General features: G+C 51.2%; 1 protein-coding gene across 1 annotated transcript; it reads right to left on the bottom strand.

Moving 5' to 3' along the window:
• Positions 1–10632: 10632 nt before the first annotated feature.
• Positions 10633–52100, bottom strand: APCDD1L (APC down-regulated 1 like). Its single transcript, XM_081149065.1, has 4 exons — positions 51817–52100; positions 18504–18642; positions 15169–15721; positions 10633–11423 (listed from the first exon to the last, which is right to left on the bottom strand). The coding sequence occupies exons 1-4, from the start codon at positions 51863–51865 to the stop codon at positions 10668–10670; spliced, it is 1497 nt and encodes a 498-aa protein (XP_081005191.1). The 5' UTR covers positions 51866–52100; the 3' UTR covers positions 10633–10667.
• Between the last annotated feature and the right edge of the window lie 18463 nt (positions 52101–70563).

The raw sequence follows: 70563 nt of genomic DNA, 5'->3' as shown, positions 1-70563 counted from the left end.
GGGGATAATAGTTTTCTGCTGCTAGATAAATGCTAATGTTTATTTTTAAACCCGGAAACATTGATCCTGTGACAATGCCCCATTACAATTACTTTATTATCCCACAGGGTTGATGTATATTTAATCATTTGGCTAATGGATGTGGGTGCCGTCCTGAGGCTGGCTCACTGTCCTGTGCACCCGTTTGCATTCTGATGAGCGGTGGGAGCGCCCCGGGCCGCTGCAAGGCAGGGCCGCTGCAGGTGGGGCTGTGGCCCGGAGCTTGTTTCACCCGTACCCAAGGGTGGGTCTGGCTGAAACCAAACAGGTTGCCTTTTATTTGTTGTTTCACTTCAGTCAACACCAACCAGGAGAGACGAATCAGTTATCTTAACACAATTTCGTTAAGGCTTCTTGCTAAGGACGCATCCCTTTTTGCGATCGAAGCCGATGACAAATGAGCATTCATGCTTCTCACCTTGACTCGGTGGCTTTCCATGTAGCACCCAAAGCTCTGGTTCTGTTCATGAACCATTTGTCTGCATTCCCATCTTTCGTTTGGGTTTCAGAAGTAAGCTAAATTCAGCTGCTACTCCCTAGTCCAGCATTGAGTTAGAAATATATATTTTTCCTATTGACCCTTTTACTTGGAATCAAAGATTAGAATTTATTGTCTAATCCTGAGACCATGTGGACAAGAACTTCTTGCTTTTCCTCATTTACTTACTCAGCAAACATTTTTCAGTTCACCTTCTCTGTTAGTTACCATACGAGATTCTGGGTAGTCACTGGGAGTGATTGTTTTCATTCGTAAGGCAATTCAAGCTTTACACAGAGAGGAAAATGCATTTGGCTCTTATTTCTGTTGCTAGCGTTTCCTTTTTAAAGACAGTTTATAAACTGCCATTTGGAACTTTCTAGAAGAAACTCAGAATGATCTTTTTCAATGTTCCCTTCACCTCCTCCCTCTCTGAGTAATCCTGCTGTCCTGTTTTACATCTTTCTGTCTGTCTGGAACAAGGTCTCGCAGCATGTGTGCATTGTGGCTCCACTGTGCATTCACACTTTGGGAATTAAGTGTGTTAAGAGATGTCTTAGAATGCTTTCGTTTGCATAATTTTTCTTTGATGTATTTTAAGTTGTATTTCCTGTTTGGACATGGAATTCGTTTAAAAAGTCGGTGCAGGAAAGGACTCTTCACCATGCACATTCTGGTTATCTGATGTGTAATCAGTTCGAGGTTTTCTGGCTCACGTTGGCATTTGCCAGAGGGAAGGAGATGTCTTTCTCCGGTGTCCAGATCGGGAGAGACCCGCACAGCATGTTCTCACATGTTCCCTGGCAGCCCGAAGAAGCCGGCCCTGCCAAGGCATAAACTTTTGTACTAGCAGTGTCCATATTATGTTCAATAAACTCTGTGCTCTGAATGTATTTAAAGGATGCTTCAGTGTAAAATTATTTTGAATGGATGGCTTAAGAGCCTTAAGATGTGCTTTAGAGAACATTCTAGAGCCCATCACTACTCTTCCGCTGCTGCTTAGGAACAGAAAATTGGTTTAAATGAAAGATTATAGATACTTTACGCCAGAAAACAGACTTAAGGGACAGCTTAGGTCAACGTCCTCATTTTTCTGATGAGGAAACTTCTGCCCAGAGCTTCAACACGGCCAGGTCTGCGTCCCACGTTTTCCTGTAGGGGACCAGGTGTCATAAATTTTCCAAGGCTTCTGATTCTTCAAGGTGGGGTGGTCCCTGTCCCAAGCAACTGTTCACAGTTTCAATGTCACAACGTTATCTTGTTGACATATTAGTGAAAAAAATTTTAGCTTCTTTTGGCAAAGTACTATGTGCAAATGGTAAAACTTCATGCAAGACCAAGGGGTAGACAGTACAAAGTGAGACTTCTTCCAAACTCACACCCCTTCCCTTCTCTAGAAACTGCTGGTTTTCCTGTTTCTAAGGGACCCTCTGCACATGTGTGTCTGCGTGTGCACGGCCCATGCATTTTCTAACAAGCAGCAGCACCCACGACCTCCCCCTCCTCCCCCGTCTTTGCGTTGCGTCTTGACTTTGTGTGTTGGAGATCATTTCCTGTCCACGCATTTTCTTAACGGTGCTGCTGTTTTCCTGTGGGCGATGGGCCCGTAACTCACTGCGCCTGCCCTCCACTGAGGTGCGTTTACGGAGTTTCTGGCCTTGCTGCTTCCATAAGCACAGCTACAGCAAACGCCCCTGTAAATGAGGGAGGATCTTGGGAGAGTTCCTAGAAATGATTGAGTCCCAGGGGCCTGCTAGTGCAGCTTGTCTTCCAGGGAGGGTGCACCCACTCCTGGTCCCAGTCCCGCCCGCTCCCCCGGCCCTCCCCGCAGGCTGCATTGTCTGCCTCTCCTGGCTTTGCCCACCTGAAGGGGCACATGGTTGCTTAGCTTTAATTTGCATTCCTTTGCGTAAGGCTGAGATGCTTTTCATGTGACTAAAGGCCATCAGGGCACTCACAAAGATGCAGAGTGGTTTGGGGAGGGCAGTGAGCAGGCTCGACACACCCAGGCTGATGAGGGAGCGGCAGAAACTGTGACCCTCGGGCCACACACTTCTGATGGTGGACACGGGGATCTATATTACTGTACTAATACGAAATTGCAGTGAAGGGTATAGACACGGATTGGGCAGAGGGAACTAAGGGAGCCTCTGTGGCCACCTCTGGCTCTCCAGTCTCACCCTGTGCTAGAGAGCTCGCTATTGCACTGGTCCAAACGCCTGTGTCACACGCCCATGCCCAGGGGTCCTGGTGACTGTTGTCCACAGAGGGCACAAATGAGGCAAGATTTCGGCACCCCAGGCCATCAGAGCTTCTATAAGAGGGGCTGAAAATGGTGGTAATCTTTAAAGGGTTAAAATCAGAGCTGCCGCATGGAGGTGTTTTCTGGACAGTAGCAGGAGCTGTTCTGAGGAGGTAAGCGCCGTGTTGCTCGTCCATTCACAGGCAGACCTGCCCCTGGGAATTTGCCCAGGTCCTGTGAGGGGCGTGATGTGCCCCCTCGGAAACTGGGAATACCCTCAGAAATTGCCCCCGGAGTCTGGACTTCTTATTTTTGTTTCTGTTTTCTTAGCAATTTTTGACTACTCAAGTCACTTCAGAGAAGAGAAGGAATAGTAAAAATTTGGAGAAACACAAAATCGGTGTTTGGACTTTTGGAAAAATGTACCTTTCTGCTACTTCAAAGGTGTTAGGGAAGTGTGAAGGAAGGTGGGGCACGCCACAGTCAAGCCGAGACCCGCTGTCACGTTACATGCCCCCCCTTGGAATCGAGCTGCTTGTCCTGAATGCTCCTCCCAAATACAGACAGTATTTTCGGTTACTGATGACGAAGCCATCACAGAGTAGTCATCCAGTCCCTCTGTGAGGGGGGGCTGGCGGCCCACGGCCATGGCCCCACCATTGTCGCCCTCTGGGCCTTCCCTCCAGTGTTTCCCTCAGTCTCAGACATTGACCGTGAGCCCAATTTGCACAGACTCTCGAATGCTATCTTGTCCCCTTAGCTGGCACTGCCTGCTCTATGACACCCACTCCCTCCCTACCCTACCACCTCTGATCCCCAAAAGTGTTTGAAACCTCCTACCATGGTCAATCCATTGACTGGATTGAAAGCAATTTGAGGGGAAGTTCTTGGTTTGGTTGTTGTAGGATTTGGCTTTGTTGTAGGATTTTTAACTTAATTTACCAAAGCATTTCATATGCATAGTATAAAAGGCCAAACACAGGCCAGCCGGGCGTGGCTCAGCAGTTGAGCGTCGACCTAGGATCCAGGTGATCAGGGTTCGATTCCCCGTCAGGGCACATGCCCGGGTTGCGGGCTTGATCCCCAGTTGGGGACATGCAGGAGGCAGCCGATCAATGACTCATCATTGATGTTTCTATCTCTCTCCCCCTCTCCTTTCCTCTCTCTGAAATCAATAAAGATTTATTTAAAAAAAAAAAAAGCCAGTTGATTCTTGAACAACACAGATTAGGGGTAGTGACCCCCTCACAGTCAAAAACAAACCTACATATAACTTTTGACTCCCCCAACATTCAACTACTAATAGCCTACTGTTGACCCAAAGCCTTACTGATAATATAAACAGTTGATTAACACATATTTTATATGTTACATGTACAGCATTATAGATAATATATGTACAGCATTATAGACATATGTACAGTACTATAGACTTACTGTAGAGTATTGTAGACATGTACTGTATTCTTACAGTAAAGTAAGCTAGAGAAAAGAACATGCTATGAAGAAAGTCACAAGGAAGAGAAAATAATCTACAGTATTGAAAAAAATTCACGTAGAAGTGGACACATGCCTGTTAAGGGTCAACCATAGTTCTAACGGCTCTTGATGGAAACCAGCCTCTGGTCTTCACCTTGTGAGAGGTGGCCATTAGCACTCTTTCTTCTGGTATTAACCTCTATGTTTCTGAACAGTGTGGCTGTATTACTCTTTCTTGACTTTTTACTTCTGGATATTTATCTACCGAATTCCTTCTAAGGAAGACAAGGATTTAGCTCTAAGAACCTTTCTCTCCACCCTATCCGAGCACACTCTCCTTCCCTCTCCCTCCCGCAGTGGAATTTTAGGCTAAGTTATATCCTTTTGCATGATCAAGACTCCTTCAAGTACTGTTCACAGTTGTGTATGTCCTATGATACACTCCCCTTTTACACATAACCATTTCTCCCCCCGGGGTTGCTGAATCTCAGTGTTTTGTTTGCTTTGTTTCCTATGGATCTGTCATAAGTTCAGTCCCAGACCCTGACCGAGTGTAAATCTCTTGAGTACATTCACACATCAGCTAATCTGTAATTTTGATGTCTGTTTTCTTAGAAATGTCACTCCCAGAGCTCTGCATTCTCTTGTAGACCGATTTCTCTCTGGATCGTTCATCCACTGCCATCTTGGGAATGCCCTTTGACCTCTTCTGGGTTGGATCCCCTATTTTCTAGATCTTTGGCTTCTTCTTGTTTTACAACTTCATTCTGGTGGAGCACATCCTTTAGCAGATTTCTGAGAAAGGAGTACGTGGGTTTTTTTCTGAGAACTTGACATATCTGGCCCCCCTCTCAATGGATAATTGTACTGGGTATAAAAATCAAGGTTGGAAGTCATTCTGAGGATTTCAAAAATGTTGTTTACTGATCGCCAGCTTTCAGAATTGCCCTTAATAAATAGAGTGACATGTTAATTCCTGATCTCTCATTTTTTTAAATTTCTGGAGTAAATTCTGAACTTTAATTTTCAACTTTCTCTTGATTTTTCTTCTATTACATTTATAATTTTTAACGATTCTTTCCTTTCCAGTTCCTATTATTTGTTTAGAGCAACCTGTTCTTGGTAGATATATAACATTTCCTTTCTGCTGAGGAAATTGTAGTTCTTTTGTGGTTCTGTAAGTTCTTCTTTGTTGTTCTATAAGAGGGACTGACAAATGGTGGTGGTTTTTAGAAGGTTAACATTCTTTTCACCGAGGATAGTATTGTTGCTCTGTTGCCTGCATTATCTTCTACCTACTAGACACTTTGGACTATGTTGGTGTCTCTATCATTTTGGAGGCTTTCCTCCAATGCCTGGTGACCTTGAATGTCCTTATATATTTATGAGTGAAGCACTAACAAGCTGATGGGCAGCTGCACAGGTGTAGGTGGGATATGAATGGTAGGTTTCTATGAAAGCTCACTGAGTTGGGCCCTAACACACCTCCTAGAGACTTTTAGTATCTGTAGTTGGTTTACCTGGGGCTTATTTCTCTGCAGAGGAATCTTGGCTGCAATCTCTGAAGGAGGAGGACATGCACCTTCACTTTTATGGGCCAGGTTTTCTTTACCACCTCTATTTTCAGCTTGATTCCTTGCCCTAAAAGTCTCCAAGTCCAAAGATCCCCTGATTAAATTTCTGGTTTCTCACAGGGGTTAGAGGCAGGATTTGGGGGTAAAACTTCTGTTGTAGACTTTAAACTAGTCCTATTTTCAGACCCCTTGCTCTCCTGCCAGTCAGGGGCCTTGGGCGACCAATTCCTGAGCCTTTAGGGAATGAATGGACCTGCCTCGAACTCTGCCTCTCAACCAGCACTTCTGCTTTCTGTGATCTGCTGTCTATGATACGTTGCCTATCAGCTTTCCAAATTCTGGAATTTTGCTAACATCTCTTGTTGGCTGTGTTCTCTTCTCCTTTTGTGTTTATCCATGTGATGTGTGCCTTTTTAGTCTTTGCCCACACTTTATTGAGGCTTCAGAAGGAAGGAGAGGTCAAAATTTACATTCTATCAAACACTTTAGCTGGAAGTCTGGAAGCTTCCTCCCCGGGAACCCAGTTCAATACCTGGCATGTGTTGGTGTTCAGTAAATATATGTGGGCCTTGTTCAACCGATACAGTGTATTTTAACAGAAGTAATGACCACCCAAGTTTTTTTGTTCCTGAGGATTAAGGATTACCAAATGTGGGAATAAGAATAGTAGGATTCTTAATTACTCCCTGGGAAATAAGATCTCACTGGAAAAAGACCCACCCTCACTGAGGGTCTCTCTGTTTAAAGCCCTTCCTCTTAGAACACACCGTTGGTTCTTCTTGAACCTCTTGCCAGTGATGGGCCTTCCAGGTGCTGGCGCTGGATGGCTCCAGGAATCATCAGGTTTCAGCTCATTTTGCTGGTGAGGAAGCTGAAGCCAGGGGCTCCATAGGAAGGGTGAAAAGCCCTAGGTGTCTGCAGGAGGCCGAGTGTCTCCTACTCCCCACTTCATAGGCATGAGAAACCTAAGAGGGACCCTTGGGACCCCGCATCAGGCCCTGTGGACCTTTATTCTAAGACAGCCATTGTCCCAGGGCCCTTTCTAGAGAGCCTGGCTAGCAAAACACAGGTATCCTCAAGCTCACGATTCGGTTTCTGCTCTGCCCATCTTATTGAAAAAAAAAAAAAGCAACATCAAAACTCCAAGCCAGTATTTAGAGTATGTGGTTGTCATCTTGATGCCTGAGTTCCAGCCTCCAACCAGCACTCCGCATTTATTCATTCAGCCAGTGTTTATTGAGCTCCCACGATGTGCCTCCCACACACTGGGAGCGCAGTGGGGAACAAAACAGACATGGCCGCTGTCAGGGGACTCGTTCTAGAGGAGAGGGGCCAGTGAGGAGTAGGGAAGGGAACAAATAGGGACTTTCAGATACTGACAGGTGCTGTGGGGACACAAATAAAAAGGGGTGGGAAGAGGCTGAGTGGAGGTGGGGTGGCAGGGCCTTCCAGGCGGAGGGCACAGCCCATGCAAAGGCCCTGGGAGCGCTCAGGAGGTGATTTACAAAGAGCAGGGAGGCCCCCTAGCTGGGGTGGGGGTCAGAGGAGGGTCCATCTGGAAGCTGAGAAGGTTAGTCCTTGAATATGAAGGCAGGTAATTTGCTCCCATCCTCAGGTCCACTAAGGGGTTACATGTGTGAGAGGAAGCCGGCTCGCAGTCACTTAAGGTCATCGCCAGCAGATTGGAGGTGGCACCCCGCTGTCCAGGTTCAGCCCTGGTGGTGGGAACAGCCCCTGCCCCCTGGGCCGCACTAAATGGCCATGAGTGGCCCTAACTCGGCCCCTCACTGTGCTGTCCAGGAGATGCAGCCTCCACTCTGTCTGAGTCACTGGCCGCAGGAGACCAGGGCGCAAGGGGCAGAGCCCCTGTCACCATCACCGCCAGCCAGCTCCTGGGGCCAGCGGCACTGCTGGGAGATTAAACACATTCGCTTAGAAAAAGCCAAGAAATAACTTCTTTTGATAACCAGCATCTGGTAGTTAATGGGCCTCTGAGAGCTGTATACAATTTAAACTTTTTATTAAAAAGAAAAAAGCTCATTTACTCTCCTGGGAGCTTACGCTGTGAAATTATCAACTGCTCGGGTGTTTTTCCTTTTAAACGTGACTGAACATACAATGGAGAACATTAATTTTGTTTTGTTTTGTTCTGAACAAGAACTGTGGGTTTTACTTTCCTCTCTTTTGATTAAAGCCATCTTGGCTTGTATGTGGGGGAGCCAGGCTCACAGTGGGGAGCCAAGAAAGGCCACTAGGCCCCCAAACCCACCCTCCTTATTTCAGCCCCGAGTCTGGAGTGGGCCCACTGGCCTTTCTCCAGCCATGATATTTTCTATTGCCACCGACGGTTCCAGAACCAAGAAGCCCCAGGAGGGGAGGGGGGCCTCAGTGCAGGCAGCTGGGCCAGGAACCTTCTCTCTTTCTCAACACAGCCTCCTAATTAGAGGTGGCTCACGGCATGTCCCACAAAGCAGCCCTGAATCGCTTCCCCCAAATACAGTCAAGGAATCCCACCCCCGTTGGGGACCTGAGCCCCCAGCAGCCACCCAGAGAAGACTCAGCTCTCGGGCTCTGAGGCCCAGCTGCTGGTGACCTCAGTGAGCCTCTTCTCCCCTCTGAGCCTGACTAGGGTCCTTGTGGGCAAGAGGCAGTCACACCCCTTGCCCACACTGTTGGGCCACCTGCGAGGGATGCTGTACCTGACACGGCAGTGACCCTGTCCCAGGTTTTGGTGTGAGGATTAACCAGGATCACTTGCCATGTGAGCTGCAGTTCCACCGTGAGATTTCACTTCCGAACCTGCTGGAAACGGTTGCGGTGACTGACTCAGTTCTTCCCTTTTACGTTTTTGGCCAAGGAGGCAGAGTCTACGTGAGTAAATCGTTTCAGACAGTGATCAGTATGCATCACACAAAAGAAGACAAGGGAGGGAAGGAAGTGCTTTTGGGGGATGCTGGTGGTGGGTGTCACCCGAGGAGTGACATGTGGCCTGAGACATGAATGAAAAGAAAGAGCCAGGCTTCTAAGGGTCTGGGAGAAGAGGTTTTAGGCAGAGGTAGTGACATGTGCAAAGGCCCTGAGGCAGGAAACAGCTTACTGTGATCAAGAGAAGGACCGTGGGGCCAGCCTGGCGGGGAGGTGTGGGGGACCGTGGAGACAGTGGTGAGCACGAAGTTGGATTTATTTGGAGCACCCTGGAAGCGCTTTAAGCAGGGCCGGGCTGTAGTGCGGACTCAAGGTACGTAACAGATCAAACCAGCGATGACCTCCATTGGTTTTACTCTCTTTTTCTAGAAGACACTTCACTGCCTTTCCCTAGGATCATAATCCCCTTGGTTGACTTTAATAACTGGCAAGAACATTTTTCAGGCTGTTTAATTTTATTAAAAGATTCAAATTTGATGATAAATGATGGCATGGTTGCCTCAAGCCTCAGAAACAAGACTCACTGAGCCATGGACACATTATCGCCACCCACCCTCCTCCCCACCAGGGACCCCCTGCCCCCCCCCGATGCAGTCTTGAGACCACAAATAATTATTTCTTGTGCTTTGGTAAATATGCCAGGAACACATGTCGCTCTCTGAGACCCACAGACAACATTAACTTGTTTTTTTAAAAGAAGAATGGGTAGAGAAGTCAGAGCAATTTCAGCGGGCTGATCGAACCCCACACCACCGAGCGGAAGGACAAGGGCTTCCTCTGAAAGCGTCATTAGCCTCCCAGACAATTGTTGTTCGAGATCCGTGACAAGAGCCAGAGATAGGAATCGGGTGGAGGAAGGAGGGGCCCCGCATCTCCCCGAGTCCCGGAAACCCTTGAGCCCACCAGGATGCCAGCTAATTTCACAATGTGCAGACGCAGCCGGGGAACACAGGCAGGGCCGGCAGAGGCACAGCCTGTCCCCGCCTGGCGACGGCCCCTGGGCAGAGGACGTCAGCGCCTGGCATGGCGCTGTTCTGCTCCGGACGCCGCCCCCAGCCAGCGGCCCTGACCTCGCCCCGGAGGGGTCCCAAGGACACAGTTGGGGTGTTTCTCTCCCTCCCCGTCAGGCAGAGGGAATCTTGAAAACAGAGGACACCTGTGTGGGGCTCATGGCAACCACGCTGGCGCCGCCGCTATCCTTAGTATGAATCGCTTTCCCAGGGCTGTAAGCGCCGCCCTCCCGGACACCTGCCCCAGCCGCCAGCCCTGCGGGGGCCTCGGCGTCGGTGGAGCGACGGCAGCCGCACCCCCGGGCTCGGCTGGACCGGCTCACGCGCCAGCCGGGGGCCGGGTTTGTCCCCACGCCGCGTGGGCGCCTCGGGCCTGCCCGCAGGCCCAGGCGGGCGCCCGCAGATGCCCGCACCAGCGCTCGGGGGAGCTGGGTTCCCCCCAGAGACGAGCCCTCTGCCCGAGAGCCGACGCGAGAGCGAGGGGCACCTCTAATTCAGACCCCGCTTCTAGCGCGTTCCTAAATCAGAGTTAATGACCTTTAAGCGACCACGCGCGGGCAGACCAGTGCCAGCCGCACCCCCGCCGCACAGGACCCCCGGGGTGCAGGGAGGGGTGGGGGCTCTGTGGTCCTGTCCTCGAGGCCGGTCCTCGAACTGTCCGTGAAAACTGGGAGTGCGCGTTCAAAACTCAGAGCGCTGGGCATCGCCGCCGCGCCCAGGCACCTGGCCCCGGCGGGCACTGGCCGTGGTGTGGACTCTGCGGCTGCTGTGGAACTCGGGGCTGAGCCGCCGGGACACGGGCTGAGCCGGCAGGGGCAGGGCCACCACCGTCCTGCGACGGAGACGGGGACGGCGCTGGAACTCCTCACAGACGGCGGCGGGGTCGGGCCGGGCTGAGTCCCTGGCGGCGGCGACCCGCCTCATAGCCGCTGGAGGAAGGCCAGCCCGAGCGCCGGGAGCAGAGAGGGGAGAGGGGCGGCCCCGGGGCAGCGGCCCCCACTGGGCGAGGGCTTGTGCGGCGAGGGCCTGGCGGCGCCCTGGGCTGCCCCGTCACAGAGCACCAGGGGCGCCTGGTAAGACGTGGGGCGCTTCTCGGGGGCGTTTGGACTCGAGCCGTCGGTGGGCCTCTGGCCGATGAAGAGCAGGCTCTGCCCGAGGGGGTCTCGCTCCATCTTGAAAAGTTCGTACTCCACGTGGGGGAGCCTGATGCCCAGAGGCAGGCACCCGTTGGTGGGTGTGACGTCCCGCTCGGTTCCCAGTGACCAGGCCCCCGGGCCCCCGCAGCTGCTCGGCTCGGAGACGTTGAGCATGGCGGTGGTGACCTGGTCCATGGGGGTCACACGCGCCTCTGTGACCCGGAACACCAGCTCGGTGCCCCCGAGGACCTTGGCGGATGGCGTGCCCCCGGTGTAGCGGCCGGCTGCGTAGACGGTGAAGGTGGGCTGCAGGCAGGAGGGGTCCGAGAAGTGGCGGTAATACCCCTCCCAGGACCGGTTGTGCCCGTGGAAGGTGAAGAGGCGGGTGAGGAAGAGCACGGCGGGGCGCAGCTCGCACCTGGGGCTGACCCACTGGCCGCCCAGCTGCAGGGGCAGGGCCGCCGGGGCGGGCAGGACGGGCGGGCGGTGCTCGTCGGCGCGGGCGATGAGGCCGCAGGCCGGGCAGGGGCGGGCGTGGTGCTGAAAGGGACCGGCAGAGGTCAGTGGCTGTCCCGGGTGGAGGAGTGGGGGCGCCCTGGGGCGGGGCGCTGTGGGGCCGCGCAGTGGTCGCCCGCCACCCTCTTCGCTCCCTTTCTGCAGCCCCCTGGCTGCTTCTCTCCTCTTGGGCCTCAGTGAGCTTCTCCCTCCTCTGGGCTTCTCGCCTGCTGTCCCTTCTACCTGAAGCCCCAACCGCAGCCTGGCCGGCCATCTCATTGCCAGGACTCAGCTCAGAGGGCCTCAGGGAGACCTTTCCTGACCACGCCCTGCCTGGGCACCTCGGCCTTTCTGGTGCTCGGAGATGTGCCGTTCCCCATTTCCCCTCCTTTCCGCCCTCCCCCTCGTTAGCCCGTAAGCTCCAGGAAGCTGGGAGTGTCTCTCTGTGGCTACTCTGTCCCCAGGGCCTGGCACAGTGCCTGGCTCACAGCAGCAAGTTTGCTGAGCAGTGAAGGACTGGATGGACGGATGGGTGAATGAACGAGGGGTGGAAGGGAGGTGCCCCGTGTCCTGGGATTTCACAGAACTTGCCCCTTCCCACCCCCAGCCTGCTTGGTTCTGAAATTCGGCCGTTAAGATTTATTGTGGTTTCCTTGCCAGTGGAGACTCTCTCTACTCCCTCTTGCTTCCCGGTGCTTCCAAAGGGCCAGGAACTGTGCTAAGTGTGTCTCATGCAAGTGCTGCATGTTAGAGCAGCAGAAGCTGTAACCCAGTGGGCCAGGTGGCCAGCCAAGGCCGTGGCAGAGACGAGCTGAACCCCTGCTTGACAGACCCCATCCCCTTCCTGTGCCGAGAGCCTCACGCCCCTCACAGGAGTCTTTGTCTCCACTACCGGTGGAGAAGAGAGACTTTGTATCTCCAGAAATTTCACCTTGGGAGGTGAGCGTCCTTCCTCCCACGTCCTTGGAAAGTGACCGTGGCCCAGGGATGAAACTGCCGCCCACCCGCGGACCCCATCGCTCAGAGCCTGTGCTGAGGAGACAGCCGAAGCATTGCCAAGGCAGGGGACACAGAGACGTCCACTGCGGTGTCGTCTGCAGTAGGGCCAACCGGCCACCCCAACGTCTCGGGCAGCCACAGCCCTCCGTGGCCTGGGCTGTGACTTTGTCTCCTCTCTCTGGCCTTATTCAGTCGTCCCTGCCTTACAAAAAATCTCGTGGGGCGCTTCACAGTAAAACACATCAACGGGAACCAGATGCTACACCAAACTGCGTGGGGTTAGTCACCTGCATTTTGGAGGGAAAAAGCTCCACGGGGGCCAAAAAGAACCCTGATATAGACATCTTCTTGGTGGTCTTTTAAAAAGAGGCTGCTGCCCAAAGTTTAGTCCCGAGCGTCATTCTGAAAGGTGAATCTCCTTGGACCAGCCGCTTGTCGGAGCGAGGCTGGCGTGGGGCCTGGCAAACACCTGCGTGTGCGGGATGGGCAAGGGAAAGGGCTTCCTGGGGCCCAGCTAGGAAATCAGCTCCTGTTTTTTTCTCGAAAAAACAAAAGATTTCCACAGATCGCTCCTGGGTGGTTTCGTGCCAAATAAGTGGCGCCTGGGGTTCTAGTTTAGAAGGAGAAGACTGGATGGGGGAGAGCGTGTTTTACTTTCTCAGGCGCCACATTGGAAGCTTGTTATTTATTTCCATGGTGAACCTAAACTTGCCTTGATTTCCATAATGTAGAGAAGTAATTGGTTTTGATTTCGAGGTTTTGACCCAGAGTACTTGAAGGCGCTTTGAAATACTAGTAAATGGTGGCAGAAATGTTTGTCATGGGGAGAAGCCAGCAGACTGGGTAGTTAGCTGCGGGGAGGTCATGGTGCGATCCTGCTCTAACTTTGGCATTTTAACCCACATCCTGACTGTCGTCACACTGATGTGTGTTACCAGAATATAATGCATCACAGCAACGTGACCCCAGGGCTGCCCCCTTCCCCAGAACGGGGCTGTCTCCTGCAGACAGGACGTTGGGGATACTGGCTGCTAAATTTGGGGCAAACGTTTCTCTGCAGAGCAGAAACCAGTTGAGATCCGAGCAAGCTTGTGAGGTCAGAGAAGGGGGAGAAAAGGCACATCCTTCTCTGATGTGCTTGAAGGGGGTGGAGGAAGGGACCCGTTTCTCCCACATCTCCCAAGTGTCACTCTGCAGAGGTCCGGAGCTGGATGTGTTAACAAACAAGGCCTCCAGCCCGCAGGCGCAGCCAGACTTCCTGGTTAAGCCTGTTACATAAACGTATTTCTCAAACAGCACATACAGCTTCTAATTAACCCCCAGAGGTGACACGAGGCTTAGACGATTTGGGTTGAGTGCTGGCTGATTGATTAGGATTCTATATCCAGGCAATGAACTTGGGGATCAAATTGGTTTGAAATGAACTTCTAAAAATGTTCACGTTTACCATCTGCTTGGGCCGGGGGCAAGGCTTGGGCCCCAGAGAGCGGAAGGTCCTGGCTGACGTGTTACCTGGGGGCACAAGTGCAGCGTTTCCTTCTTCGAAATTATCTTTTTTGTTTTTCTTTCCCAGAGAGGGGACATTTAATTTAATGTCCATACATCTGGCACTACTCATCTCTGCAAACGTCCCTAGGTGTTCTGCTTCTCAATCACATTGCAGGTGGCACTGGCCACACTGGCTGGTCAGGCGGCAGAGGGACAGGAGTCCACAGTGCGCAGCCCGGCCTGGGAAGACACGAAAGTGCCATCGTCTGCACCAGGGGGCCCATTCTCTCTGCGTTCAGAGTTTTCCCCTCTAATGAGGTGATGGGCTCCGGTCACGACCCCCACCAGCACCTTCTCCTAAGTAGGAGTAACGTCAGACCAGTCTAGAACATTGGCTGCCAAAAAGAGAAGACTATGGGGTTACAAAAAGAGCTCACACTGATTTTCTGATTATGAGAATGTCCAGTGCTTTTTCTTTGCTCCCCAGATCCCGCCTTGGGAGGAGAGGGGTGGGCTTATCCCCAGCCCCCGCCTCGGGGTGCTTTGACAAGTCACTGCATCTGGTTTAGTTCTTTGAGTGTCTAGTACATGCTGAATGATATGACGACTGCTAAGGGCTCAAGGAGCATTTGGTAGGGACTCCTGACCTCATCCTTCCATCCATTCATTCTCACTTTCAAAGAATATGCCTTGGGTGCCAAGTGCAGACACTCTTAACTCGGAGCCCTAACCTTGACTTCCTTTTTACTAACCTCTAACTCAGTAATTTTCAACCAGTGTGCTGCAAGAATATTATTTTTTTAGAGAGAGTATCACAAGAATTTTTAAAACCTGCAATACCTGACTATTTAGTCAGGGGCACTGACCTCTTTTCCTTTAGACTGTCAAATAAAAAAATGACAACAGCCAACATAACAATAGCCATCCGGTGTGAATGAATCAAAATTATACCTTTTTTCCCCCTCAGATCAGCGAAAAATATATGTTTTGTTGTGCCACAGAAGTCCGGTAATTAGTTTGTGTGCCACGAGATGAAAAGGTTGAAAATCGCTGCTCTAATGTTTCTTCTCACTGCGAACACAAACCCCTGGAGCCTCCAGAACCTCTGACTTTGTTGCTTACCTCATTTAACAGTGGTTCAGATACTGGAAACTGTTTCCACCCATCACTACTTTGAAATTAAGGGATAGTAAAGAATTCACAAGGCTGCCCAGGGTGGGGAAGCATGAAGCCCCGGGCAGGGAGCAGGTCCTACAGGGCCTGCTGGGCCGGGCTCAGAGCTTCCCCCCAGGGCCCCACTCACCAGGGCGCTCTGCAGCGGGCACTGGTAGCCGGTGGGCCGGTAGTGCCACCTCTCTGCCCGGTCAGTGTGGATGTCCCCCAGGTACAGCTCCTCCACCAGCAGGGGCCCGGCCCGGGGCTGCGGCTGCAGGTGGCGCTGCACGCGGATCAGGCTGAGCTCGTGCATGGTGAAGCCCAGGGCTGCCATGCAGTCCCGCTCCACCCGGGCACTCAGCAGCTCATACAGCGCCCCAGGCACCCAGGCCCGGGCAGGGGGCAGCTGCCCAGCGCAGTCGCGGCCGGCCTGGGTCTGGTTGAGGCGCCTGGCGATGTCGAGCAGGGTGTGGCGACTGTGGAAGACGATGCCCACCTTGTGCAGGTGGTAATCGGCTTCGGTGGCGCCCCGGGTGACCCAGGAAGCCCGGCGTAGACGGACCTTGCCCTTGATGACCAGGGAGTGGGCAGGCTCCCGGCAGAGGGGGTCCCTGTAGTAGAACTGGTGGGCTCGAAAGAGGCGGCTGGGGAAGAAGGTGTAGGAGCGGGTGAGGAACTCGGGCCCTGGGCGCACCTCGCAGCTGTCGGGGGAGAGACGGGGTGGGCAGAGCAGTGAGAACCTGCACATGAGCCCCTCTCCCTCTGGGTGGGCTCCCTCCCCCTACAGCCCCCATCGCAGACCTCAGCTCAAGGCTGGACCCCTTTGGCCTCAGTTTCCCTGAGTGATCTTAGTGAGGCCCACTCTGAGGGCTTGGGGGCCTTCCACTCAATGCCTGTGACCTCAACAAAAGTCCTCTTGTCCCCCTTCCACTCAGCCCTAGTTGTGCTCTTCCAGTGACAGCTCCCTCATGGCCCTCGTGGGTCCCTGGGTCCCATGGATGTGCACAGACTTTGCAGCTGGAAGACCTGAGTCACACCCACTTCTGTCCCTCCCGGGAATGCGAGCCAGGACCATGGCCCAGCCCCTGCCTTTGTGCTGGGAGGTATCAGACCCTCAGCACGGCCTCTGGGATGAGTCCAGCACAGGGACAGCACCTGGGAGGCACTCAGAGGGGTCCTTGCACCATTAGGGGACCCCTGTGCCAAGAGCTCTGGAGGCAGAGTCCTGTCCATTCTCTCTGTGTTGGATCCCTGGCACCTGGCCAAGAGCCCAGGACCCAGCACCCGCCCTGGGTCCTGGCTGCTGGACCGTGGGTGACAGGTGCTCAGATCCCGTCTCCCCTTTTCGAGGCTTACCTCCCGACCAAGTTTCACCCACATCTGTGACAGGCTTGTGGGTCTAAACCAGAGGTCCACGGACTTGAAAGGCTCAGATCATACATATTGTTGCTTTTGTGGGCCAGATGGTCTCCGTGGAACTACTCAAGGTTGTGGTCGCAGAGGGAAAGCGGCCAGAGGCCTCTGCAAGTGTGGGCATGGCTGTGTGCCAATAAAACTTTATTTATGAAAACAGGCATGAGCTGGACCCAGCCCCCAGGCCCTATTCTGATGGTGACAATGAGCACAGGGTGGGCTTGGGCACTAAGAAACTACAAGACTCTGGGACCCACGTCACAGCTGGGCCGGGACTCTCCCACCAAGGGCTCAGGTGGGGTGGATGGCGGATGAGTTCCAGGGAAAAGAGCAGGCAGGACCCCGTTTGCAGTGTTCCTCTGAGCAGGTGCAACCTGTTCTGGTATTTTCTCCAAACTTTTCATAACCGGGCTGCTAGAGCAGAGGACACCCGCCCTCGCCCACGGCAACAGCTCCGTGGTCTTTGCTTTTGGTCCTTCCGATTGTGTTGAGGAGGAAGCTGCTGTTGGAGCTAGTGTGTCTTTAACGCCAGCTCCCTTTCCTCCCAGAGAGAGCACACTCGGAGCCTTGGGCAGGCAACGGATCTAGTGAGAATTTAATTATGTTGTTTTGTTTTCATTGACTTTCTCTTTACAGTTCCCTCCCATTTATGGCGAGTGGCTCTGCTCTCCATATCCAGGGAGATATTACGCTTCCTTTAAAAATAATTACAGTACACTGTAAATGTGCTGTTTACTGTACACCAGTTATACCTCAATAAAGCTGTAAGAATAAATGAATATATTTAAGTGAACAAAAGCAAGTTGGTGTAAAGAAAAACCATAAGGAAATGCCAGTAGAGGCGGTAGTTAAAAGTGAAGGGGGATGGCTCCCATGCCGAGGGGGGGCCTCAGCCCTCTCCTCCTCTGTCTCAGACAAGGCCGGGGAGGGGACAGTCTGCCTAAGGGGTCACAGCAGGTCGCACTGGACATCTCAGAGGCTCCCAGGCTCTGCACTGCTCCAGGAAGCAGCAAAGCCTATCTGGAAAGCATCAAGGGGAACTTTCTAGGAAGAAGGTTCTAGAAGTTTCTGGAAGCACTGTTCCAGAACGCTGTTGTCCCGAAGCAGGAGCAGCCTGCAAGCGGTCCCCACCCTTCCCGGCCAGTGGTGCCAGGGTCCCACCTGGGCTGTGGAGCTGGGCGAGAGCCTGGGATTGCACCCAGAGGCTTTGCAGAGCTCAAGCCCCTCCCTCCGCCCCGAGCGAGAGCAGATGTTTGGCACCTCGCTTCTCCCTGACCTCAGAGAGTGCGGCGGACACGGAGTCCGCCCAGTCCCTGCTCCCACTGTGGGCCGACTAGAAGGGGCTGGTGGGGAGGAAGAGAACTGCTAGGTGTGGAGGAGCCACTGCCTCCCTTCTCCTCCCTTCTCCCCATCCTCGCCCCAAGAGGGAGCACCCCACAAATGAGGGCAGAGCACAAAGCCCATTGCCCCAGAGCAACAACAGTGCCTGAACCGGCAGGCAAGCCTGTGAGCTTAGAAAGAGAATTAGACAGGCAAGCGGGACACCTGAGCCCTCCCTAGCGCCACCGCTTCAGGACCTTTGCACCAGCTGTTCCCTCTGCCTGACTCCTCTGGCTCTCTGGGTGACTGACTCCTCTTCTTTCAGCTTCAATGGAATGCCACCACCTCCGAGAAGCCTTCCCTGACCACCCTCACAAAAACTCTCCCAGGTCACTCACTGTCATATCCTCGGCTTTATTTCCTTGCAGAGCTTAGCACCACCTCAAGTTCGTGTTACTTATTTCTGTGTTCACCTGTTTAGAGTTCTTCTTCCACTGTACTAGGTTATACGAGGCACTCAATAAGTATCTGTACGGTAGGTGTGTGATATGTTGAGCAAGTGGATTTTATGCAGTTGCTGCTTGTGGCTGGGTCAGGATCACTCTGTGGTGGGGGGTGGCGAGCAAAGCCTTGTGCAGCTGGCCTCTTGGACAACTGGATGCACTGTGCCTATTTTATAGACATGGACACTGAAACGCAGAGCAGCCTCCCAGCCCAGGGGCCTGACGTCAAGGTGACCTAGGGTCTCACCCAGTGGAGATCCAGGGTCCCTCGAGGCGTGGGGGCAGCAGCGCCGTGACGGGAGCTCTGTTGGTCAGGGGCTGTTGGCAACGAGGTTCCCAGCGCAGGTGGCCACCCCCTGCTGTTCCAGCCGCCTCTGCAGTGCCGGCTGCAAAGCAGACAGACCCCAGGTTAGCGATCCCAGCATTCCCCAGGTGCTCCACCTGCCCTGGCTGTCCTCCCACCCCAACCTCCATCTCTGCCCCGCTCAGGCCGCCCCAGGCCCCCAAGACAATGATGGGGTGCCTAGAATCAGCCTCCGAACTCATCTCCTGGATTCCCAGATGTGACCACCATGGAATCCAAGCCTCCCAGCTTCCCAAAGTTACTGTGCGGAGCCAGGCTCCCTGCCCAGACCCTGCTCAGACTTGCCGGCTCTGGTCAAGCTCTGCCAGTGGGAGCTGAGGGGCCCTGCAGTCTGGACAAGAGTGCCTCTTGTCCCAGGGCAGCGGGATTGCCACCCCTTCCACCAAGGAGCCCAGGTTCCCCTTCACCTCTGCCACGTGGAGCAGATCTGCGCCTGCCCCCCGAGGCCCCTCACTCCATGGCGCTTCCTCAGAGCCAGGCCTGTGTGCTGTTCGTCTCCACCTCTGTGGGACCCAGGCAGTGCCCAGCACATAGTGAGTGCTCAGCAAGTGTGTGGTGGGCGCTGGGGCTGATGCACGAGGCCCACAGTGGGGCTGGGGAGGAACCGAGGCCTCCAGGAGGATGGGTGTGGACAGCAGGGCCGGGGCCCCGGGCCCTCCTGAGTGAGCCCCAGATGTGCGCATCGTGTGGAGACCAGCCAGGCCCTTCTAGGAGCTGCTCGGAGGCAAGAGCTCCAGGGCTTTCAGCTGCTGAAGAGCCGCGATCCCGTCAGACACTGACATCTCCGTTCCCAGGCCTGGCCTTGACACAGCCCAGATGGCGGGATGTTGTGGGAAGCCTGGCAGCGAGCAGTGTCCAAATATTACAGCAACGCGCTGCGCTCAGGGGCCACTAGCCTCAACCGCTGGCCCAGCTCCTACGAAGGGCTGTCCAAGGCCCTCTTCCCACAGGGCCTGCGCCTGAAGTGGGTCAGGGGCCCCGGAGCCTTGCAGAGATGTCTGCCAGCCGGGGTCGCGGGCCGTGGCGGAGGCTGGGGGCTGAGTGGAGGAGAGATGAAGGATGTATCCTGTTTCTTCCCCCATCGCACGCTCCAGCTTCCCGTCCAATTCAGGAAAGGCAGCAGGGCCAGGGGGCCCGTGGGGACCACACCGCCCCTTCACAGGGCACGTGGTCCTGATGGCTTCTCAGGAAATCGAGGCAGAGTGGATTCCTCACTTCCCTGGAGGTCAGGGGTCTCATCCGGAGACTCAGGGTCCCCAGTGGCCATCTGAGAAAGGCAGAGCAGCGTGGACGGTGGTGACGATGAAGACAGCTGTGGGTCCTGTTAACCGAGCGTCGACTCCATGCGCTTTTTATATGTTATCTGACCTTGGCAACAACCTAGGACATGGGGGTCAGTGTTAGCTGCCTCCTCGGAGACAGGGGCTTAGGTTGCACCGGGGCACAGGCTGCCCAGATGTGACAAAGCCAGGGCTCGAGCCCAGGTTGTCAGATTCTGGCTTCATGTATTAACCATTTTCGTCTTGCATGGTGGGCAAGGGAAGGGGCTGTTTTCAAGACTTGATGGGATGCAGGGCGCTTCACAGGCAGTTGCTGAATGAATGAATGAATGAATGAATGAGTGAATGAATGAATGAATGAGAATGCTGATGCAGACTGGGTCCCTGCTACATTCCTGGTTTATCTGACAACTGATTTATTGGTTTTAGTCAGCCAAGAGGCAGAAATGAAAACCAACAGCTAGCAGCCAGGGCTGTGGTGTCCCCACATGGACATGTGGGCATGGGGCTCCCCAAGAGCTCTAGGCCCCTGTGAGTGACCACACACCAAGGGGAGTCTTGAGTGAGAGGAGCCCGTGGTGGTTCCGTATTAACTTGGGCACGTTGAACTTTGCGGGGAGGGAGCCGGGACACTGTGGTGCGTGGGCATCAAAGATGCGCCAGACTCCCCGCGTGGCCGTGTCGGGGTCCTGAGCGAGGTGCACGGGTTCTGCGCCAATGGCTCACACCTTCCCATCTGGAGACCTGGGTCCGGGCGTCCAGCCCTGCAGGTCGCTGTGAGCACCACCCACGTCACTGGAGCATGTCCCCAGTGTTCACTTGGGGAACCATTCGAGCAGAGGGCAGCGAAGGCCCGAGGGGCGGTCAGCGTGGGGGCGGCTGGGGAACTGGCGCTCGGGCCTCGCAGCCGAATCAGGCGTGGGCTGGAGCCGGCGCCGCGTCCCCGCGCTCGGCGTCCTTCTCGAGGAAAGTGTTCTGTCCGGAGAGGCCCCGTGTGGCCGGGCCCTCTGGGGGCGCTGGCTGGCTCCTCGGGGCGGCTGCTGCAGTCAGTGCCTTGTTTGTCTTGTTTCTCTGTGAGAAATTAGGGTCCAATTAAGTCTGGAGACGACGTGATACGGTGAAGTCTCGCTGGGCTCGGAACACGCGCGCGGAACGGAAAACACAGAGGGCAGGGCAGGGAGAGGGGAACCGGCGACGGGAGGGGCGTGGGGCGCGAGCACACCTGACCCTGTGCAGTGTCACTGACCAGTGTCACCCCGTACACTCGGTCAGTCACACAGCCCGAGCTCCGTGGGAGCCCCTGAGCGAACATGCCAGCGCCCCCAGCGGGAACCGGCCGCGTCAGGGCGGCCAAAATCCCCCGGCTCCCAATGAATACATGCAATTTCCTCAGCTGCAGCTTTTGAGGGAGTCTTTTGATTTTCTTGTCTTCTCTCTCCTTTTTTTTAACCCCCTAGAAAAGTACTAACTGAAGAAACAGCGGCTGCGAGCAGATGGTGCTGGGGCCGGGCTGTGCAACTTTTCGCAGGGACCTGATAGACTGAGTTAAGCGTGTGGGCCAAATTGATTTTTATCAACCATGGATTTTTAATTAACAGTGGTGTCCACTTACCGCCATTCATTATTTACTGTTTACCCACTAATTAAAAATTACGCTGCTTTTGCGCTCATAAGAGCAGGGACATTTGAAATTAGATAGCATCGTTCAAATTACCTGCAGAATTAAACGCGCAGCGTCCAATTGCTCAGGCCAGGCTGCTGGGGTTTGAAGTACGACCCGCTCCAGCCTGGTGTGTTGCTGTGTCAGGATGGGAGGGACAGGCTTCCTCGTGGACCTGCCTGGGCCTTGAGGGGACAGATTGCTAACCGGCTGCTGAGTGCAGGCACTTGGCCGAGATGGCCTCAGATCGGCTGCCCCGTCCACATTGTGGTGGGGGTCTCCCGGCCACCCAGGGGAGGCGGCCTGTCAGCGCGGGGATGGCGCGTCGCCACAAGCCTGCCTTTCCTAGGGACCAACAGCTGTGATGTGCACAGCCACCCATGATGGAGATTTTGCAGATGAGGAAACTGAGGCTCAGCGGGGTGGAGGGCCTCAGCGGGTGTCCCTCTATCCCAACTGAAAAATAAATCTTGATAAAATATGCCTAACATGAAATTCCCCCTTTTAACCATGTTAAAGTATACAAGGAAAACTCGGGGGCATTTAGGACGTTCACCAGGCTGGGCAACCATCACTCCCCAAAGAACCCAAACTCATTGGGAGGCAATTTCCAGTCCTCTCTCCTCTCAAACCCTGGCAGCCACGGATCCGCTTTCTGTCTGTGGATTCGCCTGTCCTGGATTTGCCATAGAGATGGGGTAAAAAATGTGCCCTTTTCTTATCTGGTCTTCACCACACTCCTATCAGGTGGGGTGTGGTTGCTCTCATTTCACAGAGAAAAGTAGAGGCTTAGGGAGGTTTCACACCCAGGCCCACAATCCATGCTTTCCTCCAAGATCCCGAAGAGTGGGTCTGACTCCAGGTGGAGGGAGTGGAGAGGAGGGGGGAGGGGGGGAGGGGAGAGGAGGGGAGGAGGGGGAAAGGAGGGAGAGGAGGGAGAGGGGGGAGAGGGGGGAGAGGGGGGAGAGGGGGGAGAGGAGGGAGAGGTGGGGAAGAGGGGGAGAGGAGGGGGGGGAGAGGCGGTGTGGTGCGCGGAGCCAGAGGAGATAGAGAAATAGCAGGTTTCGTACCCCTTTTTCTGGGGGCGGAAAGCAAGAGCAGAGGTCCTTTTTGTCCCCTGACTGTGCACGCCCCAGTCTCTGGGAGGGGTGCAGGTGATTTCGGTGCAGCCACAAGCGTATTCAGAGGGTGTGAGAAAGCAGCCCGCAGAGGACGGGACTGGGCTTTGATCGACGTTGGTCTGAACTTGATTGTGAAATGTTAAGTCACACTTAAGTGGATCGTATTTGGTAAGTAAATGCGTGAGTGACTGGTGGGAATGGTAAACAGCCTGAGGGGGGCGCTGGAAGGCAGCCGAGCAGGCAGGGTGGACGATGACCGTGTTACTGCCCCTCAAGGCTGCCTGTCCTAGGGTCACGGTGACAAAGCACCCAGACCGGATGACTTAAAACAGCAGAGCCTCATTCTCTCATCCTCTGGAGCCCAGCCGTCTGAAATCCAGGTATGGCCCGGCCGTGCTCCCTCCCGAGGCCGAGGCTGACTGGGAGAATCCTTCCTGCCTCTGGTGGCTTCTGGTCGCCCCGGCTGCTGGGGATCCTGAGCTTTGGGTGGCCCTGGGCTAAACTGTGTCCCCCAAAAGATATGTTCAAATCTTAACACGTGGTACCTATGAATGTGATCTTATTTATAAATAAGGTCCCATCGTCCCAGCCTCTGCCTCTGTCATCGCATGGCTGTCTTTCCTCTCTGTGTGTCCACATCTCTGTCTCCACATTGCCTTCTCTTTTCTCTTATGGGGACACCAGTCACCCAAACCCAACATGACCTCATCTTAATTTGATGACATCTGCAAAGACCTTATTTCCAAATAAGGTCACATTCATAGGTACCACGTGTTAGGATTTGAACATATCTTTTGGGGGACACAGTTTAGCCCAGGGCCACCCAAAGCTCAGGATCCCCAGCAGCCTTTGTCGTTCATGCCTCTCTGTCTCTCTGCCTCTCTGCCTCTCTGCCTCTCTGTCTCTCTGTCTCTCTCTGTCTCTCTCTCTCTGTCTCTGTCTCTGTCTCTCTCTCTCACACACACACAGGCACGGGGTGGCTGCTGTAGGCCTTACAAGGCGCTGTCTCCGGAGGCACACGATGGCGCTTTGTCCCGATGCTGGGGTGTTAACTTTGATCACTGAATAAGGAGCTATCTGCTAGTTCTCTGCACTGTAAATTCCCACTTTCCTCTTTATAAGTAATAATTATCTCACGATCTTATGGGGATATACTTGGGGGTCATGTAGGATTCTTGTTTTTCAACCCCAATTTTAGCATCTACCGATGACCACTGGCGAGTCTTCCCTACAAAAATTATGACCGTGGTGTTTTCCAAATAGCCGTTCTCTAGTCTCAGGCTTCATTACGTGGAATGAATTGTGCCACAAGGAAGGGCTGTCCCATGTTCCCATTCAGCTCTTTAGTCAACTGTTGTTTGTACTCGTACAAACTCACAGATGCTGATTTTACTTTATAGGTTACAATGTGTTGCCATCGTTATTATTTCGTGGCTCAAATTGTCCCCAATTTGGACATTGGGGGCTCCTTCAACTTAGCTCCTGTGTCCTTTGCACACACTCCTGCCCCATTTTTTTTTTTTTTTTTTTATAGCACTTCCTCATTTTCTGGTGCCCGACAACCTTCCAGGCTCATTCTGTTCTTTCCCTGCCCAGCCCTGAAATTGGCCGTATCTCTAAGGATTCCTGGTTCCTTTTATTGGAGGATAGTTTCTAGAAACCAAGACCTGGGTGCTAGGTGTGCTCACTGCTACTGAGGCATCACTCTAGACTCTTCAACCTCCCCCCTCCCCCCTCCCCCCTCCCCTTCCCTCCTCCCTCCCTCCGTCCCTCCCTCCCTTCTTTCCTTCCTTTCTCTCACTGCCCCCCCACTAGCTCACCAGCTCCTGTCTCCTTGCTCACTGCTGATCCCCCAGCCCCTATCGCGTGCTGGATGGATGCTCAGTAAGTATTTGCTGTGTTAAGACGTGGTTGGCACTTAGACAGTACCTTCGCATAGTGTGACATGCTAGTTATAATTCTAGTTATAATCCTACTTTTAGTTGAGCGAGTGAATGAATGGCTCGTGCTTCCCAAGACCAACGCACGTGAACCCCTGTGGACGCTCCTCCGCCCTCCGAGAGCCCCCACCCAGAGTGGGCTGGTGATGCCCGCGGTGAGTGTGGCTCCAAGCGGAAGAAGAGAGCGAGAAGGCTGCTGCGATCGCGGCGAGCCCGCGGGCGAGGGGTGGTCCGCGAGGGGGTCCCCGGGGCCCAGGCTGGTCCAGGCGGGGGAAGGAAGGAGGAGCTGGCGGAGGCAGATGGCAGCGGGAGCGGCACCTCCTGCGAGAGCCTGGAGCGCAGCTAGATGCTGGGCTTCGCCTTAAGGCCTCCGTGACCCTGGGGACCTGCTCCAGCCAGACCAGGACCCGGTGCGGTTTTATCCCGCAGGGAAGGCTCCACCTACGTCCGCAGCACAGCGAGCCACAAATGTAAGCCCCCTGCATGATTTACATGTCCTAGTGGCCACATTTTAAACAAAGCTAAAAAGTGACGGGTGAAATTAATTTTAACGATATTTTATCCAGCCCCAAATATTACAGTTCAACATGCATTAAATATGAAAACTATTAATGAAATACTTTGGTTTTTTCATACGTCTTCGAAATTGGGGGTGTATTTACACCCACAGCCCAACTCCATGTGGACCGGCGGCCTCTCCAGGGCTCGGGGACCACTCGTGGCCGCCGGCGCGAGTGCCACATGGCGCTGGCCCAGGTGTCCCCGCTGCCTCTGAGGACCGCGGCAGTGTTTCCGGGAGAGAGGGTGCGACACAGTGAGTGGGCTCTGGGCTCTCACCCCGAGCTTTAGCCCAAGCAGCCCCCACCTTCTGCTCTGGTTTATATACGGGGGCCTTAATTAAGATCTACTTGGGGGGAAGAAGTGTTCTCTTGCTTAAAAAAAAAGTCTGAAACCCTCTGGTTTATTTCAAAATCCTCAGCTTGAGGTAACTCACCTAGAATGTTTGGATTTGGAACCTTGCATACATTTTAAATAAAAATCCGCATCCAAAAGTAATTGCTGGTGGTTAAAAGTGGCCACGGCTTCCATGCTGCGAAGTGGGCATGCGGTGGTCCACTCGGGACCCCCGGACCAGACCGGTGGCCTCAGAATCCAGCCATGGAAGTGGCAGCTGTCACCACACTGCTCCGGCGAGGGGTGGGCTTCCCAGCGAGGTCCTACAGACTCCCCATCCCAGCTCCCCCGAAGGCCGCAGACAGGCTCGCAGGCACCGCACCGGCAAGTCGCAGGGACGCGGAGACAGGGTTGGATTCTGAGGGGCCTGAGCCCCCTCCGTGTGGTGGCCGCTCCTCCCACGCCCCACGTAGCCCTCTGGCTGCAGCTGCCTCGCCTCGTCCTTGTTGTCCTTGTCGTCGGAGAGTCTTTGTGTTCAAGGCCCAGGGTGGGGAAGGGCCTTGCGTGCCTGGGAAACTTGGTCACCGTGCTCTAGAGAGAGCACGTTCCGCACCCCAGCCCCGCGCCCCAGGATTTTGACATGAGCCCTCCTTTGCTTGTGGCCTCAGAGTTGAAAGCCGCCCTGAGGAATCCTGGGGGCCTGATGAGCTGGGGAGAAGCGGGGGGCACCGGATACCCGTGCGGGCATGTTGCGAGGCGAGCGGAGGGCCCTGGTTTGCTTTGTCGCTGCTCCTCCCTTGCTCCATGCCCTGTCCCAGGCTGGGCTGGACCACGGGGTGGGTGGCAAAGGTGGGCCCTGCTTGGTGCCACCTGGAGAAGGCGATTCTTTTATGTCTGTGTTTCCCAAAATGAAAACCTTTTTTTTTTTCCAAGGAGAGCAGCTGGCCATGCAGACACCTCCCCAGGGCCCATGCGGAGCATTTCCTGTCGAGGGACTAGGAAGCATTTAGCTCACAGAGTGGGAAAGGAATGGGGGGAACGGGGAGTCTCTGGCCCACCAGGCCTGGCTCCTCAGCCAGGTTTTCTTGTTGTTTGTTTAAGAATGTTCCAGTGCAAATCTGTTCACTCAAAACTCTCCCTGGGCCCTGTGATAATGCTAATTACGCCTCACTCTGGCTGGGGCTTCCACCCAGATGAAAACTGGAAAATTCCAGCCAAAGACCAGCTGTTTTCCAACAGCCGAGGCATCGGGGTGATTGATGGGAGAGTTTCCCTTTCCACCCAGATGTTCTGGTGTCTTGAGACAAGGCCTTGTTAGCTCAGCTTTAGAGTCTGTGTTCCCAGATCTGCACATTGGCCCTTAGATTTTCATAAATGTTTTACCAAATTTGGTCAACGGTCTCCACTGATACCAATGTTCTGTCCTGTGCTCTGAGGAGTGGGGCGAGGGGCCGTCGGCCTCGACGGATGGAGCGTGTGCTCTCCAGTGATTTTGAACGTGCCTGGGTCTCCCTAGGGGAGCAGTTACAAGTCAGTATTTGCTAAACACAACATGTGTCTACAATTCTCTCATTGGATTGAATCCTATCCACTCTCTTGGCAGAAGACCGGAGCTCTCATTGTTCTCTAGGACAGGAATTTGGCAAGAGAATGACAAGGTTTTGACACTTTCAGTAAGAAAGAAGATGCTTGTGGGACTGTGGTGATGGCCCCAGAAGAGGGGTCTTTGGGAGCACGTCGAGGAGCTTAACTCTTCATGGAGCTTCAGGAGCTGGTTCTCCACCAGGTCTTCCTTGGAAGGTCCAAGCACCTTCTTGTCACAAAGAGGTATTTAGATTTTGAGAAGAGAGGGATGGAGGCTGGTGGTCATCGTTGAGTGCCTTTTGGTCTGAGAAGTGCGGGGAGACGCTGGGGCTCCCCGGGAACAGCGTTGGGGAAGGGCACCACTTATGGGGCTGTTCTTGGGAGTCTCCACAAGGGGGACCTCTTGAGCTTTGGTTGGGGTGGTTGGGCACTGGGGCGAAACCCAACACCACCTCGGCTCCAGCCTCAGCCTGCAGCCCTGGGCCACCAGGCTCCCTCTCCCTCCGTGCCCCCGAAATTTGGCAGAGAGGGAGCCCACTGAAGGCGGGCCCTGGGGCCCATGCTCTCTTCCACGTGGGACAGCTCCGTTTCCACTTGCACAGAGAATGTCTTTGGAGACTCAAGGGTGAGGACAATGGGGTTGCCTAGACTTCCCTCCTTTCAAAGAAGTTTGCAACACAGAACAAATACTCCAATTGGAGCCACAAGAAAGGGCATCTGGGAGGCTTCATAAACAATGAAACAAAACATCTTGGCTCCTTGGGCCTTTCCCCAAAGACGTATAGAGGGGGCCTTTGGGTCAGCCACTACAGGAAACATGGAGATTTTAAATGCAAGAAAATTATTGTAATTTAACAAATCAATTTTTCCTACACTGTGTTGAGATTAAGTTTGTGGTCTCTCTCATACATTCAAAATAAGGAATTTCCCTAGAGTGCAATTTTGTGGGAAAACCGACATCATGTTTCGAAAAAAACCATTTTGTTAGGAGTCACCAGATTTTATTTTAAGAGAAATGGTAATATTTAATTACGGCATTATTTTACCGTCTAGAAAATTAATGTGCTTTCAGAGTTTCCGGAGAAAGGCTGGCCCTGAGTCCGGAACCCTATTTTTAAATTACCATACAAATGGAATCCCAAAGACGCAAATATTGGCTTAAGTGTTGCAGACAAGGTACAGGAAAATGCGCTCGCTCCTAAATGTTAAATAAACAGGCTTGTAATTCTTGCCATCTCTGGTGACCCTCGACCCCGTGCTCTTATCCGGGGACAGTAAGCACAGCTCCGGGGCAGCGCAGGGCAGGCTGGTGACGATTAGTCATCGGTTTCCTTGTCACCGCCCCAGTAACAGGCCACGATTTCTGTGAGGCTCTAGGGTGGGCAGAGCCCACGTAGACTCACCGCCAGGTCCACGCTATAGGCACCTGGGGCGGGTGCTGCGATGGGCCCAGTCTTTCAGGTGAGGACACGGGCTGGGAGAAGCGCAGCCTGAGCGTCGGGCTCCAGTTCCGCGAGTGGGCGGGCGGAGAGCCCCCACTCCAAAGTGGGTCTGTGACCTGGCAACTCCAGGCTCCTGCACACACAGCCCCCAGCCTTTGCTCGACCTGTACCGAGCACCTACTGTGCGCCTGCCCGTGGGGTGGCGAAGACGCTTCCACGAGGGCTCGGGGCCTGACTCCGAGCCAGCACAGTAGAGCCCAGAGATGTGCTGGTGCATTTGCTGGAGGGACAGGCGCAGGGGGCCTCGCTGCCTGTGGCCGCTGAGTCGCCCGGGCCACGAGCTTGCTTGACAGGCGGAGGAGAGCCTGAGGGCCCTCGAGGAGCCGAGGCTGCAGTGCTGGCGCGCGGGTGGTCACGGGGAGAGATGGAGAGGCAGGGGCTGCGGGCGGCTGTGCGCCGCCTCGGGGGTCTGGGGTGTTCTTCACAAGGGAGCCTTGTGGGGTGGGGTGGAGGCGACAGCCAGGTGGCACCCTGAAAGGCAGTGCCTTCCAAAGGGCCCTCACCTACCTGGTGGCTCCGCCACGGCCCCAGGGGCACCGGCTGGCAGTGCGCGTTGGGTTGGGCGCACGTCTGTTCTCACTCAGGTCGCTAATGGACGCACCAGACCTGGGCCTTGTTAGCACGAGGCTGATGCACATGGGGACAGGTTATTTTTAAAATAAGTGAACAGGAGTTCATTGGTTTGGAGAGAAATGGGGACCCAAGGCCAGTGGTAATCAGATGTGACAGGTGGTAGGAGACCAAGGCTTGAAGACCCTGCTGGCTCGTGTTCAGAATGGCCCAGTGGGGGGAGGTGGCCACTCAAGGCCGCCTGTGGGAGACGCCCTCAAACCTCCGCCCACAGGTGAGGCTGGGGCAGGAGCTGCGGAGAGCGGGCAGGGAGGAGGGGTGTGGGTGGGCTCCCCTGGGTGGGCTCGGGGGGCATGGAGCTGACAGGACATCCAGGAGGAGCCATCCATGAGACTGGCCTGGGGCCACACATCTGTCCACAGGCGCACAGGAGGCGAGGACAGAGGATGGAAGTCAGCCGGAGGCAGAACCCCAAGGAAAACAGGCTCCAGGGAAAGGCCAGGCTGAGGCTGGGGAGGGAGCCTCGGAGGGGAGCAGAGTGCTGGGAACTGGTTGTTTATGGGTGGGGTTGCAGATAAAATACAGGTCGCCCACTTGAAGCTGATTTCCAGATACACAACAAAATTTTTTTAGTATCAATGTGTCCAAATATTGTGTGGATAAGTGTAAGGTTTTGGAGAAGGGAGACAAAACCAGAGGGATAGAGAGGTTGTGTTTTATGGCTTAATTATTATTTTTATGTAAGTTCTTTCATGCCGTGCACAGGGCAGGAAAAAAAAATGAATCAGAAAATACAGAAAAGCATGAAGGTGACATAAAAGCTCTCTCACAGTTGCCTCCCGAGTGAATTGCTATTAACCTGCTGGCACACGTGACCCTTTAGATTCTGGAGCCTGGGATGCCGAGAGGGACTGAGCACAGGGACTCTGGTCCCCTTTGAGCATCCACGGCAACACTGGCGGACCACGCAGACACACGTCACATTTTTGTTGAATGAATGAATAAACCGTCTGGACTTTTTTCTTTTTGCACACACTAACATGAATTTATCCAGGTATTTTTTACACATATGGGATCATCCTATGCATATTATTTGAAATATGTGTTTTAAACTTAATCAGAGGTTTTGGAAATCTTTGGGGAAGGTTGGCTTTTGGGGACCGAGGGATTAAGGCATATTCACAGCCGTTGAGGGAGGGAACAGAGGATACAAGGAACTGGCTCAAGCAAGAGACAGAACAGCCAGGAGGGCAGATGCCCTCTCGAGAGGCCAATAAAAACAGGCTGAGCCCTTCGAACAAAAGCAATCCGTGGCTTGCAGCGGAATCCTTGAAATGTATTAAAAAGGTGTAAAATGAAAAGTGAAAGTAGCTTTCTACCCCGGAGCCCTGGCTGCTCCCTCGAAAGTGAATTATTTTAACAGTTTCTTGTGCATCCTCCCAGAAAATAGTTTCGTGCCAATCTCTGCATATAAATGTATATGTTTTTTATTTGGCTATTAAAAATTTTTATGAACGCAATCTTTCTACACACAGCGTTCTGCATTTTGCTTTTTACACTTAAATTATCGGAGCTATCTCTCCATCCTAGACTTATCTCTTTGTGGAAAAGACAAAATAGTGTTCCAGGATCCGGGCAAATCCCGATTAGTCAGCCAGTCCTCTGTAGAGGCTCCTTCAGATCGTGGGCACGTTTTTTTTGTTATCTTTTTTGTGGTTTGTTGTGGGGGTTTTTTCCTGTTGTTACATGAAACAATATGTTGGGCATCCTTTAAATATATGTTGGTGTAAATTTGTGTGTGTCTTTTGGAGATATTTGTAAGAAAGAAATTGTGTTTGCATTTAATGTGTTGGTAGACTTGACCCAACACGAGAGTGTCAGTGTCTTTACACCTTTGGCCACACCGGCTATTATCAAACCTTTCACTTTTTGCCAATCTGACATGAACAGTGGAAGAGAAATGACAAACTAATGAAAGTTTGTGGCTATTCACACATTTTTGTGCCTATCAATAACCAAGTTAATCTGATTCTCTACTAACTTGCATTCATACTCTTCTGTGTATTGTCACTGCCACCACTCTGGGTGAAGTCACCATCATTTCTCACCTGAAAGACGGACAGTGGCCCCTCACTGTTTCCCCAGCATCCACTCTGCCCCTGTAATCCATGGTCCACAGAGCAGCTACTATGATCTTTGAAAAATGTAAGTCAGCATCCTGTTTCTGCAAAGTGGTTCTCTGAATATTTTGAGGGATACCCTCACTGTGCACAAATAGATTTGATGTAAAGTGCGATTTTTCAGGAAGTAGGGAAGCCTCTGAGTTCCTGGCCCCAAAGTGAGCTGAAATGGTTACCTGTGGAGACCCTCCTGAGGACAAATACCCATGTCAGCATTGCCTGTGGTAGGAGGCTGGCGGGGAATCAGGGGTCAAGGTGGTCCCAGGTTGCTGGTGCCCCTGGACTCCTGGGAGAATCAGATATGAATACTCTCTTGGGGAAAGCACGATCATTTTAGGCTCCAAGATTTTCCATGGATCCAAGACCAATCAACATGAGTTCTCAATTAAAGATCACCAAATACACAAGTAAACGATGCACTACAGAATAAGAGTTAGTAGAAAGGAAAAACTTATATTCCAAGAGCATCAGATATTGGAATTAAAGAAAAGTATGTATAAATGTTTAATGAATAAAATATGGAATTAAAAAATGAGCAACAAGCATAAGCCTATAAAAATGACCAAATAGATCTGAAAAAGAATAAAATAGAACTTTAAGAAATAAAAATATAATTGTTGATTTAAAAACTTAGTGGTTGGGTCATGAGGCATATTAGATACAGTTGAAAAGGGAGTTAGTGAACTGGAAAAATAGATGTAAAGAAATCACCCAGAAATCAGGAAAGAGGGGGCTGAAAACTAAGAAAAAGGGGTTAAGAGACATAGGAACTATAATGGGAAAGTCTAACTAATGTCTCTTAGAAGTTGAGAAAAGAAAGGGTAAAGGATATGCAATAGGTGAAGAAAGAAGGTCTGATAATTTTCCAGAATCAATAAAAGATACCAATCCACTGGTAACAGAACAGGCAGGGAGTACCAAGCAGGATTAATAAAAATAAATCAACACTTGACCCTGAAGAACACTGAAGATAAAAAGAAGAGAAAAGAGCCATTAACCCAGATTTGTGTACCCAGTCAAATAACCTTTCAAGAACAAGGGTGAAACAAAGACAGTTCCAGATAAACAATGCTGAGAGTGTTTAGCACAACATTAAATGACTTTCTACACACAGGCCTTCATGAAGAAGGAAGGTCTGATTTAAAGCAGCTATAATGAGCAAAGAATTTGAAATGTTATAAATCTGAAAAAATAGAATAAACCGATAATCTAATTTTGTGGGGGTCCAAAAAAAGGCATAACTAAAATACTAGAAACACTAGCATGTAATTTGGGAAAGGAATGATTAGCTGAGTGTTCTAAATTCCTTGCATCATCAGGAAAAGGGTTAAGATATTAAGATGTTATTATTTCAGAGGTAGCCACTAAAATAATAGAAGTATTGTATAATTTCTAAACTGGAAGGAAAAAAGTAATAGGAATAAACACAACCCAACTAATCCCTTAAATATTTAAAAAAAAAAAAAAAGCAAGAAAGAAGGAAAAGGTATTAACAGCACAATTTTTAAAATCTGGTTTACGAGGTATTAATGAGCATTATCAAACTGGATTTTTTAAACTCCTGCTCTATGTTATTTACATACGTAAAGCATAAGGACACAAAAAGGTTGAGAGTAAAGGGACTGAAAAACTTGTACTTGCCAAAAATGACATAAAAGGAAACCCATATCAGATAAAATAGGACATGCTATTGAAACCATTGGTAGGATAGAGGTCACTTCATAAAGGTCCAATCTGCCAGGAAGATGTGATCATAAAATAGCATCAAAATATGCAAAATAAAAATTGCTATAGATACAGGGAGGTCTTGACAAATCCATCATCATAAAGAGAGATTTTAGCACAGCTCTTTCAATTAGTTATAGGTCAAGCAGACAAAATGTCAGTAATATGCAGAAGACGGAAACACAAAGAACAAGTTGAATTCACTTCACATATGTGCGTACACTTACACATGTGCACATGTACATATGTGTGCTGTATGAATATATCTACACCGATACATATAAAACACTGTACCTGACAATTAGAGATTGCAACATTTACAAAAACTGACCCCACACTAGTCCATAGAATAAATCTCAACAAATGCAGGCCTTGGCCAGGGAGCTCAGCTGGTGAGCATGTCGTCCTGACACCCCAATGTTGCGGGTTTGATCCCCAGTCAGGGAACATACAAGAATCAACCAATGATGCAGGAATAAGTGGAACAACAAATTGATGTTTTTCTCTGTCTCTTTCTCCCCCCTTCCTCTCTCTCTAAAAATCAATCAATAAAACGAATTCAAATAATTGGTATCACACAGGCCATATTTCTGCCCACAAGGCAACTAAATTAAAAGTCAGAAATAAAAACATTAAAAAAATTCTATGTGTTTGGAAATTTTAAAATATTCTAAAACACTCCGGCATCAATGAAGAAATCAAAATAAAAGTTGAAAATATATAGAACTTAGAGCTAAGCAAAAAGTAAGAACAGTACCTATCAAACCCCGTGGGTGTGGAGAAAACAAGACTTTGAGGGAGGTTTACAGGTTTATAAGCTTATATTTAAAAGAAGAAAGTCTGAAAATTAAGGGTACTTATTCAACTTGAAAAGTTAAAACAAGGAAAATAGAGTAAGTCCAAACAAAGCAGCAGGAAGAGGTAATGCGGGAGGGAGGCAGACATTAATAAAATGGAAAACAAAGCTCTGAAAGAATCAACCAGGCCCAGGCTGGTTCTCTGAAATCCGTAACAAAGCCAATAAACCTCTGGTAAGACTGGTCAACGAGAGAGGGAGAGAGAGAGAGAGAGAGAGAAAAGGACAGTGGATAGAAAGGAAGAGAGAAAATAACGTTGGGAATGAAAAGGGGACATAACTACAGATCCAGCGGATAGATTTTTAAAAAGAAGATTATGATCCAGTATGTGTGTGTGTGTGTGTGTGTGTGTGTGTGTGTGTGTGTGTGTGTAAATTTAAAATCTTACTCTCTCAATAAGCAAAAAACAAAACAAACAAACAAAAATCCTGGGCCAAGAAACTTTACAGGTGAGTTCTACTAAATTCTAAAGAAACAGGTCATTCCAATCTTATACAAACTCTTCTAAGGAACAGAAAGGAGAGAGCACCTCCCCACTCCTCTGAGTCTTTTTACTGAGGCCAGATCCAGGTTTTGTGGAGCCTGAAGTTATTCAATTAGGGACACCCTCGTAAGAAAGAGTGAAGATCCATACAAAAGTTCAAAATCAGCATAAAATTAAATAGTGACTTAGAATGAGAAAAAAATTCACGAGAAATGACAAATCCTATAAAGCTGACAAAGACTGCAAACAGCCCAGCCCAGAAAAGCAGCATCCTGTTTCATCCGTCAGCTGCTCGGACCTTATGATGGTCGCCTCCCGCACGCGCCCCCGGGGATCGAGCCTGCAACCCAGGTACGTGCCCTTGGCCGGAATCAAACCAGGGACCCTTCAGGCCATGGCCGACACTCTAACCACTGAGCCGGGCTGGCCAGGCCTTGCTTTTTGTTTTTTTAGGATCTTACAAGATGATTATAAAATTATACAAAAGTGCAAAAGTGTCAGAAATTAAAGAAAAATAAGATATGGGGGCGTGCTGTATCAGAGATCAAGATACACTGAGAACGAGAGGAATTGTAACAGTGTATGCTCCTTGAGGAGATTAGTAAATTCACCAACAGAATAGGAGAGGAGCTGATGCTGCCTCGTGAAATTTATAAGCTTGGTGTATGTTTGGGCTGCTGGTCAGTGGGGAAGAGAGAACTGTTCAATCAACAGGGCCATACGGCTGGTGCTCCACACAGAGAATTAAAAGAAAGTGGACCCCCTCCTCACACTGTACCCCCAAATCAATTTCCAGTCAAAAAGAGACTTCAACATAAATGGCAAAATGTTAAAGCTTTTAGAAGAAAATGAAGAAGAATATCTTTATGATCTCAAGACAGAAAAAAAAAAAAGCAAAATGCAAAGAGTGTTAACATTACGTTAAAATTAGGAACTTCTGTTACTCAAAAGATACCCTAAAGAAAATGAAAGGGAGGCGATGAACCAGGAGACGTCCACAGCCCATGTGACAGCAAGGGGTTAATGCCCAGGGTGGGTAAGGCGCCCTACACACCTTACGGAAAAGACCAGCGATACACTCGCCACTTCAGCAAAAATTATTAGTTCCAAACATGCGGGTGTCGGGAAGGTTCATGGGAACCCTGTCCGTGGGAGTGGGAGCCGGGATAACTGCCCTGGAAAACGAGCCTCGTCAAGTAACTGTCTCAGAGCTCACATGAGACGGGGGGTTGCAGCCGTTTTCTGTGACTCACAGTTAGAAACACATTTTGACATCATAACCTGATGTGAACCCTGCACGTGAGTGCACGGCGCACACGCACCTACAGGCCACGCGTGCGGGGCTGCAGGAAGCGGTGCAGGCCTCCCTGTGAGACGCCCCCGGCAGCATCCCTAATTCATTCAACAAAACACACTGGCTGAGCCTCGCTGATGTGCTTTCTGGATCCATGAACAGATCCAACTCAGATTTTATAACTCTTGCCCACGTGTTCCTGGCGACAATCACTAGAATGTTGGTAACAGCCTTGCTTGTAATGGCCTCGAACTGGAAATGGAATGTCCGGGGAGCAAACGGAATATTCACAGACCGAAGAGCAGAAGAGTAACTGCAGCTTCTTCGCACACTGGAATATTATACAGCAGTGAAAACGGGCGAGCCGCAGCCACACGCCGCAGCAGGCGCACATCTTGGAGGCATCAGATGGAGTGACCAAAGTCAGGGCCGGGGAACAGACAGTATACAATCGATTTTCCGTCGCTCAGGGGCACGCACAGGTGAAAAACACGCTCCGGGCACAGACTCTGCAGCAGAGCGGGGGAGGGATGGGCACAGGCTCAAGGAGGGGGTGTAGGTGCCGTGGATAAAGACCGGGCAGTGCGGGCTTGCGGTGAGAGACGGTTCACGGCTGCCCAGCTTATGTTCTATTTCAGAGTATACATATTTTTGTAGTCATCCAATATGATGTAATAAGAATGGACATTTGATCAGCCGTCCTGTTCAAGCCCCTTCCCATTTCGAAATCCACACAACCCGGTCCTAGCCCGTGATTCCTCTCATCACTTTCTCCAGCACTCTGCCCACCTCCCGGACCTACCGCCAATTTCTTTTTATCACGCCCACTATTAAGGACTGAATGTGCCCCCCAAATCCATATGCTGAAGCCCGGTTGGATGAGGTCATGAAGGTGGAGCCCCCAGGATGGGATTAGTGCCCTCAGTTTTTTCAGGGAGCCAGAGGCTTGCTGTGGGGAAAGAGGTCACAGGCAAAGGGCTTCTTTGCGTGGAGCCGACGCGTAGGAAAAGATCCTCCCTGCGTCACTGCTGTCCCAACACGAGCAAGAGTGGGACCCTGGCTAACCTCCCGATGAGCTCCAACACCCGCTAACAGGGCCGTGGGCGGAGCAGCAGGGCCACCTCCCTGCATTGGCCCGGGACCCCCGCCCAGGTCACTGCTGCTGTGGCCTGGCCGCTGGCCCCTGGCCCCTCCTCGCCGCCGCTTCCCCCGGTCAGCCTGGCCTGGCGCAGCCGCGTCCCCCGGCTCCGGGGCACCGGCCCGGCCCGGCTCCAGGACCATCTTTGGGGGCGGGGAGGCAGGGGCCTTTCCATTCAGTCCCGCGCCCCCCAAGGTTAATGAGTTCAGGCTGGTTTCTGGGTCCCGAAGAGAACTTGTGGTGTGTGCAGTTCCTGCCTTTATTTAGCAATAACCGCGCCCGGCCGGGGCGGGTGTGGGAGAGACACGCAGAGGCACAGACTGCTCTGCGGCTCCGGGGGTCCGGCCTGCGTGGGGCGCCCTGGCCCACGGTCACCGCGTGCTGTGGAGCGGTGGGCTCCCGGCGGCTGGGGCAGCATTGCAGCCAGGCCCGCCGATGGCAGGGTCAGGGTCAGGGTCAGGGTCAGGGTCAGGGTCAGGGACAGGTCAGGGTCAGGGTCAGGGTCAGGGTCAGGGACAGGTCAGGGTCAGGGTCAGGGTCAGGGACAGGTCAGGGTCAGGGTCAGGGACAGGGACAGGTCAGGGTCAGGGTCAGGGACAGGTCAGGGACAGGGTCAGGGTCAGGGACAGGTCAGGGTCAGGGTAAGGGTCAGGGACAGGTCAGGGTCAGGGTCAGGGTCAGGGACAGGTCAGGGTCAGGGTCAGGGACAGGTCAGGGTCAGGGTAAGGGTCAGGGACAGGTCAGGGTCAGGGTCAGGGTCAGGGTCAGGGTCAGGGACAGGTCAGGGTCAGGGTCAGGTCAGGGTCAGGGTCAGGGTCAGGGACAGGTCAGGGTCAGGGTCAGGGTCAGGGTCAGGGTCAGGGACAGGTCAGGGTCAGGGTCAGGGTCAGGGACAGGTCAGGGTCAGGGTAAGGGTCAGGGACAGGTCAGGGTCAGGGTCAGGGACAGGTCAGGGACAGGGTCAGGGTCAGGGACAGGGTCAGGGACAGGGTCAGGGTCAGGGACAGGGACAGGGACAGGGACAGGGTCAGGGACAGGGACAGGGACAGGGATAGGGTCTGGGTCAGGGTCAGGGTCTGGGTCAGGGTCAGGGACAGGGACAGGGTCAGGGACAGGGATAGGGTCTGGGTCAGGGTCAGGGTCTGGGTCAGGGTCAGGGACAGGGACAGGGACAGGGACAGGGTCAGGGACAGGGTCAGGGTCAGGGACAGGTCTGGGTCAGGGTCAGGGTCAGGGTCAGGGTCAGGGTCAGGGACAGGGACAGGGACAGGGTCAGGGACAGGGACAGGGACAGGGACAGGGACAAGGTCAGGGACAGGTCAGGGTCAGGGTCAGGGACAGGGTCAGGGACAGGGTCAGGGTCAGGGTCAGGGACAGGTCAGGGACAGGGTCAGGGTCAGGGACAGGTCAGGGTCAGGGTCAGGGTCAGGGACAGGTCAGGGTCAGGGTCAGGGTCAGGGACAGGCTGCTGTCGGGCAGCCTGTCCTGGGCGCGCCTGAGGCCGAGCAGGGACGTGCCTGTGAGGTGGCCGTGAGGTGGTCTGCGGGCTGCCCAGCTGCGCACTGCGGAACGGCCCGCCCTTTGCAGGGGCTGTCGGCTCTTGGGGGCGGGGGCGAGGCAGGAGGCCTGCCCAGCGGTGCCAGGGCCTCCGGGTGGAGGGAGGAAGGCGGGAGAGTGCCAGGCCTCCGGGAGGGGCCAGCGGCGGCGAGGCGGCAGCATGACAACCCTCCCAAAGCCGCTCTGCGCCCCGCGCGGCCGCCGGGCTGCTCCAGGCCGGGTGGGGCGGGAGGGCCCGAGGGGCTGCAGGTGCCTGGCTCTGCCCGCGGCGCAGCCCCCCGTGCCCTCCACAGAGCAGGACACCGGCCCTGGGGGCTTGCTGTCAGCTTCCCGAGCAGAGCCCCCAGCCCCGCAGCCCCGCAGAGCCTGAGTCTCGTTTGGAGGCGGAAGCCCCAGGCGGGGGCGTGGGCAGGGCTGCTCCTCCTGAGCCCGTCCCGTGGCTGGGACACGCCGCTCCTCCCCGGGCTGCACACGGCCTTCCTCTGCGAGAGGCTGCGTCCACGTTCCCCCTTTAATGAGGACACTGGTTCTCACTGGCGGGGACCCACCTAGTGACCTCCTTTTAACTCAGTCACCTCAGTAAGGACCCTACCTGCAAAGGAGGTCCCGTTCCAAGGTGCTGGGCATTAGGACTTCAACCTCTGAATTTGGGGAGGCGCAGTTCAACCCCTAACACCTACCCAAGCTCACATTGCGGGTGGGAGGCAGGGCCCCCTCCAGCCTCGCTAATATATTCCCATTATCATAAAAGAACGCAACGCAGGCGAGCGGAGCTCCCTTCAGCGCCCTCCCCGCGCCCCCCTTCCCAGCAGCAACTCTTATTATTAGTGAGCGTATCTTTCCAGACGTTTATTTCTACGAAGGAATATACATAAATATGTGTTGTGGCAGAGGGGAGGCTGTTTTTAAAATAAAATTTAAATCCCTGTTACGGTGAAAAACCTGCCTAATGAAAATTATGTTTCAAAATAGACTGAGGCGTTCTTTGTGCTAAATATGGTGTTCTTTGTCTCATTTGCAATGGAAAAGTCCCTTGTTTCAAAAAAAATACATTATTAAGAGGCCTTACAATACAAACCACATTTTCCAATTCAATAGCGTCCAAGGTCAGCCAAGCAAAGACAATGTAAACTCGCTTCAGAAGTGTCTTGCTCAATAATGAAATTTGTTCAGAGGGGCAGCATTATAATCAGAGCCTGGTACAAGCTAGTCGCTGAGCTGCTGAAACGGTGGCTCCGAAATGAGCCCCTTCAGTAATTGGGAGCCCATTAAAGCATGCTTACGTGCAATTTCAAGTATTGCATTTCCTGATTAACAAGGATATAATTTCTCAAAGGGAAAGAAAAGGATTCTGTTTATGTCCTTGGTTTCCCTGAATTAGCCCTTGAGCAAAGAAAGGCCACATGTCACTGGTCTAGGAGGGAGCTGATTGGGACACACTCGACCAGGAAGAGGGGCTTGAGGGGCCAGCAGGGCTGAAGGACTTTTAGGAGAACCTGCCTTCGCTGGCCACCTGAGTTCTGTTTGAGCCTGGAGGCGAGCAGAATCCGTAGCTCCCGTCCCTGATACCCTGGGTCTCCAGCGGTGTCAACCTCCCTGCTGGCAGGTTCTAAGCTAGTGGGGTTTGTAGAAATGCCCCCTATTCCTTTGGACCAAAGCCCCTTGTCCTTGGAGGCTGCCCCCATGCTGTCGCCTCCTGGTGCATGTCATCTCCAGCCACCAGCCTCTGTTCTTGCCCATGGTCACCGAGACCTCCTTTCTTGGAGTCTCATCCCCATCACATGTCCATCTTGCTGGCTGGACCCTACTCTGGCTTCAGAGGCCTCTAATTCCTCATTTCTTCCACCTGCTCTACTAATTAGGACACAATTTGGGGGGTGGCCCACCCTCTTGGAGTGTCTACCACCCGCCTGAGGAGCCTGCGGCTGCTGCTGTCGACACGTCTCTGCAGCCGCCTGCAGAGGGGTGGCTGTGGCTTCCTTCAGTGGACAGTGCCTTCTGTGAGCAATGGCATCGCTCAGAACAGCTCTGCTCTCGGATATCTTGAACCCAGCCCAGCTAAGGAGAATTTGATTTCCCCTGCCTCCAACCCAACCTTTTCTACGGGCTACAGCTAGCCCATTAACTAGTTTGAGAATTCAGGAGCGAGTGAGAAAAAGGTGACTGTCTGGGTAGGCACAGCCCCGCCAGGGCCCTTGGCTGGAGCAGAGACAGCATTTCTCTCTTGGAGAGTTAACAACCTGCCTAACAGTAGTGGCAGCTCGGCCACCATAACCTTCATCCCCTCCCAGGTCCCATTTTCCCCCTAATATCAAGTATCTGGGAGTCATCTCTTTATCCCTGTTGTGGGCTGAATTATGTCCCCCAAAATGTGCCTTCAAGTCTGAACTCATGCTACCTGCGAAGCTGATCTTGGAAATGGGACAAGGTGACCTGCCCACCCCCTGACTGTCCCCATCACTCTCTCCTGTGCCAGCCATTCTGTTGTCCTTCAGTTTCTTAAATGGGCCACAGGGACATCTGTGTCAGGGCCTTCGCACCTGCTGAGCCCTATCAGGTTCCCTCCGTCCCAGATCTTCAGGTGGCTGGCTCCTTTTCAATTTTAGGACCGAGTTTCCTTGTCACCTCCTTAGAGAGGCCTTCTAGGGACACCTCACCTGGCGGCCTCACTCCCCAGTCACTATCACGCCACTCTCATTCTTTTCTTCATTCACAGGGCTGTTGCCATCGGCCATTTCCTCATTTATTTATTTGTTTTCTTATTTATTGTCTGTGCTCCCCCCGCCCCCCACGCAGCTAGAGCACAAGCTCCATGAGAGCCCCCCAGGCCCATTTTGTTTACTGTTGTGTCCCCAGGATGTAGACCAGTGTCTGGCACATAGTAGGCACAGGCCGAATGCCCGTTTAAGAACTGACTACTAGAATGAAGAAATATTTCCGCCGTTGAGTTGAAGTTATAGGAAGTTATTTAAAAACGTCGTAAGTACATGCTCATCACTGATACTCTCCTAAATGAGAATTTGGAGTAGAGCGAGAAAGAAGTTTGTCTTTGTATAGAAGCAGGAGAGAAAAAGAAAAGAGCTTTCTGAGCAAATTATCTACGTAAACAGGGACTGTGCTTCACCCTCTTAATAATGAACTCCAGCCCTGGCTGGGCGGCTCAGTTGGTTGGGCATGGTCCGGTACACCAAAAGATCATTGGTTGGATTCCCAGTCAGGGCACATGCTTGGGTTGTGGGTTCGATCCCCAGAGAGGGGCATGTAGGAGGCAGCTGATTGATGTTTCGCTCTCATGTCAATGTTTCTCTCTCTCTCTCTCCTCCCCCTCCCTTCCTCTCTCTCTAAAAATCAATTAAAAAAATCTTAAAAAAAATAATGAACTCCTGCAGTTCTGGCCTCAAACACTCTGAAAGCTCTATGGCAATGAATATACAAATTCCCACTGATTCTATGTCTTCCTTGAAGCCCTTACAGTATTCTGGAGGCTTGGGGTCCTGACCTCTCCTCCCCAGCCTGTTGGCAGCAATATTGAATGACTGGATGCAAATGGGCTTAGCTGTTCACACGTAACTTAGAACTCTGACAATGCAGGGAGTCAAGCTGCCCTAACCACCGTCAGCGACAAAAATGCACACATATAGGCACCTACAGTCCCTGAAAGCTTGGGGTGGGGTTTACTAGGCAAATGCAGCTAGTCACGCAATCACAAGGTTATTACCTCCTCCAGGATTCCAATGGGTACTTTACTTTCACCCTCTGCATGAGGCAGATGACAACGCAAAAGTATTGTAAGACCGTGCAATCAAAAACAAGTTCAAACATTGGTTGTTATAAAAGCCCAGGTATTCTCACTCCCTGACAAGTTGCTTTTCATTTCAGTAACTGTGGGTTGCTGTTAAGGAAATTGCAGCCCATCAGAGTTTGGTTAAAACTCATGGGCCAAACAGTAGACTTAAGTTTCAAACTATCTAGAAACCACACCCAACCACCCAAAACACATATTAAAACAACTCTAATTGTATATTTCAAAGAACAAGTAATTTTGTTTTACTGTGGTCACTGGTAATTCCAAGCTAAATACATTCACATCTTGCTCTCTGTTTTTGCTCATATTTGGGGGGAAAGAGTGGGGCTGGGTGTGAGCTATTGCTTTTCTTCCCCTTTTCTGTATAACTTAATGTTGAGGTTTGAGGAGGGCAGCTCAAGTTTTTAATGCACATTGAGCTCTGAGGTGAACTAACCTCAGTGAGTCCTATACACGATTTAGCTAACAGCTCAGAGATCATGGTCTCAAAGTGGACACTGGAGGCATATTGGTTAGGTGCTTTGGTTGCAAGCAACAGAAGCCATGCGTGACTCACATAAGCTAAAGTGAGATTCCTTGGAAGGGCATGGAGGTGCTCACTGAACTAAGGGGTGCTCTGGGGATCCAGTTGGTGGGAAGTACTCTGCAGTTTCTCCGGGACTCCCCTGTGGGCAGGATGCATTTTAGCTTCTGGCCATTGACATAAAATTCCAGGTGGAAGCAAGCATCCTGTTTGCTCAGCCTGAGACTCATGCTCCAGGTGGAAGGGAGGCACCTGATTGACAGTGCTCCAGGATTAGAGACAATGAGGGAAATTTTGCTACTAGCAGGAAGAGGTACGTCACCTAGGCAGACGAGCCCAGCATTTGTCCACTGAAGAGCTGCTTCAGGCAGAAGAGGACTTGAGAAGAAAGTTAGGAGCAGTGATTCTTTAGGTCCACTGCTAAGGGGACCCACAAGTAGCACAATGGATCTCTCTGGCATTGGTGAAGGACCTACCTTCCCTGGTTCCTCTCTGTGGTGGGCAATGGGTCTCCTGGCCCTTGTGCTAATCATGCAGAGAGACCATTAGCACCTCAGGGCCCCAGGAAGCACAAGTTCTGGGTTTTCTAGGTCTAGTATCTCACATCCTGAGCAACCAAGAACCCACCAGGCTGTGATCTTGCCAGGTCTCTGACCCTTCAGAAGCATCCTACCCTAGGGGCCTTTATTTCCTCAGGTACCAAAGGGTGAAAACAGCAGTACCCAAATCACAAGGCAGTTGTAATGAAATGCTGTAATGCTCCTATAGTGCTTCACAGGAGCAGTTTCTCAGTAGACATCAGCTATTGCTGACATCAGTCCATCCATAGCTGCAGTCTGGCCTCAGTCACCCTACCAGGACTCTGGTTCTCGGTTCTAAATCCCTGCCTACTTGACTGGAGACAGGGCACCTCTCGCATGCCCCTAGGATCCTGTCTAAATATCTGGATGGTTGGGACCCTGCTGTTCCCCAGATCAACACGAGGAGCAAAGTTTGCCTAAGATCATCTCTCCTGCCCAAGATCCCTGGTGCCATTTTGGGTGATCCCACTTCTGACACCAGGATCCAACCCCACAGCCAGGTCAGGCTTCACAAGCCCCAACCTCCATCATGTCCCTAACCAGCCTCTTCTTCTGAGGTTCTAGCAAACCTTGGGGACAGCAAGTCTTGGAGATTATAATCTTGTGATAGCAGACACCCAGCCCCTTTCCTTGGAACCCACAGCCCCAGATGGAACTGACCCTGTAGGAAATACAGGGAAAACATATAAAGACAAAGAGAGAAATCACCCATAATCCCACCTCGTAGAGATAACCACTCATTTCTTATATTTTCCTCTAGTTTTTGAAAAAGAAGGATGCCATTCCCAATGAAAACATAAATAAAATCAAATGTACATACATGGTACTTCTAAATTTATGGCAAAATTATCTTCCCATTTCATTCAACATTGTTTTGATATATAATTTTTTGTGGGTGCATGATTCCCTCAAATTTTGATTATATCATTGCCTAATGTTGGGTATTGAGGTTTTGGTCTCCTGGTATCCCGTCCCTCCCTGGGTCCCTGGGTATGGCTTGTCCCTGTCCCATCACTTCTCAACTGTAAGCTGATCACATAAGTTCTTGAATCTCCACTTCCCAGAAATACCTGGTCCATCCCACACAACAGAATGGGCCCTTCAGATGTAACACTATGTCATCTCAAAAAATATGTTCAAGTCCAGACTTGGAATGTGATCTTATTTAGAAATAGGTCATTATAAATGTAAATAGTTAAGATGAGGTCACACTGGAGTAGGGTGGGTCTTAATCCAAGGTCACTGGCATCCTTATAAGAGGAGAGGCACACTCAGTAAGAACATAGTCATGTGATGTTGGAGGCAGAGAGTGAAATGACTCATTTAAAGGCAATATAATATTGAATGTCAACTGTCATTGAAAGAAATAATAAAGACGAGGAATGCCAAAGACTTTTAGCAGAAGCTACAAGAGACAAGGAAGGACTCTCTCCTACAGATTTCAGAGGGAGTGTGGCCCCTGACACTGGGTTTCATATTTCCAGAATGCTGAGGCAGCTCATTTCTGTTGTTTTAAGACACCCAGTTTGTGGCACTGTATACAGTAGTCCTCGGACACAAACACAGAAGTCCCAAACACACAGCACCGTTCCACCCACTAGCATGGGCTCTAAGGCAACCCAAGCCCCCTATGCCTTTGGAAGCAGAAACTTGTACTTCTGGCTCACTTGCTCTGTGCTCCCTCTCTGACCCCCCCTCTGACCCTGTCCAGCCACCAGTTTGACCCTTCCTCCCATCACACTTCTGATGTCCCAGAGTGCTTTGCGGTCATCCCTAAGAAGCAGTGTAGCCTGGTCCCAGGGTCAGAACCCACAGGGCAGTGTCCTGTCGCCTTAATAATGATGTTAGTAACACCCACCAAGCACCTGCTCTGTGCCTGGCATGGTGCTAAGCCTTTCACACGGACAGTCTCACCTGCTCCTCACGGCAACCCATTGGGTAGACATTATTTGGCAAAGGAGGAAACTGAGGCACAGAAGGATTATGCAGTTAGGAAGTCAGTGGAGCAGCTGGAATTAGAATGTGGGAAATTGAATTCCAGAGCCCAGCCCACGCAGCTATCTTTGCAGATGGACAGTTAAGATCCTTCCCTCTTCAGCCCCTCTCAGATTCACATTTAATTGGGGATTTGAAAGACTGCTCTTGTTAGCATGCCTGTGGTCTCCGCACTGTGATCTTCTGCATTGAGTCATGTTGTGTAAACTGTCGGCCACAGGCCTCAGCGAGTGGTTATCTTCTCCTGCACAGACTTTGCTCTGAACACGGGTTATTTCCAACAGGCTGCGCCGCAGGGAGGTCCTTGCCTGAACTTTGAGCTGAACTTTCACCCAAGGGGGCAGCTGAGGCATGAAGCTCAGTGGCACACAAATCTCGGTCCCTGGACTCGTCAGCTGGATAACCCCGAGTGCATGGTCTCATCCTGTCCTCTGTGACACGGTGCCCACTGCGTAGGGAGGCCTTGAGAATCAAATGAGGTCACGTGCAGAACACACTGAGCACAGAGCTTGAGCTTGGTCTCTGTCTCCGAGGTAAGCCCACCTCTGTTTCATACCCCGCATGCCGTCATTTATGGTAAGACTACCTGGCCATCCAGTCCCCCTCTGTGGGGAGATGCACAGTTAGCTGATGGCCACTGCGCAGGGGTCACTGGAGTGAATGTGAAGGAGCCAAGGAGCAGGACGCCCTCTCAGGAAGCTCGGGGAACCAACAGCAGGCTAGGGACAGCCAGCTGCACCCAGACCGGAGACAGCTCCTTTTCTCTATATAAAGAGCACTAGCGAGTCCATAGAAGAGATTCTCTTAAAAGTCCAATATAAAAGTGGCAAAGGATATGACCAATAGGAAAACCAATACAAGGGGCCACTAAAAGTACAGACCGACGTTCCTCTTTGCTCATAATGAAAGGAAGGCAGGTCTGAACAACTGGACACTGCCAATGGCAGGATTTGTGAGGACTCATACTGACAAGGGGTGGCGGGATGCAGGGGAGAGGCGCTCTGATGGGCCACCCCTCGGGGTGTTGGCTGTGCACCCCATGTGAAGGGCTAGCACAAGACCTTAACACACATTTTGCCACAGCAATTCCACTGTTAGGAATTTACACCCATTTTTGCAGGTAAAGTGGAGCCTGGGGGGCAGGGAATGGTGTTTTAAGCAGAAGGAATAGCATGTCTGTGTGTGCGGAGGCAGTGGTGGAAAGGAGGGTAGCTTGATGGACAGGCTGATGCTCTCCCAGGTGACTGCATCACGGTGGTGGCGACTGGAGGTCACCATCTTCTCTGAGGAGTCTGTGGAGATGAGGGTGGGATGGGGACTGGGGCAGCAGGAGGGCTGGGAGAGGAGGAAGGGCAGGAAGGGAGGGGACGGGGCAAAGTGGCTAAGCTGGGCCGAGGGTCTGGCTGGGACTGTAGATCCTAAGCAGCTTTGGAGGGTGGACTTTCTTACATTCTGCATCGTGACAGCAGCATCTTAATCTCAGAAATGGCCCCTGAAAGCGGCTGACATCCTCAATTAGGTGTGATGAGGCCAGGGAGCCGGAGCAAAGTCCCAGGGCAGGTGCTGGGGCGGGGCGTGGGCCAGTCCCCTCCTTGTCCCCGGGCTGCTGTAAGGTGAGCTCGCAGCGGCACCTGCACCATGTGCTGAGGGGTGCCGAGCGGAGCGTGGGACTGTGAGTGCTGGGACTGTGGGACTGTGGGAGTGTGGGACTGTGAGGACAGCCTGTCAGCACCACTGGCAGTGTTGCTAGGCACTGAGTTTGGGGGGGACTCTGGGGGCTAAAACGACAGTTGAAAACACGTGTCTTGGCACTAGGAGGTTGTGGGGCTCCTAAGAATCAGAGAAGCTCAGGGCTGGAAGCAAATCCAGATGACTCCATAGCCAATGCTACCTACCACAGCATCCAGTTCATTCTTGGATACCTCCAGTGATGGGGAGTTCACTACTCCTAGAGGCATCCCATTCCTCCCCTGCTGAACACCCTTCAGTGGACCCTCCATTGCCCTCGACCGGGAGTCCAACTCCCGCTGTGGCGCCCACGGCCCTCCACGGCTGAGCTCTACCAGCCTCTGACCTCGCCCACGTCTCTCTCCTCACCCCTCTCGCCAGCCCCACTGGCCTTCTCTGGTCGTGAACACACGCAGGTCCCTCTCCCCACGTCCCTCCTCCGCCTTCCTCTTTGTTCCAGTTTCAGGCTCCTCGTTACCTCTCCAGGGAGGCCGTCCTCCCCGCCCAGTCCAGGTAGAGCCCCCGGACCTGCTCTGCAGAGCAGTCACTTGTAATGAATTCTCATTTAAGGTGAAATCATCCGGTTTGACTTCCCTGAGCCCAGGGCCCAGGGGTGGCTGCCTTGGTCCTCCATCTGCAGTCCCTCACCCCGGGAGTGGCACATCCAGCGTGCCACCCACACTCGCTCTGTGGGTTGGAACTCGGGGGGGGGGCGTCTGCTGAACACTCCTCCTTCCCCCCACCTCGCGGCTGGGCCTGAGCGCTGGCTCGTGCCCCTCACAGGCAAGGCAAGTGCCGGTGCTGGCCCGCGCGGGGATCAGGGAGGGTGGCGGGAGACAGGGCACAAGGATGAATGTTGTCGCTGTCCCAGTATCAGTACAATAGTCACAGTGCTTTTGGGGACACACAGAACATCAGAGAGGGGAGGAAATACAGCCCCCACCAGAAAGAGATCTGCATCTGTGAGCCGCCCTCAAGTTCACGCTTCTTGTCCTTGGAGCTGGGAGCTCAGTGCAGGAGGGCTCACTAGGTTCCTGCTGTCAAGTGTGACCACATGGCATTGTACCCTGCAGCACCCCTCGAGGCCAGAGATGGCACCATTCCCAGCTCACTGATGGGGGCACAGGCTGAGCCTGTCCAGCTGACAGATAACAGAACAGAAAGGAGACAAAGCTAGGGCGGGACCCAGGTCTGTGCAGTGCCTGGGACATGCCCTCCCGCTCTCCGCAGCACACAGAGGGCCTTAGATGCGGCCACACCCACCTGACCGGCAGGGCCACAGGCGGAGGCCCTGCCTCCCCAGCTATCCGGGCGCCCACGGACTGCACGCCAGCTGCCCCTCCAGCTGGCAGGGCTGACCTGCTCGGGGCACACTTCCCTCCCCCTCCTGCTGTGCACCTCACTTCCCAGGCCTCAGACAGTTCCCTGTATCAGGGTCTTTTGGAAACTCTCTGAATATCCAAGGAGGACAGGAAGCTGGCTTCACACAAAAGACTCCTGAAAGCCACTCTGGTTTACTGACCAAACACTGGTCTCCGGCCACACCCAGGACCACCCCCTGCAGGGACTGCAGAACCAGCTTCCTCCCAGAGGCCGCCTGGCGAGGCTTAGCTGTCCTCAAGTTCAGCTGATTGCAGTGCCCCCCTTCCTTTGCGTTAGGCAGTCGATCTTCCTTTTCCAGACTGATTTTGGTAGTGAAGCACTGTATCTTGGAAGTTTTATCGGGGGCTCATTTTGGATTAAAAGCTGTCATTAACACAGTTAACGTCCAGTGCATTGCACAGATATTTCTTCAGGAGTCGCTTCTAACTGGCTCGCCCTCCAGATGGTTTTGAAATCAAGGAAGCTGCTCTGTTTGCCTTGAGCTGGGTATTTTGAACTTGGAGGTTACAGCCTCGGTCAGAATGATAAGCGAAACAGCTGGCCATGAAGACCCACCAAGAGACGCAGTAGGAGAAAGTTTCTGCTGATAATTTTCTTTGTTTTAAATAATTATTATGATTACTGATCTCCATTCACGGTTGATTTTTGGATGAGTGTACTTAAGTTAATTTTGTTCCTAGTTTTTACTCTTGGATTCAAAGTGAAGCCCCACACTGACAACTAATTTATTATGGGCTAGCCTGTTATTTCGTTCTAGTTAATCTGTCTCTAAATGATAACTTGCCATCACAAAGTATATGGTTAGAGATAAAAGCAGGGCTGAAATTAGACCAAAAGAAATGAGAAATAAAAAGGAGCTGTGGTTTCTTGTTTCCCCCCTCAAGCATAAATTGTCGAGTAAGGAGAATTTTGAAAGCCAGAAATTGCTGTGGAGTGAACCAAAGCTGGGGGCCAAAGAGCTGGTGCAGGGCACAGCTGGCACCAGGATTTTGCTGCTGTGGGTACCTAACCGCACTTACCCACGTCATGGCTCCAGACATCCGCAGAGAGGACATTCTCAGAGACAAGAAGGAGCGAGAACAAATGGGAAAAATCAACGTCCAAATTGGAAACTAGCTCGCGGGGTTGTTTTCCTTGAGGCCCCACGGTACCTTTGATTTCCTGATTGCTCAGAGCAAGAATAACAAAATCCATCCGACCCGCTGATTCTGACAGATTCATCGGAAAAGCTACCAGTTGAGTTTGATGTAGCCCTACCCATGGTTCTCCACCAAGGGCAATTTTGCCCCTCAGGGGACATTTGGCTGTGCCTGGAGACCTTTCTGGTTGTCATAACTGGGGAGGTATTGACATTGGCATGTAGTAGGTGGGGGTCAGGGATGCTGCTAAACACCCTACAGTGTGCGGGACAGCCTGTGGCAGAGAAGGGTCTGGACTGCAAAAGTCAGCAGTGCTGAGGTTGAGAAACCTTGGCGTGTGTGTGTGTGTGTGTGTGTGTGTGTGTACTCAGTGTGAGTTCACTAGGTGGGGCCGCTGGTGTGCCCTTCTCCACGAGGTTTCTCCTGGAGATATGAAGTCCAGGCACGCCTCGGCTCAGGTACCTAAATTCTGTAAGTATCTGAGGATTAACTGGGTTCTGTTTCCTTTCACTAGAGCAAAAGGATCTTGTTGCCTGGTGATGCAGCCGGTGGTGAAAGGACTTTTGAAAAAAGTGTTCAGTGGAAAGTGGAGCCTGGCGTAGGGCAGCTCGCGGGGGGTCGGCACCCTCCCTGGCGCCCGCGCCTGAGTGCAGGGCCAACGGGTCACCTCGGGCCCTCGGGAGCTCCTGGCCTCTCTCCTGGGGAATCCGTCTGACTTGCCCCGGCGAAAGGTTGCCAAGGAGCGAAGCAGCAGGACTCCCCGAGAGCAAGTGTGATGCTAAACTTCCAGTGATTTTACTGGCATGACGGGAAGCCCAGGGCCTGCCAAGGACAACAGCCCCGCACTGTGGCCAAGACTGCAGGCTTCTGGGGCAATCCGTCCCTCTGCTCGGGACTGTCCCATTCCCATGGGAGCATAAAGGCAGCGGTTCCCCCTCTCCTCCGTTCACCTCTGCACCCAGCCATCCCCCGACCCACCCCTTCTGCTCTGACTTTCCTTGCCCTCCCTAACCAAGGAACAGCACTGCCTTGGCCCACTTCTGCATGGCTGTGCGACCTCTAACCTCCAGTCCTGTGATAAATGCACCCTTTAGGTGGATGTATCTTCGACTCTTCAAAACAGCTAACCCACTCCTCCCTGACCTTCCTTCAGACCCTTTCATCTCGCCTCCAAATAGCATGCTTAGCAATTGGGGGTTGGGAAGAAGTCTGGTTGAGGGGCTCCCGCAGGCAGACCTGGCTTTGCCTCTTGACTACAATGGAGTGGAGAGGGCCCGGTAGGACCTGGGCATCTTCCTGCAGACTCCTTGTAGTCCTCACAATAAGTCTAGACAGAGGTGAGGGTTTTGTGAGCCCATTTGGCAGGTGAGAACATTGGGGCTAAGAGCTGAAGGACATGCCAAGGCTGCACAGGTTGATGGAAGCTGATCTGTGCTTCTGAGCCAGGTGGTCTGACTCCAGGGTCAGAGTACTTAACCCTTCACAGTGTGAGGGTGCTTGGGGTGAGCCTGAGGCTGGGCACACTTCCAGGACTATGGCTGTTATTGTCACTTTTGCCAATGGTGGCACACCATGATTAGTTGGCATTTGTAGAGTTTTGCCCATTCCCCAACCCCTAAGAAGAACCAGCAGGAGAGCAGTTAGTCCTGGAGAAGGCACTATCTCCTCTATCAGGAGGTCCTGGGGTCCCTTGGCCATCCCCTCTCTCCCATCCCCCCACACTACCTTCAGGCTTATGGGCACCAACCTGTGCCCACGGTCACTGCACCATCCCCTAACTTCTGCCCCAGCTCTGCTTCAGGGCACAAGCCCTGAGCACCCACAGGTCCAGGATTCTATGGGCAAGACCGGACCTATAGCCCTGGCGTGGACACTTGGGATTTGTACCTTGCCATGGGGGTCTCAGTGGCCCTGGGATCCTTTTGATCTTTTCGAAGGTCCCAGTCCCCCTGGAGCCCCACCCCAGGCGCTACTCCCAGTGCCTGGAGGTCAAGCCCCAAGGGGAACGCAGCGCAGAAGGGTGCACACTTGGCACAATGACACCGCTCCCTCCTGCACAGCTCAGGAGGAACCTGGAGGTGCGGCAGGTGCCGGCCATGTGAGGCTGGGGAAGGGTGCACAGGACAGCATCACCAACCCAGAGCACAGATCCCTGTAGCAGTCCCCAAGAACCCTCAAGGGACATAAAACAAGACCGCCAGCTCCCTCCCTTCCCACCTCAGGCAGCGAGGCAATAAGAGGGAAGGCGACACCTACCTCCCAAAAGCACCAGGATGCAAGCGAAGGTGAGCATGGCTGGGGGCATCCCGTCGGGGCTGGCAGGACAGCCTCCCGGTCACCTCCACGGTTTGCGGAAGGAGGCGTGGGTGTGGGGCTCTGGGGAGGCAGCTGATGCTGGCAGCCCGGCTGGGGTCCTGCGAAGCAGTTGCAAGGGCCGCAGAGCTCACCCTCCGGCTGTTGATGGTTGTAAGTCGAGCTGCGCACTCATAGGTCCAACTTGCCAGAAGAGGTGGAGACAGCCCAGCGTCGCGCACACTCCAGCGCCAGGGGCCCAGCCCTCTGGCGCAGCTCCTCCTGCCATTCAGACCCCCCAGCTGACCCCTCTCTGTCCCCTGCCCCTCGCCTCCCCCAAAGTCTTCTGCATTGAGCAAGGAGGCTTCCCTCAATTCTTGTCCTGGCCAAACCAGAGCGCTGCGCTCCCCTCTCCAAAGCCCACCCCTAGGCAGGCTGGTCCCAGGAAGGTGGGGTGGGGGGCGTGGAGGAAGCTCTTCTGTGCCCCGCTGGGTTTCTGATCCCAGAAGTTTCTACTCAGATACTCTTGGAAAAGTTTCTCAACTTAGAGCCTGGCTAGAGGCGCAGTGAAAGTGGCCAACCTGGGGTGCCCACAGCCAGCAGTGCTCTCTGTAATTAGTTCCTGCGGGCTCCAAAGAGCATCCAAGCAAACAGTGTGGAGCCACCAGGGCGGGTTCCCCCACCCCCTGCCCCAACTCCTCCTCCTGCCACCGCCCCCCCCCCCCCCAGTTCCCATCTGAGTGAGTCAGTTTAGGGTGACAGCTCAGGCAGCTGGGCGGAGGAGGGAGACAGACGAGTGCCCCCAAACCAGTCACCTCCTGCCCCCCAGCCCAGGCCCTGGGCCTCCCAGGCAGCTCCCGAGTGGCAGGAAAGTCTTGAAGGAAAGTTTGAGGAGGACATCAACGAGTTATTGGATTTATGAATGAAGATGAGAAAAAATAACTTGGATTGTAAAAAATTTAACCAGATTATTCCTACCTGCACGGACCATCTGGACAACTGGTGGGCTGGGCAGGGCCGGAGATTTGTAGATCTTGGTGTCTGTTTTCACTGTGTTGCCATTAACAGAGGGGGACAGATAAAGTAAATAGGGGGGAAGAGAGAGACACAGAGAGAAAGTGAGGAAGAGACGGGAAGGAGAAGGGAGAGAACAGAAAAGGGGAAGTAAGAGAGAGGATAAGAGAAGAGAGGTGGAGATTGTCCCTTGTTGGGGGCTTGGAGACCTGGGCGCAGGCCTGGGCCCAGGGTGGACATCCAGGCTGTCAGCTTGTCCTCTGAAGGGTTTATAGATCCATCTGCCTGTGTTTATGGGCTGCTTGCCTCTGGGGGTCGGGAGAGAGAACCCCACCTTTTGATTCCTTATGAAAAGCGTGGGTGAGGCTCCCAGGGTCCCCAGGAACCCCAACCCTGGGGCCACCTAGGCTGTCCTTAGTGCTCTTCCCCAGACAGAACAGAAGGGCAGAAAGTGCGGAATGAGGCCGCCGTGTGTCCTTCCACAAGTGGAAATGTGAGAGAAATGATCAGTTCCCTTCCTGAAAATGACTTTTTTTTTTTCTGTTCTCTGTGGATTGCTGAGAACAGCATGAGACGTGAGGAGGCCTTGCGGAAACAGGGGAGGAACAGGTCCCCAGCAGGCTGTGGCTCGGTGGCACATACTACGTTCTCAGGAAAGGGGTAACTTTCCGGGTGGGGGAGAGTTGCACAGGTGAATATTTAAAATCACATAATTGTGATTATTCGTGGCACTGATGTGTCTTTAAATTTGCAAATTGTACAGTTGGGGACAGTTTTAAAAACTGCGTGCTATTCTGTTCATGACTGAGACGACACTCTCAGGCGTCTGAATGGGGGGGAGTTGAAGTCCCAGGCCGCTGGGCTGGCAGGGGTTTGAGCAGTAATGGTGTGGCATCGGGGGTGCTGCTACACTGACATCCCAGGTGAGGTCACAGTCGGTTCTTTCAGAACTCAGTGTACTGCTATCCATAGTGTCCCTACAGAGTGTGATGAATCGTTACATTGACTTATGAATAAGAGGAATTGCTGAGAGATGCAGAGAATGTGGTGTGGGCCAGATGTTTTAGATTCATGCTTTATAACCAAACAACCTGACGAGAAGTAGGAAGGATTGCTAACCCCATTTTACAGAGCTGGGAAACGGAGCTCAGAGAGGCTGGGCCACTGGCCCAAGGCCACACAGCTGGAAGTTGATGGGGCTCCCCAGGCCCTGCTTATGACCAAGATGCTCTGTGTCTGCACGGGGTGCCCTGTCTCACCGTGCTGTTGCTCCATTCCAAATCTGAAGATTTTATTGAAAAAGCCCATTTGGTGATAATAGCCTTTCTCCGAAGAGGCTTAGGAATGACGGAAGCACACTTGCAAAGTGCTTCCTAAGTCTTAGCTGAACCCTGCAGGTGAGGCTGAGAGTTATGGAAGAGGGGACCCACCCGCCCCGCCCTGCCCACTGTCACACTCATGAGGGTGATGCTGGGAGAGTGGGAGAAGCCGGCCAGGGTGTTGAAGGCTGCCTGGAGCAGCTCTTCCTTTTACAGGTGAGCGAACAGAAGTGCTGGCAGGTAAGCCACCTGTTCCGGGGAAATGCAGGTTTACTCCAAAAACAATTAAAACGCAAAGGAAATCAATGACTCATGTTTGGCAAGACTCTCGTCCAGTCATAAGGAGAGCAAACCAAAGGAAACGGAGGAACCTGAGCTAAAACTTATCTATTGGCTCCAAACAGGTTTATTTTTAACCAAAACAACAAAAATGAAACAGTTCTATGGTCAGGCCCTTGTGTTCTGCTGGAGGAAGTGTGGGTGGCATGTGCGCGGTTCCTGACCCCCCCTTCCATTCAGGCTGGTCCCCGAGAACGTCTGCAATGGTGGTAATTTCCAGATTGTTTAGAGGAGAGCAAACCCTCTGTGAGCCCTGTCTGCGGCTGTGACTCATGCCCGTGGGCATTATGGCATCTTGGCATCCAGGGCTGGGCTCTTCTGGACTGTTAACCACAGGCGCCCTCCCCAGGCGGTGAGAGCTGCAGGGAGTGTGGCGCGGGAAGGCCTTTCTGGGCCCCGCACGGCCAACGGGGAGGCGGCCAGGAGCCAGATGTCAGCGATGGGAGAGGGAGGGAGGCCAGCCTTCCCCCTCTGCATTTACCTCCCACCCCAGCACTCCCCCACAAAGTCTGGGGTGGGTCTGTAGGAAATCATTGCCGAACAGAGCCTCTTTCTCCCCACCCCACTGAACACCCCCCTCCTCGTTCCTGTCCCTGCTAAAAACACCCTGGGAAGATAAGATCACCCACCAAATGTTGCTGTAAAATGGTCTGTTTCCTCCACTAGTTATCAGGGGCATCTGATCAAAGAAATGGTGCCCAGGCCTGGTTATCTAATAACCAAATAAACCAAATGAACAAGCTGGCTTCCTGGGTGGGAAGGGTGGGCAGGGCTGCTCTGGAGGAAGGTAGGGACAGGCCAGAGTGGGATGGCTCTCTTTGTGACCGTGCTGGCAAGGGCGGAATCAACCAGACGCTCTCCGTCACCCTCATGTTACAGATGGAGAAACTGAGGCAGGGAACCTGTGTTCCTGCTTTTCAGAGAGCTCGTGGTCATTGGGTAACTGACACTCATTTGTCCCCTGTGGTAATTGCCCCAATGTCAGTCTTGCTCTAAGTTACACCAGTGCACAGTGTGCCTGGCACAAACCTTTTGTTTAACAAGGCTCACCACATAGTTGCTGAATGAATGGATGAACCAGCAACATACTCCACGGAGTGAATGAACATGCAAACACTCTGCACGGAGTGAATGAACATGCAAACACACCGCACGGAGTGAATGAACGAGCAAACACTCTCCTCGGAATGAGCACTGGCCTCACCGCAGAAAGCCTGATCTGGAGTCTTAATGCTACCACTTAGCCACTCACCAGGGCTGGGCCTCGGCCATGCATCCAGCGCTCAGGTGGAAGGGGCTGTCCCTCGCAGGCTCGCACAGGTGCAGGGCGGATGCCTGAATGTGAGTGCCCCTTCCGTTTCGAGCCCTGGGTGCCCAGCTTGCCTCACCCTATCCCTGGCCCTGCAACTCACTCTGAGTCTCAGATTTTCTCTGTACAATGGAGGCGGTCCCTGTGCTACAACGTAGGATTAAGAAGACAGTGTCTGCAGAAATGGGCATTGGGCACTGGGTCCAGTCTTCTTAGGCCCTGAGACCCTCTGGAGAGAAGTCAAAGGTGTGAGATGGAGCCCAGGTGAGGCCCGGGTCTGAGGCTTGAAAGTCTGGCTCCTCTGCCTGACTAAACTGCCTGGGTCCTGAATGGCTTCTTGCGCACTTGCTCTGGGGAAGGCACGTTGTGAAAATGCTGTAGGGAGCCCAGAAACTGCCTCCAGCAACCTGTCTCAGTCTTCTTGCTCCATCAGGCTATTGTGTGTGTGTGTGGGGGTGGAGCAGGGCATTCTCTGTGTGTGTGGGGGGGCAGGGCATTCTGTGTGTGTGGGGGGGGTGGAGCAGGGCATTCAAGAGCTTAATCCATCACCTGGCATATAGGTGTTCAGTGAACATGTGTGGGTGGATGGGTGGTAGGAGGATGGATAGATTGATGGATGAATGGGTGGGTGGATGAATGGATAAATGGATGGAAGGATGGATGAATAGGTGTATGTATGGATGTATAGATGGATATATAGGTGGGTGGATGGATGGATGGATGGATGGATGGATGGATGGGTAGATGTATGTATATATGTATAGGTGGATGAGTGGGTAGCTGGATGGATAGATAGATGATAGATGATGATAGATGATAGATAGATAGATAGATAGATAGATAGATAGATAGATAGATAGATAGATAGATAGATAGATGATATAGAGGGATGCATGGATAGATGGGTGGGTGGATGGATGAGTGGGTAGATGTATAGGTGGATGAGTGGATGGGTAGATGGATAGGTGGAATGACTAACACTGCAGTTGTCACAATTGTTGTTCTGGATGGTGCCCAAGCTGAATGGCTTGTTGATTATATCCTCACATTTATTAATTTATTAGTAAGAAGTCATTAATGTATTAACTCACCCTTGGATTACCAGTCCCCAACTGTGGAAATACATCCTTGTTACAGCACTCAAAGACACTCCACGAAAGTGAGGCCACATGTTCCCATGTGAATAGCCATTGAGCCCAGCATGGTGGTTGGGAGCTTAAACTCGCCGCTGAGTGACAAACACTGTTCTTAGGTCGCCAGGCTCACTTCCTGGGAGGTTTGGGTTGGTTTTCTTTAAATCTCTGGATCTCCAGCCCGGCATTTCTAACTGATGCCAGGGCTGCTCATGGTGGGTTGTGGAATGACTGGATGAGCAACTCAGTCTGGGAACCAGTAGCTCCATCTATACAGCACCCAGGCAGTTACCTGTGCTCTGAATTGATGGACAGTTTTGAGCTACGTAGCTGCGCCAGGGCAGGTGGACTGTAGAAACAATGGATTGGTTCAGTCCTTTTTACTTGAGAGGCAAGAGAGTGCAATGTAAGAGAGGGCTTCTGTTGATGCCAGGGTGTGCAGAGGCTGCCCGACCTAGGGGACAAAGAAGGCTTTGGGTGTCCAGCAATCATCTTGATGCTGTCACTCATAAGGTGTGTGACTTCAGGCCACTTCTCAGCCTTTTTGCTCATCTAAAAAGTGAGAATTCTCAGAGGGTTTGGGGGAGGATCTTGGGACGCGATGCAGTAAAGCTCTTAATGTGGGGCCTGGGGTGGGATGTCCTTGATAAGACGGTAGCCATTCTGATGAGTCCCTGGAACACAGAGGCGTGTGGCTCCTGTGTGGTGTGCCCAAAACCCGGTGCTGGGCTCAGCACTTCAGGGTGTTGGAGCCTGGAGGGCCTCGGGAGATCATCTCCTTCCCTCACTTTCAAATGTTCCCTTGGGGGCTGGCACACGACAGATAATATGTTTTTTAGTATGTGTAGCTAAGGCCACACATCAGACATGTGAGTGGATGCCTTTAGGAGGGAAAGGAGGGAGTGGGCCCAGGGGTCAAGGAAGGGGTAAATGATAGCATACAACCAAGGCAGGTCATACCCAGGCTGAGGCTGTTAGCACACACGGCCTCCAATATTGTTGCAACTTTCTGCATCTGATGCCCAAAGAGTAAGATGAGCAAAAGGGAAAGGGAATCGTCAATTCCCCTTTCCTGAATATGGGGAAACTGAGGCACGGCAAGGGGAAAGATTGCCCAGGTGGTGGTTGGGTGTAACTGGTGTCTGGATTCTTGACTCCTCCTTGTCCTGCCTTTCGTGTCTCTGTGCCTGGACCCTGGGGCGTGGTGCAGGTCCCACCTTCTCCCATCTCAGAGCAGCAGGTCACCTTTCTGCAGCCCTCAGCCCCCCTACCCACCCTTCACCTGGGTGACAAGAAAAGTCAAACCTGTCATGACAATTCCTCTGTTTTGAGGGGCTTTTGTTGGAGGAGCAAAAAAGAATAAGGGAAGTTGGGGGAAGTGTGGCTTCCGACTGTTGCCTTTTTTAAACAATACAGGATATTGTTACCCGCATTATAAAAATCAGTATGTGCTCCAAACATAGCATTTTCAAAGCATAAATTCTGATTTCTCTCCCACGACACAATCCACAGTGCTCCCGATACAATATTTGGAAAACACAAAGGAGGAAGAGTAAAAATGGAAGTCATGTGTAGTCCTACCTGCCAGGGACAAGCCCCACTGACGGGGGACATACGGCCCTTTCTCTACTTCGACATATTGTTTCCAGTCCGTGTTCAAATGTCATCAAGTCAGCGTCTACATACACCACTGGCTCCCCAGGGTCGTGTTTCGGGTGAATTTCCCAGCCTCTCAGGAACCGGCAGGCATAAGGCCACGCGGGGAGGGGAGGCAGGAAGACAGAAAGCAAAGGCGTATTCTTTTTTTGGTCCAAATACCCTGCACATTGAATTTGCCTTCTGTTTTGTTTGGTTTGAGCCTTTTGCCAGCTGTTAGACAGCTGTTTGTAAACTTTCCTCTGCTTCCGATTTCAGTCTGGAAGCAGCAAATTGATTTTAAATGGAAATACCTTAAAGGCAGTGTTGTTTGGGTGTTTAAAAATCCAGGCAAAGCCCTCTGCCCATCACCTGCCACACGGGGTTATGCGGCTGGTTCGTTTCACCCCACGAGAGTCTCGAGCCTCGTGCAAGGAGCAGGTGAGCCACGTCCCAGGGGAGCAGGCAGAGTGGGGGGAGGGGAGCTTAGGTGTGTCCGGGGCACAGCCTGAGCAGAAGACCTGGCTTCTTTTTTCTCTCCTTCTTTTTTTCCTTTCCGTTTACAATTAACATTCAGGGTTTAGTCTCCACCTTCCCTCTTGACATGGAATTTTTATCTCTTGATTCACGCTCCCAGATAAAATCCCCGTTTATCCAGTTGCATGAATAATTGATAAGCTCCTTCCGACTTGCCAGGAGCAACGTAGCAGGTTCACCTTTTGGCCTGGAACCCCAGGCAGTTTCCCGAGCGCCTGCCAGAGACCTTTGCACAGTTTCTGCTTGCAGTCCACCGACTTTCCGTCTCGGGGTGGGGGTTTATCTTTGTTCCAGATCCGGGAGTTACGGATTAGGCACCCAGTGTTCCAGCACTGGGGATGCAAGGAGGGGGAGGGGGCACGTCAGTGTCCACTTAGATTTTCTGAGCTCATGTCTGTGACAGGTGTGGGTTCTGTCAGGAGCCTCCCGGCTGGGGTCTCAGAGTTCACGGCATTAATTAACTCTAATCTGTTCCCTGATAGTTTAAAACAAGCCCAAGTTGGGAAGGCTTTTCCTTTCCTACATATTTAATAGGCTTAATGAGATAACAATGAGAACCTGTGTTTGGGCTCTAGTTCTTTTGGCTCCCTGGCCGTGTTTATATGCTAAAAGCAGTGGGGTGTTATTTATGCGCTTAGCTGGGGTTTGTCCTTTATAAACAGGCCTGGGCAGTCAGCTGTCACACTTGGCTCTAGCTTAAAAAAGGGGATTTATAGACGGCACTGCAGAATGTCCCAGTTCTTCCAGGCCAAGGTGGTGTGACTTGGGGGGTGCTGATGGGGCGAAGACAAAGGGTTAACGAGATATTGGAGCACTTGGGTTTGATGAGGCCGAGACGTGCCTGTGCCTTGTGGCTGGTAGGTCCCCGTCCTGAAACCTGCTGAGAGAAATGGGCTTCCTAGTCTGTGGGGAGCTGTGCAGTCCTCTCTGCCATGGGGGGAGCAGGGCTTTGGTCTAAGCCACTCACATTTATCAACCACAGACGTTCATTCAGGTTTCTTTTTCATTTGCGGGATGGGAGAGAAAATGAATTGGAGGCCAATTTTTTTCTGGCCCGTTTCCTCAAAGCTCCAGGAAATGAAGAAATATGCCATTAGGGTCAGCAAACGAGTTAAAGAAACTACCACCAGATAGGCCACCAAAGGCCTAGTATCTTGGGGAGACCCTGGCAGAGGACGACCAGCCAGTGGACAAAAAGGAGCGTGAGATGTACAGGTGGCTGAGGGACCTCTTCCCCCACCACATCTGTCACAGCTCCAACGTTTGTGGCCAGCTGGCTACAGTGAGAGGGGAACAGAAAGAGTTTCTGGGGTGACACGGTCCAGACCTCAGGCCTGGTCATGGAGAGCAAGCTGGTGGGTATGTGGGTGTCATGACTGGCCACCTGCAGACCCCGAGCACCAGCGGGCCGGTCCTTGGAAGCTTGCCTGGAAGGTGGCATGGGGTGGCCCGCTCCTGCACACCACCTAAGTCCACAGATTCCTGCTGTGTCCAGGGCTTTGTGGTTCACTGGGAAGGAAAGTGTGGTGGGGCTCTGCTCTGAACTCTACAGAAATGCCACAGGGGCAGGGGAGGAGGCCAGGGTGAATAATGACCCTGCAGTGAGCTCTCCTTGGTGTGGCCCGGGGCAGGATGGCAGGTGCCGGGCCTCTGCTGCCTGAGGCAGTGTCCCCACACCCTGATGCTGGTGCAGAAGCCTGCTACTTGGACCACACCAAGTGGTCTCAGTGACTATTCTGAGTACATAGGATGACACGGGCAAAGCCGCACGCCTGGAGCTTGGCACAGAGCGAGCGTTGGATAATGTTGGCTTTCAGTGGCAGTGACGATGACAATGGTGGTGATGAGGAGGAGGCAGGGTATTAGGGGTCAGGAGTCGTGGCTCCAGCCCAGCCAAACCACCAACCACTGGTGTGAGCTCGGCGAGCCTCTGTCTCCCTCTGGACTCAGACTGCTCATCCATAAACCATCTCATGTTCATTGGATGGAGGTGAGAAATGTAAAGTGTGGGTCCCGACCCTGAGAAACTAACACCCAACCAACCTCTAGTCTCCTGGGGTGCAGGTTTCCTCCCCCACTTTTTTCTAATTCTAGCATAAAATACATTCCTGGTACGGAAAACTGTAGGAGGCAGGAACACAGGCCCAGGCGGCTGGCGGTGTGGGCCCAGCATTGGTCATTCACTCAGCAGGCACTGGTTGGAAGGGGTGGGGAAGAGCCCTCTGTGGGGGTGGGGTGAAGATTTGGGCTTTTCTCTGAGCACCACAGTGATTCGAAAGCCTGTTCGGGTCCTTTGAGCCTCTAAAGGTTTTTGACTCCAAAGCCCCCAGAGAAAGTGCAGGTTTCCTGACAAGGAGTGAAGGCTAACGCCCTGCCCGGGGGTGCTGTGTTCTCACCTGGGTGGGTGGCAGAATGTAAGGTGGCCCAGGGAAGGGGGCTGCAGCTACTGCAGGGGGCCAGGGAAGCTCAGTGAGAAGGCTGGCTGTTCTCCACTGTTGTTGCGACTTTGTTCGAAATTAACTGACTCTACAGTGTAGGCTTATTTCTGGGCGTTCTATGCCCCTCCATGGATCCGCTTGTCCGCCCTTTCTCCAAGTCCACGCTATCCTGACTGCACCAATTCCACGGTGAGTCCGGGAGTCACACAGTGGGGTTCTATCCTTCAAAATTCGTTCTTCCTTTCCAAGTTTATCTCCTTTTTCGAAGTCATTTTGGTTTCTTTGTCATATAAGTTTTAGAATCAACTTGCTAGTCTCCACACAAAATCCTGCTCAGGTTTTGGTTGGAGTTGCGTTGGCTGTACAGATTGGTGTTGGAGGAACTGACACCTTAATCTTGTACAGTCCATCAACATGGCATAGCTCTCCATTTATTTAGGCTTTTGAGCTTCTTCATTACTGTTTTTTGATTTCCAGCATATAGAGTTTGCATGTATTTTGTGAGATTCATACCTTAAGCATTCAAGTGTTTGGAGCTATTATAAATGGTACCTTAAAATATTTTAATTTCCAATTGTTCATTGCTAGGACATAGAAATGCAATTCATTTTTGTATATGGGCTTTGTATCCTGTAACCTCATTAAACTCACTTTTTAGTTCTAGTAGCTTTTTTTAATAGATTCTTTGTAATTTTTTATGTAGACAATCATGTAACCTATGAATAGAGACGGTTTTGTTTCTTCCTTTCCAATGTGGATGCCTTATTCCCCCCTTGACTTGTTGCACCAGAACAATATTCACTAGGAGTGACCAACCTGTACCCTTGCCTTGTTCTTGATTTTCAGGACAAAGCATTTGGTCTTAGGTCATCATGTCCTAGGTCAGTTGTAAGTTTTTATAGATGCCCTTTATCAGGTTAGGAGCCCATCTAGTCCTTCCTTACCAAGAGTATTTTTTAATCATGGATGTATGTGTATAAAATGCTTTCCCTGCATCTCTTGTGATGATTATTTGATTTTTCTTTAGTCTGCTGACTTGGTGAGTAACACTGATTTTTGAATCTTGAACCAGCCTTGCATTCCAGGATAAACTCCACTTGGCTGTGATGAATTATTCCTTCTATACATTGTTGAATTTGATTTTCTTGTATTGTGATAAGGATTTTATCTGTATTCATGAAGGTTATTGGTCTATAGTTTTCTTTTAACTATATTCTTATTACTTATTTTATTATTATTATTTTTAAATTCTCACCCAAGGATATGTTTTTATTGATTTTAGAGAGAGAGGAAGAGAAAGAGAGAAAGAGAAACATCAATGTTAGAAACATCGCTCAGTTTCCTCCCATATGTGCCCCAACTGGGAATCAAGCCCACAACCTTTTGGTGTACAGGCTCAGCCAACTGAGCCACCTGGCCAAGGCTCATTTTCTTTGGTTGTAGTGTCTTTGCCTGATTTTGGCACCAGGGTAATGCTGGTCTCATGAAATGGGCCAGGAAATGTTCCTTCCTCTTTTGTGTTCCAGGAGAATATGTGTAAAATTGGTATTATTTCTTTGTTAAACATTTGGTAGAATTCACCTTTGAAGCCCTCACCTTTGGACCTGGTGTTTTCTAATTAGGAAGGTTTTAACTGCACATTTAATATCATTAATAGATTAAAGATTATTCAGGTCTTTTTTTTTCTTTTTTTTCTTTTTTGAGTCAGCTTTGACAGTTTTTGCGTATACCAAAGAATTTCTCTGTTTCATCTAAGTTGTTGTAGTTGGGGTCATAGAGTTGATTGTAATATTCCCTTATTATATTTTAATCTTTAAAGTGTGATGTCCAATCTTTTATTCCTGATATTGACAGTTTCTGTTATTTTTATTGTTAGAGGTTTATCAGCTTTATTTTTTCCCAAAGAAGCAGCTTTGGGTTTTTTTATTTTTATCTTCTCTTATTTTTTCTGTTTTCAATTTCAGCAATTTCTGCTCTTTATTATTTCCATCCTATTGTTCATGATTGTATTTTATCTTCACTATTGACTTACTTTTTATATCTCTTTTAAACATTTTAGTGGGTACCTGGGATTTACAATATAAATCTTTAATTTAAAATTCTAACTTCAAATAAAGTGATATAGCTTTATGTGTAGTCTAAAATCTTACAATATACTAAAAATTCTTCCCCCTACTGCTGTGCTATGAGCATGCAATAGCTTGCCATTACTTTTTTGAAAGTCATTTATCTTTTAGAGTAAGAGTTGGCAAACTTCTTTTGAAAAGTGTCAGGCAGAAAATATTTTAGGTTTTGCAGGCCATATGGTTTTTGTTGCAACTTCTTGACTCTTCCTTTCTAGTATGAAAGCAGCCATGGACAATACATAAGTGAGTTTTATGAATTCAACACAACTTTATTTACAAAAATAGGCAGCAGGCTGTGCATAGCCCACAAGCTGGGAACAAACCTGGGTTGATTGTTTTTCCCTTTTAGATAGTACTCAGATGCCATTTCCATTGTCTTCTAGCTTGCCTAGTGTCTGATGAGAAGTCAGATGTAACTCTTATCTTTGTTCTTCTGTATGTAATGCATGTTTTTCCCTCTGCCGAACTTTGATTTTCTCCTTGCCTTTAGTTTACAGCAGTTTGGATAGAATATGTTTGTTTGTTTTTGTTTAATTTATCCTGTTTGGTGTTCTCTGAACTTCTTGGATCTGTGGTTTGATATCTGTCATTAGTTTTGGAAAATGTTTTTGATATAACTTCAATTATTTATTTTAAAGTATTAACATTGGTTTTTAGGGCCCAGTATATGTTTTGTCTTGGTGAATGTTTCTTGTGTACTTGGTGGAGTTTTCTATAAATGTGAATTAGATCATTATTTTTAAAAATATTTTTCTGCCTCATTCACTCTTCTCCTTTTGGGATTCCAACTGCACTTCTGTTAGACTGCTTGTTATTGTCCCATAATTCTTGGGTGCAGTGCTCTTTTTTTTAAAACTTATTTTTCTCTTTGGGTTTCAGTTTGAATAATTTCTATTGACCTATCCTCAAGTTCGTAATTAGCTGTGTTAAGTTTACTAATAGTCTTTTGAAATCACTCTTTATCTTTGTTACTGTGGTTTTTACTTCCAGCATTTTTATTTGATTTTTTCTTATAGTTCCTACTCCTCTATTGAAATTACCCATGTGATCATTCATGACATCCTCACTTCTGCTAGTGTCTGGAGCATATTAATCATAGTTATTTTAAATTCTTGTCTGCTAATTCCAACATCTGTGTCATATCTGTCTGATTCTCTTTTTTTTTTTTTTTTTTTTTGTCTCTTGACAGTATGTTGTTGTTTTTTCCCCACTTTTTTGAATGCCTCACAATGTTTTATTGAAAGCCAGACATCTTGTATAGGACAACAGAGACTGAGGAAAATAGTTTCTATGTCTAGAAATGGAGCATGCCTTTATTTCTTTTAGACCTTTAGTGTGGGGAGTTGAGTTGAGTCAGTCTACTTAGGAGTTCAGCTGGGTTTAGGTTTTGTTGTTGCTATAGTTTTCCTTAGTGTACCACTAGCTTCAAAGTCCTCTGTGTTAGGTTGTGTTTAGGTCGTGAGCTGGTTTGCTACAGGGTTTTCCTCAATGTTTGCTCCATCCTCAGCATATGTCTTCCTTTGTACTTTGCCAAAGAGAGGAGTTTTCTCCACAATCTTGCCCCTCCCCCAGTGGTAGATGCTGTTACTGGTTTCTCCATGCTGGTTTGCCTGGTGGTGGGGGATGGGGAGTGTCGTTTATTGTTCTGAATAGACTTCAATCTCAGTCAGAAACTGTGTGATCCTGTCCAACCTCCAGATATAGGTCTGGGCTCAGGATGTCTTCCTGCCCATCCCACTCCACTCCAGGAATAGAGGTGGGTTTTTGTTGTCATTTTTTTCCGTCAGCTGCATTTGTTTTCACCCAAGAGTACCAGGTTTTATTGCCCTTCCCCTAGAAGCTTTAGGGAGATAGAAGAGAAGGACCCAGGTGGGGCTTTGTGTTATTTCCATGGTGACTGCTGGTCCCTCTTCCAGGCCTACACTGGGAGGGGCTTTCTCAGGATTCTCACCATCCCCTTTCCTATCATTTTGTGAGCACCAGTTCAGCCATGGAGACAAACCTATGTATAGAATGAATTCCTCTTGTATTTGTGGTGCCTAGAAGTCCTATATTGTCTCACTAGCCTACACTGAACTTTTAGCAATTTGTTAAGTATTTTAGCTTTTTTTTTCTTTCCATCAGTGTTCAATGGCACCTACCCCAAGTAAGCAAGTCTCCAGTCCTATCTCTCCTTGGAGGCACCTATCTTTCCTTAGATTTTAGCAAACTCAGCTCTCTGCTAGATTAAAGAAAAGTTGCACGGTTACAAATTATCCGGATTTTTTGTTGTTGTTGTAGTGGTAAGGATGGGGAGTGATGCTCTTTCCAGCTTTCTACATCTGAAGGTGTCTGACTTCTTTTAAAAATAAAAAATTGTCCATAAAAATGTTTTCTTTAAATAATAAGTTAATTAATATGAAGCAAAGCTGGGACAGGTGGTAGGTGAAATGTCAAAAACGGGGAGGTGATAGGTGGAGGTGTGATCTTGAGAAACATTGGATTAGGGACAAGACCTTTGGAACCAGTGTTCCATGTCAAGTGGTCCATGTGACCTTGGGAAAGGGACTTGATCTCAGTGAATCTCAGTTTCCATTTTCTCTTTGGTACCGTGGAGATCAAGTGTGATCTACTCCAGAGGATTGAAAAAGCTAATACATAAAAAGTGCTTGGCATGGAGCTTGCTCATCTTAGATGCTCAATAAATTCTGGTCATTAATATTCATAGATCTGAAGACCATCTTCGCAGTATGGAGCCAGTTCCAAATGTACACAGGTGAGAAACTTGTGGGATTTTTATGTGTGATTCCCAAGTCTCCTGGACCCTGGCTGGTGCATGTGCGTGTGTGTGAGTGAGTGTGTGTGTGTGTGTGTGTGTGTGTGTGTGTGTGAGTGTCTGCGTTTGGTGGGAGAGTGTGAAGCTCTGATGCAGTTCTGTGAAGTAGGTTCTACCCCAACCATGTAAACATGTCCTAGGGCAAAAGAAAATGTAGGTTCTACCCCCATCATGGAAGCAAATCCTAGGGCAAAAGAAAATGTGCAGATCAGGAAATAGTTAAAGAGAGAAAAGAGTGTAAGTATCCAGCCCTGTACTGGACGTAGAGAAAGCTCTCAGTAAACACTGGCAAAAGAATAAGAATAGATGTGCAGATAGAGAGAGGTTGGGCCTGGGGATAGGCCCTCCCAACCCCCCTGCTTAGTCTCACTTTTATCAGCAATGTGTCTATCTGTTGACCTTGGGGAAGACCCTTGACTTCTCTGAGCCTCAATTTCTCATCAGCGAGATAGCAGAGATCTTTGCTGCCCTCACTCACCTCCTGTAATTGTTATGAAGTTGAAACAGGACGATGTCTGTGACCATCTGAAAACTCTACAAACACAGAAGGCATTAGTGTTAAAAACGATCCCTCAAATCCATCCTGAAAGGTTGAAGGGTATGTGAAGAGTGGACAATGGGGACCTCTTAATTATGGCTTCAGAAATATTTAAGGTAAAGTCAGGCAGCCAGTGATCAATTCTTCTGGAAGTTTTTTTCCCAAGGAGGCACTCTGGTTTCTGTGGCTGCCTGACATGTTTCTTAACAAGTTACCTCCAACTGGAAAACATCAGTAGTTGTCGAGGCCACGGTTTGTCTGTCTGATTTATACAAATCGGGGAAACAATATCTCCAACCCGTTCTTTGATCTTGATTTGAAGCAAGTCAACTTCAACACTCGTGGGAGCCTGAAGGAGATCCTTCTTATAAATGTGCCCACAAATCTCTCCCGATGCTCAGGGTGAGGCCTCTGCGTGTTACTTCAAAGGCCTCATCCATCACAACCAGGGGAATAAAAACTCGAGTTATGGTTTATTAATCTCATTGATTGCCACCCTTGACCCAACTCAACCCAGATCCAACTGCTGCTGGAATTTCTAACTCAGCTTCTGCTCTGGTGGAACTCTGCTTGCTCCATCACAGCCCTCACCGCTGCAGCCTGGAGGCCACACTCTCCTTAGTCAAGGAGGAGGGTGGGTGGGAAGGAAGGCTTCATGAGACTGAGCACTGTGGTGGGTTTGACACTGGCTCTGCAGCCCTCTGCCTGGGTTTGAATCCCAGCTCCAACATATACTAGCTGTGTGACCTATAGAAACCTGTCCCTGGCTCGGTTTCATTTATAAATGTAATTGACACATCGGTCAGGGTCATATCAGAGAAACAGAACCAGTAGATCTGCAAAAAGATGCATGTTTAGGCATCAGTTTATAGGGTTGGGGACCCTGCCTAGGGAAGGTGAATCCCCAGGGTAGGCCAGCAGGCTGGAGACCTTCAGGCAGGAGCAGAGGCCGCCGTCACAGGTCAGATTTCTTCTTCTTTGGAGAACCTTCAGTTTGCCTTTCAATTGATTGGATGGGGCTCCCTCCATTATTGAGGTTCATCTTTATTTAAAGTCACCTGTGGATGCTAACCTATCTACAAAGTGCCTTCACAGCAACACCTGGGTTAGTGTTTGGTAACTTGGTACAGTGGCCCAGCCAGTTGGCTCTGGATACTGGCCACGACTGACATGAAGGGTGGAGAGGGTATGTTAGGGCAGGGCCTTGCAGAGAGTATATACTTCGTAAGTGTTAGCACGTGTTAGTGCTGAGAGGATTAAATGAGAGAACACTCACAATAGCCTGGCACGTAGTAAGTGCTCACTGAACCTTAGCTACTATGATGTCTTCAAAATGTCACTCATTATATACATATTGAGCGTCTGCCACGCGTCAGGCATTGGCAAGGTGGGATGCGATAGTGTGTGCGCTGATGGGGGCCCATGGTAACAAGTAATTGTGCACACTCACATGCATAATATACACGTGGCTGATAACAAGCGGTGACTTTGTAGGTTGACATGAGAGGACCAATAGAGTCCTGGGGCTTGAGGAGGCTTCCTTGGAAATGTGAGTTTGGAGTTGAGGTTTGCAGGATGAGTGGGATACGAGGGCATGTATGGTGGGGTTCAGAGGGCGGGGCCATGGAAGCACATCTGGGGAGAACAGGCCCAAGCACGGGCCCCCCTGCAGGGGCCGGGGGCCGCCCCCCGGTTCCCAGCCACCACGTGTGCATTGCGTCCCCTCTACCTGTACTTGATTGCTTTGATTTTGTATTTGTAGTTCTTTTCTCTCTTAGGCTGAAAATAATTACGATAATTGCTTATTGGCTCTATCTTTTCCGAATACCAATATTATTACTAACAATATCATTATTCTTAAAAACCATTTAAGACTTCTTTGCAGTTCTTTTTAACCCACCAGGGATGTGCATCCATATCAGTGGATTTCAAATCACTTGCAGTGATTCTTCTCTGATTGGTTAAAGGGGTAGAAGAACCTTTTCTTAAAGGCTGGGTAGCCCAGGTCCAGAATGGGCCTCTCCTGAGAGAAACGAGGGCTCTTAAGCTGGGGGGTGGGCTTGGCCCTCCTCTGGCACCCCTAGCCCAGGTCCCAGCACTATCCTACTTCTCACAGCAGCCAAAGTGACATTTTCCTCTAAATTGAAATGGAATATCACCCAGAAAAGGGCTTCAAAGACCTCGTGCCTCTGTGGGACCTCAGCTTGTCCCTCAGTCAGCCGTCACCTCCCTGCTCGTCTCAGCCCCTCCTCCTCCTCATTCCCCAAAGAGAAGCATCATCTTGACAGCCAAACACTATTGTTTCATTTTGCCCACTTTTGAATTTTCCTTAAATGGAGTAATTTAGTTCGTACTCTTTTGCATCTGGCGCCTTTTGCATAACATTGAAGAAATGAGGCTCCAGCAAGCTGTTGTGTGTGGATATATTTCTTTCATTGCTCTGTGCATCGTATTGTTTACAAATATGCTATGATTTATTTACCCACTTTGCTTGCTGGATGTTTGCACTGTGTCCATTTGCGGCTACCGCACACGACACACAACCGTTCTCGTATGGCTTCGTTTCTGCCGGGGGGACATGGGCTTCCCGCGTTACCGGTGGGTTTGGGTTTCACACAGTTGCTGACCAGCCTCCCAAGGCAGCGGGCCCATTCTGCCCTCCCAGCCCCACGGCCGGGGGCACCCACCTTCGCGACCCTCAAAGCGCTTGCCGTAGCCCAACAGGTTTGTGTTTGTTTTAGTTTGCCATTCTCTGGGTGGGAAGAGTACCTCACTGTTTTTAATTTGCATCTCCCTGATGGCTAATTAGGTTGAGTCTCTTTTCCTGAGCTTTCGATATGTCCCCTGTGCTTCCTGCAGACTGGTAGGTAGCTCTCGGCCCTAGAAGTGTGATGAGATTCGCGTTAGATTCTTTGAGAGGGTGCTTCAGAGGCAGTATTGTGTGCTGCCGTTGTGTCCTCCCAGGAGGCAGTGATGTCTGCTGCTGGCTTTCGATGATGTTAAGATTGATCAGAGGCTTCAGGTGTCGTGAGCCTGATGCACCCCGACAAGCGCCCATCGGCCTCTCACATAACAGTTTCATCAGCTAGTGATGATTATTACCTGGATCCATTACATCACTAGGGGTTGCAAGATGGTGATATTCAATTTTTATTATTTTTTCTGCATTTATTAGCTGAAATTCTTCTATGAAAAAAGAATATCTCTTCATTATTTGGCTACCCTGAAATATAGTTGGTATAGGAAAGGCAGGATAAGTGCTTAAGTCTTTCTATTTATTTACCATTTTTCTGAATAATGAGGTCGGTCCCTAGCAACCTCCAAAGGTGACCAATGAGTTGTGTGGTTTTTTAATTTAGGAATTATTATGAACTCAGATTTTAACATATTTGATGAGTTTTAATTAATTACAGTGAATATTATTCCCAGCATTGAAATTGCCCCATCCTTGTCCAGGGGGAGCCCCTCCCAGTTGTTTCTTTTGTACACTGTCCCCATGGCGCCTTTG

Source organism: Miniopterus schreibersii (genome assembly GCF_964146895.1).
Source record: "Miniopterus schreibersii genome assembly, chromosome: 10".
Taxonomy (NCBI): Eukaryota; Metazoa; Chordata; class Mammalia; order Chiroptera; family Miniopteridae; genus Miniopterus; species Miniopterus schreibersii.
The sequence above is the reverse complement of the archived record's forward strand: the minus strand, read 5'-3'. Positions and strand labels throughout refer to the sequence as shown.

What these genes read in the sequence shown, in the direction of transcription:
- APCDD1L (XM_081149065.1), bottom strand. Translation starts at nt 51,865, where the DNA reads ATGCCCCCAGCCATGCTCACCTTCGCTTGCATCCTGGTGCTTTTGGGA. An exon ending in CATCCTGGTGCTTTTGGGAG is followed by an intron (nt 18,643 to 51,816) that starts GTAGGTGTCGCC and finishes TCTGCTTTGCAG; the next exon opens with CCGGCACTGCAGAGGCGGCT. An exon ending in GCCCGCTGCAGAGCGCCCTG is followed by an intron (nt 11,424 to 15,168) that starts GTGAGTGGGGCC and finishes GGTCCCTTTCAG; the next exon opens with CACCACGCCCGCCCCTGCCC.